Source organism: Lissotriton vulgaris, chromosome 10, assembly GCF_964263255.1.
Source record: "Lissotriton vulgaris chromosome 10, aLisVul1.2, whole genome shotgun sequence".
Lineage (NCBI taxonomy): Eukaryota > Metazoa > Chordata > Amphibia > Caudata > Salamandridae > Lissotriton > Lissotriton vulgaris.
This window is the reverse complement of record NC_141698.1, coordinates 615,787,876-615,859,964: the sequence shown is the minus strand read 5'-3', so window position 1 is coordinate 615,859,964 and position 72,089 is coordinate 615,787,876.

Genomic DNA, 72,089 nt, shown 5'->3' with positions numbered 1-72,089 from the left:
GACACTGGCGACAGGGCACGTAACAGCGAACCTGAACAGCAAGGAAGAAAGAGACCTTCTAGACCTGCTCCTGACAGCAGCCCTGAAGATAATCTTAACAAACTGGAAGGACGCGGGGAAAGCAAACTTCAAAACATGGATCAACTGGGTCACCTTCCTAAGAGGAGCAGACAATATCACGGGCAACCTCTCGAAAGAACACAAGCCCCAAGAGCGCATGTGGAAACAACTCGATGAACATTTAAAGAAGCCACACTGAACCCCCCCCCCCCCCCCCCCCCCCTCTTTCTTCTTCTTCTTTCACCCCTCTCTTTTCTTTTCCCTTCAGCACTGTTGTAAGACTGCCAATGTATATGCCACTTTATTTTTCGATAAAAAATATTTTAAATCCAAAGAGATCGTTTTAGTCCTAGCACAGCAGTACTATCATTGCCTATCACTGAGAGTGCCCCCCAAGTCATGCTGCCCATCTACCCTGGCCTTTAACATCCCTGGCCTGTGTGCATCCTTCTCGTTTGTGTAAAGATTTGTTATGAGTCAGAGTGTAAGGATCCACAGCAGCTCTCTCTCTAGGTTTAGGTGGGGTAGGGTTTGCGGGCCATGTATTCAATAGTGCAAATGTGCTTTGGGCGGCCCTGTGGTACATCTCGAGGTTGGGAGAATTATTGTAAGGTATAGTAAGCAAATCCCATCGCACTCTGGGCTGCTTCCCAGTCCAAGCCAGTCTAATCAATAGCATGCGTAGTTTATGAAACATAGTGCGCGGCAGCAGTAATGGTATTTTCTGAAACAAGAACAAAATCCTGGGTAGGACAACCATTTTCATTATTGCTACCTGCCTCACCAATGATAATGGGAATTTAATCCCTCTGTCCACGTCCTCTGTGAGTTTTGTATTGCCATCCCATAATTCTCAAGTAATACCACTGTGGCGTCTGTGTAGATTCGGATTCCCAGATAACTCCCAGCATCGGTCATCCAGTGCAGACGGTACTCCAGGCCCGGAGGGGTCATGGCAGAAGTGAGAGGAAATATAATTGACTAATCCCAATTAATCTGGAGGCCTGAGTGTCCTCCAAACCGCACACTTCCGTAAATATAGGGGAGAGGTTGCTATCTGGGTAACAAATGTGTAACAGAGTATCATCTGCATATGCTGATATTATGAGGTTGTAGCCTGGAAAACGCAGACCTTGTTGACATGATTCTTGCAGAGTGCGCCGGCTAGTAGATCTGCCACCAAAGCATATAGTTATGGCGATAGCGGGCAGCCCTGTCATATGCCTCTTGTGATGGTAAGAATAGACGAGATTACGTCCACCACCCGCACTCTGGCTGCTGGGCATGTAGATAAGATTGATATAAGTCGAATAAAGATCTCCCCGGCATCTATTCTGCGAAGCACTGCAAATGTAAACCCCCACTCTAGGAAATCAAATGCCTTCTCGGCATCCAGAAACACTGCCGCCGCCCTAAGCTCCGGATTTACCCTCTGCATGGTCTTGAAGAGTTTTCTCAGGTTATGTGACAAACTGTGGCCGGGGACGAACGCCACTTGCAGCGGATGCACAACTCCTGGCAGTAAAAGATTTTTGCATATATTTTAGTATCTACATTAAGCAAGGATGGAGATATGTAGGAAGAGCAGAGGTTGGACGGCATCCCTTGTTTTAGTAACGTCACTATTAGCGCCTCTTGCATTGTGGGGGGCATTGTTCCCGTCTCCACCATTTCTTTGTATAATGTCTTTAAATGGGAAACCAATAGGTCTTGAAAGGCTTTGTAAAACTCCATTGTCAGGCCATCAGTTCACGGCACTTTCCCCATTTGCATGCTCTGAAGAGCAGTTCTGATTTCTGTAAGCTGCAGAGGTGCCATCAGGTGCTCCCAGTGTTCTGTAGCCAACCAGGATATTTCGATATGGGCTAGGCAATCGGTTATCGCTTCATTATCTAATGGGAGTAGTGAGCGGGATAAATCTTTGTAATAATTGTGAAACTGTTTGACTATGTCATTGGGCTTTGTAAAGCCCTCCCTTCATCATCTAGAATTTCCGTAATTATGTCAGATACCCTTCCGGGCCTCAGTATACCCATCAATGTTGCCCCTGGACGATCCACTCCCCATATGATTGCACTGTCACGTATTTGCCCATATGTTTAAATTCATTTTTAGCAGTTTCATGAAAGTGACTAATTTGTGTTTAATATCTGTGAGGATGTGGGACTCCCTTATTCTCTAAAACGTGCTCTCTATATTAGCTACCTCCTTTTAGGTCCCATCTAGTCAGCCTCCTAAGGAGCGGTGGACTTCTGCATGTTTAGATAGCCTGGCCTCTCGTATATAGGCCTTTAAGGGTCTCCCACACTGTTGCTAAGGTGGTCACTGAATCCAAGTTGCATTGAAAAAACTATTCTATGGCTTGTGCTATTTCAGCCCCATAGACCGAGTCTAGTAAAGAGTATGGTGGGAAATGCCAAGTGAAGCCATGGATCCTCTGCACCCGATATTCTAATGTCAACTGTACTGGGGAATGGTCAGTGTAAGTTCTGGGGAGTAGTTCGCATCTCATAACTTGAGCCACCAGGCTCTTAGATATCAGACAGTAGTCTGCGTGAGTATGGGTGTCATGTACTGAGGAGTAGTGTGTGTATCCTGCGCCAATGAGGGATCTGTGTCTCCATATTTCTATTAAGTCTCTCTCCTCATCAAATCTAGGATGATGCATGCTGCCACTAAAGGGTGCCTGGGGGGCTCCCTGGAGCAATCATAGTCTGAATTTAAGATGCAATTGAAGTCTCCTTCCCAAATCAGTGGGCATCCTATCCACTGATACCGACGTGCCCCAAGTAAATGATAGAACTGGGGACCATTGTAATTCGGACCGTACTCACCTATCAATATAAAGGCCAGATCATCATTATGACACAGAGCTATTACAAATCTACCTCCCGGGTTCTGGCATGTGTCCGTCAACCTCACTCCTGAGTGCTGGTCCACTCAAATAAGGTCTCCCCTAGTATGCAATGGGAAACCTGCCACATAGCATTGGCCCTGCATTCTGCGTTGAGTCGGCACATTGTTGTCGGGCTTGAGATGTGTTTCCTGTATGACTAGCATGTCTACTTTATGCTTCTTGAGATATACAATTACCTTTTGGATCTTTCTGTTGTCGTTGACGCCCCTAAAATTCCAGGTGAGTAGCCTCAAAGTCCGTCTATCGGCACAGCCTGTCGTCCCCTGGTCTACATCTGTAATTGGTCCATGCTAGCCTCAGTGTGTGAACAACACCTGGTCTCATAACTAGTTGTGATTTCCCTAAAGGTATCCTATCTAAAAGTGCAGCAACAACATCCCTCTCATGCTATGTGTACCCCCAACTGTCAGAGCTTCCATGAATCCCACCTTCCACACCCTTATCTGCCCCAATAAAAATAACATCCCATAAAACAATACACTAAGTGTAACACACATAGAGGTCAGTTGTTACCAACTCCCCAGCTCTTCGATGGGACCCACACCCAATCCTGTTTCATAGAGTACTGTGGGTGCCCCAGTCTACCGTGTGGGGCCCCCTAAGGGAAGCATCAAACCCAGCATCAAAGAAAATTTATAACATGCTACCCTTCGTAATGTAGTTAGATTATTTTAGACAAAGTCCAAAATGCCCTTCTTATCAGATTGTAGAAGCAAAAGGAATCCCCTCACTGGAAGAAATTGGAGCAGTCTTACCAATGTCCAGCCTCTGATACTTTGTTTGGGTCAGCATGTCTAAGCTTCAGCAGTCAGTGTGTAGGGAAGGATATAACACTCGTTGACCTACTCTCTGTATAGTTCCAAAGTTCTCCCTACGATGGAAGTTTCCGTCGGGTTCTGAAATTGCAATCCTGTTTTCATTATGCACATTGTGGGTCAGTTTGTAGGCATCATCACCCCTCAGAGTCTTGCAGATTTCTCCCATCGCCTTGGGACTTCATTGGGGAATTCCCTTGACTGCTGGTCTGGTACCTCTGTTTGATTAATTGCATAACCAGCTTGGGATCTTTGAAGTAGTGTGCTTTCCCATCCAACGTTACTTTCAATTTAGCGGTTTAGAGCATGCTGTAGTCCATATTAAGTTCACACAGCCTCCTCTTTGCTGCGACAAATAGGCGTTGAGCCTCTTGCACCTTCTGAGTTAAATCTAGATATAGGGAGCTCCGATCCCTCATGACTCAATGTCCCTAGTTCAACAGCCTAATGCAGAGCAGCGTTGCGATCTCTATAATTCTGCAGTCTCACAATTATGGGTTGTGGAGCTGTCCCCGGTATCGTTCGGGGTGCCAGCAAGCAGTGGGCGTACTACACAAAAAACTTATCCGAACATGTGCCTCTAACCAGTGACTCAATCAGCACCCGCTGTATGTATTGCTCCATGTTGCTTATGTTGGTCGATTCCGCTATGCCTACAATTCTAATGTTATTCCTTCTTGACCGGACTTCCAAATGTTTTGCCTTAGCCTGGAGTGGCTTTAGGAGTTTGTTCGTTGTCTTGTGTGATGTTAATTTGGCATGCAATACATCTTCTGCCTCCGAGACTCTTTTTTCAACAGCGAAGAGCCTCTGGTTATGTGAGTCCATATTTCAGACATCCTATCCATGCAAAATGTGAGGGCGTCTATTTTCCTATCAATTGTGCGCATTGTGGTTCAGTATCATCAAAAGCTGTGCCTTGTTCCGTATTGTCTACCTCTTGTAGCCTGGGAGTCCTACACTAATCAAATTGTAACTTGGTCTGCAATTTGTCTGTTTTAGCCCATCTTACATAATTACAGTTGCGTGACTCCTCCACTGGACAATATCAACTTAGGGTGCACACTCGTCTCGATCCACACACAGGTAGTAGTGTCTTGACGCCTTCTCGCTCCTATGATGCTACTATTTAAGGTTGGTCTCCCCAGTTTTCGGACCTTCCATTGCTGTACAAAGCAGCAGACAGACGAATTGTCTTGTTCATCTCTGTTTATATATCAGGGCACTGATTGTCACTGAGGTCACGCCTACTGCTAATTACCCTATTAGACAGACCGACAACCAGTAGTTGCTGCAAGGAACAAGCCTCTGTTTCTCTTGCGGCACTTGTTCAATACAGACTATTGTGTGGCCTCGGGCGTTCCACTTCTCACTCCCTGCTAATTATTATGGTCAGTGGAGCGACACTGTTCACTATCCCAGTGCCGCATGCCCTCCCAGTCATCTTTCCAGCCCCATAGCACTCACCAGTGTGCCGGGCCCAGTGTGCGGCTCTGAAGAAGCGAGACCGCACTAGAGGTCTGCAGTTGTGTATTTTTCGCTCCTTAGGTCCTGCACCTGCCACTTCTCCACGCCGTCCAGCTTAAGTAGGTGCGGATGGCAGCAACTTGTGCAATGCAATGGCCGCACCGCCAGAGACATCTCCCCAGTCGCCAGGGACCACACACCCAGAAGCCACCACCGTGAGACTCTGACGGATGCCCATATATTCCCTACTTGTTGTCTTGCTCCTTGGAGTCCCTCACCACAGCGCTGTCTCAGGCACGGCCAGGCCTCAAGGTCCCCCTACCGTGTTCTTCCACCAGGAGCAGGTATCTTATCCACACGCAGCACCGAGGCCACACATGCGCCTGAGATGGTAGGCCGCTCCTGCGGTATAGCGTATCGGGGTTCTGCATGATCACAATTTTCAGGGAACTCTAGTCCCATACACCCTTCCGGGAGTATTCCCAACCTGTTCCAGGTCGCTCAGCTCATGTTGGGTAGCAGGATTCTATTGGAGGGTGGTGATGGCAGCCGGAGCTCGCCTAGGTGGCTGCCCTCTTATAGCCGGGCAAGCTCTTCCCCCCAATAAAAAATATTTTGATGGAACATTTGTCAGGAGTTTATAAAACTGAATTAAAAAATTTATGCAAAGTAATATTAAAGAACAAATGAATATTTTATAATGACTACAAAGACTACATTGCAATGAAAGGTAATGAGAAAAAAGCTTAGAGCATGCTCAACCAAGTCTCACATCTAACAGATCTGTAATTTAAAAACATTTTCAGCGTGGTAGTAATCTGTCTGTATGTAATTCATGGCTACCAAACAAAAAAGGTTCAAAGCAGGAGGGTCCTAGGAAAAGTTAAAGACCACACCGGATTTATTCCCCAACACTAAATCTCAAAAAAGTACGAAATCCTTGGGTCTATTCAAAATAAGGAGTAATCTAAGTGTGTGACAAGTCACTACTAAATAATGTGAGAAAAATTAACACAGAACCAATGGCTATAACCCACAGCGCTAACTGAGGGCACTTCCCTTTTAAGGACAAAATCCCTCACTCACCAGAGGTGACATGCTTCATCATATGGGATTCTCCTCCCAGAGGAAAACCCTAGTTCCTCTCAGGGCTACAACCCCCTATCTGAGAGGGATATCCTTTGTGCCCAAGATAGGGTTCATGGCTGAAAAATGTTGACCATCTTTTTTCATCTCACCAAAGCGGTTTAAATCCATACCACTGGTGTACTGCTTTTTAATCCTGGCAGTGGGTGTATCTGAATAAATATTTCTATTTCACACTGCCTAGCTAGTTTTAGTCTCACTATCCTCACATTACTTTATTCTTAGCGCTGCACCCTTGCTCATACAGTTTTCTCTTCATGTGTGGATTTAGAATATGCTTACTTTCAAAACATCCCTGAGCTCCTCCTTCTCAGAGAGGGTTTGTAGCCCTCAGAAGAACTAGGGTTTCCTCTGGGAGGAGAATCCCATATGATGAAGCATGTCACCTCTGGTGAGTGAGGGATTTCGTCCTTAAAGGGGAAGTGCCCTCAGTTACCGCTGTGGGTTATAGCCATTGGTTCTGTGTTAATTTTTCTCACATTATTTAGTAGTGACTCCTTATTTATAGACCCAATGATTTCGTACTGTAATTTATGGCTCCCTGATACCCAACAGTGACACAGTTGAGAAGAGTTTTCCTTATTGAACATGTTGGTAAACAAGTAGGTAATTTTGGAATTAAACCTTTGAATATGGAGCTGCAAAGATATAACTTCACTTTATATACAGATGAGCTCTAATAAGAATATAGAATATGGAATCATAATAATGTATATTCAAAACCAGTTAAAAATTATATGTATTTATAAGAACTACAATCACCATAATGGACATGGAGATACAATACAAAAGCCACTAAAACGTGCTGCATGAATGTCTCAAATGCCACACCTGAAATATGTCTTATATGTTTAAATGCAGTTGTACACTCTCAGTTACAACTACATTTATGTAATTAGGCATGAGAATCTTAGATTTTGGTTTCCTGGTATATAAATCCACGAGTTACATCATTTTCCCGTAGTAAGTCACACTTCCAGAAAATGTTTTGTGAAAAAAGTCACAAACTGTTCTTCACATAACTGTGCCTATTATGTGTAGTCTGCACATCCCTCCCACATTTAACCGCAAAAAATAAAATAAAACAGAGGTCACAGTTGTTGCTTGAAGAATACCATGTAAGTTAGTGGTGGATGACTGTAGTTTCATCTGTATTGCTATATCTAGTTGTTGTATTTTAAACTTTGCAATTATAAATTGTTTGATAATGTGTAAAGCATACTTTAAATATACATTGTTGTTGTAACACTATTTGATTTTTAACGCTTGCATATTGTATTGACATAACATTCACAACTCAGTGATGCAATTGTTTAAAATATTGCTTGGTATATGAATATAGGTTGACATGTTTTTCTTTAATTTTCTGTTGATTAGCATTGTATTTTCAGTTTCTTCTTGCAGTTCTTTGTGTTTGTTGATTACACAAAATATATGCTACCAGTCTTCTTCTATGTTCTTTTCCCATTGTATTCTCACACAATACATTTAAACAGCAGTGTCTGGCTCATTTTCTATTGGTGGATATTTAGACAAAGACGAGAAGTAAATTGAATATTTTTCGATGACATAGATCTAATCAGTTAAGACCCTCTTACTTTCGTTTAGAAGACCTGAATGTGTTTTGAATATATTGTTCAGTTCCCTATGTAAAGTCCTGGGGCCTCATTTATGAGGCTGTGCGTCACTTTTACGCCGCCGGTGTGTCACTTTTTGTGACGCACCAGTGGCGTAACAAATGTATTTACAAAGTGACGCATGTAGATAGATGCGTCACTTTGTAAATTTGGCACAACAAGGCACATTTTTCCAACTTAACTATTAAAAAAACATTAGGAAAACTGTAAATATTGGAGGGTGTCAGATTTACTATTTTAACTCTAATCCAACAAATATTGAGGAAAGTGAATATATATTTTTGGGGGGTTGGGGCACATTTACTACACTCAAATATTTTAATTTCAAAATTGCTGAAAGTCATATTTATCTCAGAATAATCTTACAGCACTTAAATATGAAAACTGTAAGATTAGTCAAGTCAAAGTCAATTTTTATTTGTTTTGGTACTCAATTGAGGACCACAAATTTTAAAAATTGCACACAGTTTTTTATACAATTCAATACATTTTCAATGAAACTTTTAAGAATTTATATATTTTATAGCAAACAAATTCATTCGGCGGCCTTTTGCATATTAATAGCAGATCTTTAGCAGTGACAATCCTACATGTCCGATAGATGGGATCAAGACATGTTAACCGTGCATTTACAACTTTGGCGTTTGGGCATATAAATAAGAGATGCTCGAGATTCTGGTTACCCCCATGACAGAGAGAACATAGCGGAGAACTGTCTGGTCTCCAAGTTGAGGTAAAGGTTAACACGGGTAGTATACCCAAACGCAACATCGTAATTGACCGCCTTGCACCGTGTGTAAGAGAATAGTCTAAGTAAGGCTGTTCATGCTTGTATTCCAGAGACTTAGCATATGATTTATACACGGATAAATTGGTACAGTGTAAGTGGTCAAGCTCAAAACTCAATTTGGGGGTAAAGTTTTTTAGAAAAAGTTTGAGTTGTGCAGGTGTCCAAGATAACAAAATTTCAGAGCTAATTTTTGCTAATAGAAATGCCGCTGTCATATTTCTGAAAAAGATAAAATGAGAGGTATCTTTATCAAATGTCTCGATCTTTAACAGGCATCGTAAAGTTCCTTCTTTAGAGTGGAGAAGGTTGTAAGCCCACCTGATGATGTTTGCTACGGCTGTAGCGTATGCGCTGGTGATTGAAAATTCGAGTCTTAGTGCCTGCACTGGTGTAGATGTGGAGACTTTCAGTATTTTCTTTAGTATTTTACCTTCTTTTAAATCCATGTAGGACCATTGTTTTAAGGCAATGTATTCAGAGGCATACGACAGAACCGGAGGAATCTTTGCTCTGTAGACTTTCATAAGTGCAGAAAAATGCCTGTTTCCAGTAGCCGAGTACAGTCGCGACATGGCCCCAGCATGTAAGTCACATTTCCTTTTTAAATGGTTAATTTGTTTGGTGTTTTTCATGTTGTGTGAAAAGATCCTGCCTAGGTAGGTATATTCCTCTACCTGCTCTAACCTCTCTTCACCCAGCTTCCAGCAGTACTTAACGCCTTTATTCTTTCTTGAGAATGCGACCACTTTAGTTTTATTTATATTAGGGGTTAGAAAATTGTCTTTAGAGTAGTTATGTAGAATATCTAGAAGGCGTTGTAATCCAAAAGGCGTTAAATCAAACATGACTATGTCGTCCGCATATAACAGAGCGTGTATGCGTTGAGTGGCGATCTTCGGAGGCGTACATAACCCTTGTTGCAGTTGAGATGGTAGGTCGCCTAAGTACAAAGAAAATAACATCGGAGCTAAAAGACACCCTTGTTTAAGGCCATTAGACGTACATATTATCTTAGACAAACCCTTGTCGCTCCCCATTTGCACACGGCACCATGTGTTACTGTGGAGATTCACAATTACTTGAAGTAGTGGTTCAGGGATTCCCATCCTCCTTAATTTATTCCACAGGGTCGGTCTATCCACTCGATCGAAGGCGGTGGAATAATCGATGAATGCTGCGTATATGGGTTGTGATTTCCCTACTGCATATTTATCTAAGATGGTCTGGAAAATTGCTATGTTGTCAGTCACTGAGTGATTGGGTCGAAATCCGGCCTGAAACATGGGTATTAGACCCTGTGAAAATGCCCAGATTTTTAATCTGTCCAGTACTTCAACTGCAAAGATTTTCCCGGAAGCGTCCATCAGCGCTATTTGTCTATAATTTCCCGCTATGTTTCTATTTCCTTTTTTGTATATGGGAATAATTGTACTTCCCTGCCAGGACTTCGGTATTTTGCCAGTGTCAAAGATGTAATTGAACAGAGGCGAGAGCGTCATGCTCCACTCCTTGGGATCGGCTTGGTAGACCTTAATGGGGATCTGGTCAGGGCCAGACGCGCCCGTACTCCTTGCCTTTCTAATATTCGTGGCAATGGAAACTGCCGAAGTCTTGATGATTTTAGTGTCTTTACTTTCCGTCTCGTAATCTAGAACCTCCCTTTCCGTAATAGATGAATTAGATTTGTATAAGTCGCTCAGGTAAATGTCCCAGTCCTCCGCTGATACAGGGATGCCTTCCAGCTTCTTTTTGCATCCGGTCATTTTAGCAATCAGAGACCAGTATTTATGCTGATTACGTTGTTTGGCTGCTAATTGGATATCAACCCAGTTGGAGTCCTGGACCTGTTTTTTCTGTTTAGTTTTCTCTCTTCGTATTTGATTCTTTAGTTTGTTAATTTCCACTTTATTTGCTGTAGAGAAGTTCAGATACTGGGCTCGGATTAGTCTATTAAGCTTTTTTACAGTTGGTTGATTCCAATTTTTGTTCTTATTGGTGTTTTTACTGTTCACGTATCTATCCTGTTGTAATTTATTTTCGAGCGCTTTCTTAAGTTTGTAGACTATATTTTCAAAGTTCTTTATAAGGTCATCTGAATGGATGGTAGTCAACAATTGGGTGTGGTCAATTAAAGCTTTTAAATAGTCCAAGTTTTCTGAGGTCCAATAAATCCAACGCTGGGCTGTATTTACTTCGGTTTTAGTTTTTTGAAATATTGGCTGGTTGATAAAGGTAGTGGGTGCCGTCCAAAGGGTTGTTAAATGTAAAAGAGCGTGATCGCTCTCTTCTGTAAAATGGATTGTGAGTTGAGTAATTTGTTCCTTTTCATCCATCCCACAGATGAAATAATCAAGAGTAGAAGAAGTTCCATTTCCCTGTCTAGTATGTGATGCTGGTATATCTCCTTTAGTATTACCATTTAGGATTGTCCCGTTTATGCTGGGGAGGAGTGATAGTAATAATCTTCCTCTCTTATCTGATTTGGCTCCCTTAGGGAGTTGTGGGAGGGACGTTTCGAAAGATTCCTCTTTAAAAAGTTTTGCCCATTTCTCGATTTCACTATTTGAGATTATGCCATTCAAATCACCCATTATTATGTATGGCATATAGGAGCGATCATCAAGTATATGGATAATAGTTTCCATTACGTGATCAAATAAGGTATCATATTTATTACTGGGTGGAGCATAGATGTTAAAAAGCAGTATTTTGTTCTGGGCGGCTGATGATTGAGTTTTAAATGATACCTTAATACATTGCAAGTTATCTAAGTTTGTATCTATGATTTCTTGAGACCAAGAGTATTCCTCACGTAGTAAAATTGCCAGACCTCCCTTTGCATGGCCCCTATTAGATTTTTTTGCGGGAATTTCGTAGACGTAGTATCCTTTTTGAGAGAAGGTTATGGTTGACCATGTTTCCTGTAGAGCAAGAATATCCGGATGATTTTTTGTGGCTTCTATCATTTTTTTAGCAGTTTTCCCGGCCAAATTCCATGTTGTTATCGTCAAACCTTTGCTAAACCAAATGTTGTTGAAGTTTAGCCGTTTTTTTACAGTTTAAAGTCTCCGATATCCATGCCCAAGATTTTATTGATTTCCCAAAGTTGCTTCGTTCTGACTCATGGGACCATACTGTCCTTTCACCATGAGTTACTTGAATTTTTAGAGTGTCATTTCCCATAGCATTTGGTGCAGAGTCTCCCCATTTGGTATTGAAATTACCATTTCTTTGGTCAAATAGTCCAGTTGGTCCATTATTTTGGATACTTCTTCTAGGTTCAGATATTAAAATCACATCATATGTAGGATTTCCTTCTCTCTAATTATTATTCCTGGGAGTACTGGAGACAGAAATGAGACTAGTGCTAGTTTGTCATTTTCCTTGTTTGGAAAGAACACCAAGTCTATTTCATTACTTGTAAGAGATTGTAAAGATGGTATTTGTTGTAGGAGATTGATTATTCTGCCTCAATTGAATGGCCGATTATCCGTAGGAAAAAGTTCTTCAATTATTACATGCTTTGATGGTGTTCCTTCCCACGGCTGGGATTTGTTATCATGTATTTCTTTTGTGACATTATTCTTTGGCCCTGGTGTTTTTGTTATTGGGGCCGGACGATATTCTTCTGCTTTAGGATTCAAAGATTTCACCATCGGTGTTGTTTGAATAGCTGAAGATTCCGCGGGATTGATGAAGATAGTAGATTTTTGGAATTTAAGTTTACGCCCCTTTTCTTTTGAATTCTTCTTAATGGCTTTCTTCTCTTTTTCTTGCCCCTGGCTTCTTCCAGATCATTAGTTCCTAGAGTCTTCCCCGTTTGGTTTGATTCCTGTTCAGTGTGGACTCTAGTTATCTCCACTTTATTGTCACAGACTATTGGATCTAAGTCAGTATGATTAGCGTTTTTTGAAAAAACGGGGTACTGTTTAATTGTATTTTTAGGAGTATTTTTGAGTTCTTCTCTGAATAGTCTCTTAAGGGAGTAGGTGATAGGAGATTTTTTCTTTTTTCTTAATTCCTTGGTTTTTGACTCTATTACTACTTCAGTAGTTTGTGAGCTTGTTTCTCGTTTTTTTGGAGACAAAGTTCGTTTTTTTGGATCATCTTCCAAATGTGGCATATTATCTGTTTCATGTTGTTTTGACAAGACATTAGTTAGGTCTTTTTTTCTTTTTTCTTCCACTAGGAATTTAAGAATACCTATTTGTACATCGAGAGTGTCATCTGAATTTGCTAGAATTTGACCAGGATGAGTAAGGACCGATTCCAAAATTTCCTGCAGGGATAAAAGAGCTTTTGACAGGGGAGAAACAGAGTTTGCAGAAGTTGAGTTTGGGAAGAAAGGATCAGTAAAGGTCGCGTGATTAGAATAATGATGGGGTGATTTTTCAGGAGAACTGGTAAGTGGCTGTTTTTGGCTTAATGGTAGTTCCGATTTTTCGTTTTCTATTTTCATGGTGTTACATGCGTAATCCTCTAGACAGAATTGACTCTCCAGAGGTTTTATAGGGGTTAAGGATTTTATTTGAGACATCTCATGGACCGATTTTTGATGATCCTCGGCTAGAGAGATCTTTATTTGGTTACTCTCAGAAGTTATGAAACTTTGATTGTGGTTACATTGATGGGAGGAAAGTAGCGACTGATGTTCGACCTTAGTATCCATGAGATCGAACTTATTTTCTACTTCAGAGGTATTGATAGATGAATGGTTTTTCAAAGGTAGAGTGGAGAAATATTTATTTATAGCTGATGTGCAGCATAATTGACCGGGTTTCAGTGCCTTATCAGAGGATTTTCTGACAGCTTCCTCAGTGCCCATGTGCCTCATGTATATTGTGCGTGATCGTAACTTTTTTAGTGCCATTAAGGAGACCGATGAGTCTACTGAAGGTTTATGAAGTTACTATTGTTTCGGCAAAGAATTTTAGGGTTGACTTAGGTAATAGGTTAGGGCCAATTGGAAAATGAGAATGTTTTATACTTAACAAAGAGTGAATAATGTAGTGATCCAGGTTCCTTGACCTTGATCGACTCCTAGATGAGTCAGTTGTTAGTATACACGTCTCACCTTGGATATTTGCAGATTGTTCCCGTTACTCATGAAGTCCAGAGCAAACAGAGAAAATGAAAATGGTGTGGCCCGTCCCGTCCTTGGACGTCCCCCGACGGCCACAGACGGCCCGCCCTTTGCCCGGGCTTCGCCCCGTGCTCCGACCTGCGCACGTCCCGCGGTGCGCGTCGCGGGGTTTGTTTAAATGGTGTTTAGTATTGTAGGGGCGTGGCACTGGGAGGGGGCGCGGCTCACTCGGGAAGAGGAACCAGCTACAGGTGTTGGCTGCTGGTCCTCACAGTCCCGGGGCCGGCGCCTCTCCCTCCTCTGCGGCCACACATCCAACGCAGCCCTTTCACGAGTCCAACAACCAAATTGGCAGAGAGTCAGCTACTCCTGTAGCGAGGCAGCAAACACACAGCAGAAAGAGCTTCTCAATGGCGAACAGCACCTGTAAGATTAAATTTACATAGAAAGTATGTGTTTTTTCCTCTTTAGGGGTCTTGCCCCTGCATTTAGTTGTCAGCACAGCCAGGAACTGAGCTTATTTTTGACTGTCTTGCCAAAGAGAAATGCTCACAGACAAGCTCACAGATAGGCAAGAGAGTGCTAACTTTTACAAATGATTAAATCTAATCATGGTTTGAAAAAAACATACCTTTCTGCCCGAATGTTTTCGAGCAATCAGCGGGAAAGGGCAGGGGGCCTAATATGCTTTTAGCTGAGCTCCCATTATCCTAGCATTTTGAAATTCACTATCAGTGTATGTCAGTAAAGTCCCCTTCAAGAGAATGCTGAGTGAGACACTTCGACATGGTGACCTGTGTAGTATTCACTACTGGCAGAGGCACTTTCTTTTTTTAATTTCAAAATATTTTTGTTGAAAATAAATTTTACATATACAAAAACAAACAGTTTGTCTTATTTCTTGGCAGTTTCGACAAATGTGTACTCATGGTGCCCTGGAGGCAGCACATTCAGATGAAAAATGGAGCAGCTTTGATGCAGCCGCTCCATCTTTTTCTACCTAAAGAGTTGCAGCAGATTTAGTTGCAGTTTTCAGGGAGATAAGCCTTAACTGAGCTCAGCGAGGCCAGGCGCTTCAGTAAAAACTCATAATCAAGGTGTTCTACTGGGCAGCAAATATTGTAACTGGAGCGTAGTAGTTGAAAAGGCCATGGAGGTTGCGCTTTTCCCAAACCAACGTTGAAGCTTCATAGTGGACTCTTGGGTGCTGCTTTAATTTTACAATATTATTCTTAAACACTATTTTCTCACTCTCTGTGATGCTGTGTCCCTCAATGTGCTAAAGCTAGCTCCTACCTTCACCTGGAAAAATTAGTTTTAGGCACACTGGTACTCATTTTTAGGCTCTTCCCTTCTGTGCCTCTCAGCTACCAAATAGGTCAGGCAAGGCCTCTAAGAACAGCATGGTAGGTCCCTTATAGAGGTAGAAGGTTTGTAGAGCCAAGACACACGTCAGAGGTTGACACTCTCAGATTTGAGGTCACAACACAGTGCAGCAAGTGAAGTTGATAGAGCGCCCAGGTCACCCGGGTCACTGAGTTTACCAATTTTCCACGCAATGGGCCCTGGCGTGCATATGACTGCCAGTGTTTGCGTGAACCGGGTGAAATCCTTTGCACGCTACTATGAGTAATTCGGGGGGCGACTTTTACACCACTTACTGTTCATGTACCTGACTTACCACAGGCACATTACTCCTGACGGATCAGGAGCTAGCAGTGGATAGGTGACAAGATTCCTAAAGGGAGTAGAACTCGTATATACCAAGTACATTTAACCACACTTTATACTGTAAAATGACCACAGACACCTGGTGAGTTTTAAAGATTTATCAAGAAATTTCAGAATGAATATGCCAAGATAGTGAGGCAAATACAAATCAACACATCAATTATTAAAACTAATGCCACAATGTAACTATGGATTAGGGCAAGTACCATTAGAGTAATTGAGAACACTACAGGGTAAGAGTATTAGGAACAGAGCTATTCACCACAAGTTTAAACTAGGGCATGGGACTTGAACAGGACCTAAAATGTGCACTTAAACTAGGCTATTTATGCTATTCTTACTAAGTTCACTGCAACCATGCTAAAGGAAAGGGAAAAATGGAACACACTAATATAATACGACAATTTAATAATATCCTACTGGTAGGGAGAGAAGTGGAACATTTCTAATAAACAATTGCATATAAGTTGCTTTCAAAGGGTGATAGGGCAATATCACAGGCAAGAGTGCTTTATTAAGAAGAGAAGAAAGAGAGATAGAAAGACGTAAACCCACAGATTAATAATTACCTAGATAGGAATGAGGACTAACCCTGGCCACGGGTCAGTTTGGAAAGACGGGGACAAGGACCCTCAAGGAATGGAATACCAGAATGCAAGCAGGTCCAGCTCACGGGCAGTCAGGACAGGATACCCCTCAGGATTTGGGTCAGGACTGGGCTCACCAAGGTACGACCAACACCCACAGCTTTGGATGCAACGCCTGCGTTACCCCCTCTCTGCAAGTAATCCGCCAGTAACCCCGATTGGGTTTTCGAATTTCCCATCAAAGTGCTTCTCCAGCACTTAGGACTATTTCCACCCCTAGGAGCTTGTGGAAAGTATGGACAGAGTGCTCCGCAGCACTCTAGATTGATCACCTATAGAGTTCGTAGGGTAAGTGACAGGTCTGCTACTCGGACAAGTCGGACAATTTCTCTAAGCTACACTAGGCCAGTTATACGATTTTGGGGACCCCTGGACCACCCACTAATGTTGCAAGTGACAGATTCCCACATTATGATTGGTCAGGAGAGGTGACTTTGTCATTGTCACCTCCTATAATTCAGTGTTCCCATCATTATTATGAATTTTTCATACCCACCCCTTAGAGTTCATGTTCCCAGGCATAGGAATATAGAAGACAATGCAGGTGCACAGTATATAGCAACATTGTAGCGCGGTCAAGGTAGACTGCAGCATCTTCGAGGTGGGTTCCCAGGCGCATCGTGCTTCAGGAGCCAGCTGGCTTGTTTTAGCTTCTGCGCAGTGGGGTTTCTCACATGTCACGTGACAGGGTTCAGAAGAGCTTCAAGTATGGCGCAGCTCCCCATCCCCGGGCCCATAGATACGTGGTACATGAAAAGTAAGCGAAAACAAATTAGAATCATACGAAAAAAATGATTACACTGTATACCGTTATAGACTTCACTGCACCCCTTACTTTATAATATCTATAGCATTAACGTTTAGTGCAAAAAGACAGATATGCAGAAGCAGCGGTGGCAAGCAGAGAGCGTGGTGAGAGACAAGCGGCCATGTTTGCAATAATGCGCATGAGCAACAAAATCCCTCCAGAATGCGAGTGCGTCACATCACGTGAGTATGACCGACGCATGCGCAGACTGGATTTCTGCAAAGCAGCCATTTCCGTAGTGCAAGCATTGTTAGGATGAAAAGACACACAGGCAAGCCTCCTGGGGACACCCGCGTGTTGGGGAAAATGCTAAATAAATGACGGACAGGTTGAATTAATATGATTACAAGTTAGGCGAGGTTCTTGAATCAGAGCAAGTCGCTTTACGTGCGAATCCTTGCTCCATCAATCCCCTCTTTGATGATATTTACTATCATCACTATAAAGGAAACAGATGCCAACTTTCATTCTTCCATATCATGCATTTCGATTTCAACAAACTTATTGTTGAGTTTCCTTTCGGCTTCTCTATGAGAGTGGTGATTCTTTGCCTTTTTGTACATTTGATTCCTCAATTCTTCTAATTCTAACTTATCAATATTTCTCTTCACTCCTCTCTTATTCACAGTGTACTTTTTGCATTTTTGACATTTACAGCAGATGAATATGATCAGTGCAACCACCCCTATTCCAGCTATTGGCATCAGTATTTTCCATAGAAGATTTTTACCTAAGTTAGAAAACCAACTACCTATAGAGGAGAGACCTCCAGTCAGTCTTGTCCAGGCACTGTCAACCTCTAATGGTTTGAGTTCTTTTTCCAAATTAGTTATGTTCCTTACATATTTCTTAAGTTCGATACTTTTGTCAGGTATGTAGGTGCAACAATGTTGCGCCTTCAGCATTCTACAGACTCCGCCCTCTTTTGCCAATAAGGTGTCAAGAGCAAGGCGATTCTGTAAAACCATTGATCTGATCGCAACCATCTCAGTATTGACCAGCAGGAATCCAGCAGCAGTGTCAGTTGATAACCGATCCACTACTGTAGACAATTTGCAGATTCTGTGAGTGTTCAGAACTACCCCCATTCCAGGTATCAGTGCACTAAAAATATCACCTATAATTTCGCCTACACTTTCACGTTTTCTACGCGCTAAGCCATTAGTCTCTTCATTGCTTCCAGCAGCATTATTCACATGGTATACTTTCGGGAAAACAATGCCAAAGTAGCAGCTTCCATACCAGTGATCCGGCAATTTGAAATAAGCCTTGTTCCCACATATATAATAAATTCCGGGAAACACAGGTTCTGACCCATTTTTGAAACCCCAACCTCCAATTACCTTGTAATTATGTTCACACTCGCTGGAACCGATGAATACATTGTTATAATATTCTGTCCTTTCTCTATGGAGACAAAGTTTCCCTTTCCGTTCAAAATCCAGCAACAAAGCAGGAGTAGCTTCGCTTTGCGAGGTGTTGTCCATGTGTTCTGCCCACCTAGGGACTCTATCCTTTTCGTCATTTGCCTTTTTCTGAAACTTTTCCCTCCTTCTGTCTGCCATTTTTATAAACATCTTTTCCTGCTCTTGCAAAGAACAGGTCAGATTAGCTTGTCTTGCTTCATTTAAGTCTATGTCACCTATAGTCAGGAAATATTCTCCCATATAACGGGTTACCTCGCTCCTAATATGTACAAGGTTCAGGTGTCCCCTAATAGGAAGTTCAGAAAAGATTACGTCAGCATTTGAATAGTAGTACTGTAAAGTGCTTCTATAAAACAAGCTAGCTAATATACTGCAGGAAATTCCATAGGTTAGGGGTAAATGGTGATATGTCACACCTTCAGCTACAGAAGTGGGTAGCTTCATGCAGACATAACAATCTTCTATTTCCATAGCCTCTACATAATGCACTAAAAGGTTAGCGAAAACATTTAAATGTGTCCGGTTTCTCATCTTGTGCAAATGTAGTCCGCCCTCATCTGATACTTCTAATTCTGGTCGTGTGTGTCTCAGACTAACTGGGTTGTCACGTCGTTCTAAGCTTCGTGGAGTTTCTACAGTCTGTACAACGTCTGTGTCTAACGTTTCAGGTTCAGTAGGGGACAAGTTAGGATCTTTACTTATCATAAAAGGTATAAAGACTGTTAGTCCTATCCACATCACTATCAACATAGCTACACTACATAAGCATATTTTACAGCAAGTTTTGCAACACCTAAATCTGGATCTTCCAGTTACGCTTGAATCAGACATTATAGCTTACAGGTGGCTTTTGCAACCCCTCTTTGTCTTCTTACACCAAGGGTTCACTCGGCTTTGTTTCAAGGAGGATCTTCGTCAGAACTCTGATCAGCACTGGACTCTTCGTCACTTTTGCCACTGTGGTTGGGCTCATCAATTTCTTCCAACACCAAGTATGTCCATTCAGGGCTCCGATACAGCCTGTTCTGTTTCTTTACTCTGTCGCTCTTTCTCAGAGACTTGCCTCGGGCTGCTTTCCTTTCACTTTCAGCCCTTTTTCGGTCTTTTAGTTTTTCTTCAACTGTCTTTATTCGGAGTCTCAGCCTTTTGATGTATCGGGGTTCACCTTTGCCTCTGTGGCTTTCAGTGGTCGAGGAAACTTGGCCTTCCTCGTGCCCTCTTTTTATTTCACTTTATTTTTGTTCTTTGGGTTTGACAGTGTCTATTTCCCTTCCTGACTGACTAGTTCCAGGTCTTTCATCTATTTCTTCTGCCTGGTTTCTAGGCTGGCCTTGTTCAGGTTGGCTTTGTATGTGTTCTTTGCTTTCAGGCGATCTGGATTCTGTCTCCTGAACACGTTCATCTATCTCTATCTGCTCCTGTTCATGCACTTCGTTCCCTTCATTTTCTTCCGCATGAACTTCAACTTTGACCACTATCTGTCCCTTTCCAGACTCCGGAGTTTCAGGAGGAGTGTCGATGTCTTGATCTGTCCCTACTTGGCCTACTTCCTGATCAGGTGTGATGTGAGTTTCGCTGACCTGACCTTCGTCCTCTAGGTCTGTCTCACCTGGACTATCCCACTCACTGTCTAGGTAGGAATATTTTCTGGTTCGAATTGGATCAAGAACCTGGTTGTCGGCAGGGAACCAATCAACGTCTCGACTTGTGCTCGGCAGTTCGATGTCAGCGAGATCCGGACCCTCTTCGGGAGTCTCCTCAGCTGGGCTGCCTTCAGCTTCAGTCGCGTTTTCTCCAGTTACCCGCTTCGTGTGGCTGGCATGGATCCACTTCGGTACACCAGCACACTTTACAGCAGTCGTAGTGACAAGGATCACTTGTCTTGGCTTTCCCCACTTTGGTCCAAGGCAACTCTTCCGGGTGTGTTTCTTTAACACCACCCAATTTGGAGTTTATGTGCTGGGGTCTTGGGCCATATTTACAACAAGGGGTGGTGAGGGACAGAGTCTCTGAATTAAGCAGAAAGCTCTCACCCAGTCAAGAGATCAGGGCTAGATCCAACACCGTTTTTTAGCTCACTGCACCATCCCAGTTTCAGAACCTGGCTGTATGCAAATTAGTATGTTCCTGTCCCAGTGCATGATGGGAACAGGGCAAACCAAACTACAAAAGCCAATTCTTACACTGGGAAGGAAACAAGCTCCCGGGGACCGGTTTCTGGCATTACAGCCGTCTTCGGCCCGGTTTGCTTGAATCCTGATGGTGCAATGAGCAAGGGTCTCACATCTGAGAATACCCTTCCACGCTTAGGGTGGACAAAAATATTTACAACAAGGGGTGGTGAGGGACAGAGTCTCTGAATTAAGCAGAAAGCTCTCACCCAGTCAAGAGATCAGGGCTAGATCCAACACCGTTTTTTAGCTCACTGCACCATCCCAGTTTCAGAACCTGGCTGTATGCAAATTAGTCTGTTCCTGTCCCAGTGCATGATGGGAACAGGGCAAACCAAACTACTTGGGCCAGTCATCAGCTGTCTCTCCAATCTGGTGAGAGATAGAACGCACTTGGTCACCCAGTTGCTTGCAGTATTCTAGTACCAAATCATCAGAAATACTTAGCAGTTTGTGTCCAGGTACCCATACCTGTCGCATCACTCTCCTCATTAGCACTTCATGGGGGCTCAGGCCTGTTTTTCGGTTTGGAATACTTCTCAAACTCATCAGCACAAGGGGCAAAGCTTCTATCCAGTTCATTTTGGTAGAATCACACATCTTCGCCAATCTGGACTTGATCGTACCATTTATCTGCTCAACTACCCCAGAAGCCTCTGGATGGTATGCACAGTGCAGTCTTTGCTTCATCTTAAATGCAGTACAGAGTTCGTCTAGGACATCGTTGGCAAAATGCCCACCTTGGTCTGTTTCAATCGTCTCAGGAATTCCATACCTAGGTATCAACTCCCTGAGCAACAGTTTGGCTACGGTCAGGGCATCATTTTTCTTTGCTGGGTAGGCCTCCACCCACCTGGAAAACAGGCAAACTATGACCAGGACATATCTATATCCTTTGCACCTGGGCATAGTTATAAAGTCCGCCTGCATCCTGACAAAGGGACCTACTGCCTTTCCAATGGTACTCTGTTCTACTACAGTCCTCTTTCCTGCATTGAATTGCTGACACACTAGGCACCTTTGGCAAAGCCTTTCCGCTTGGTTCCTGAATTTTGAATTATAGAACACCTTGTCAAACACGCGACACATTGCGTCTCTTCCCATATGTGTTGGTTCATGTATCATTCTGACCATGGGATCTACTAGGCTGTCGGGCAGTACAGGCACCCCAGTTGAGTTCACCACCACACCATCATTCCTTATTCTGCATTCGTTCGCCCTCCATCTGCCTTTTTCTTCCCTGTCTGTTGCCTGTTGTAAGTCTCTCAATTCTTCCCACGTTGACACATTTTCAAACAACATCAGTTGGCAGCTGTTTCCACCACCCCATAACCCAATTTAGAGGGACATTTGGTGTCGGGCACAAAACTGGGCAATTTGGTCAGCGTATCTGTTTCCGGCTGTCACATCGTCATTTCCGGATCTGTGAGCCGCACACTTGACCACAGCCAATTCTTTGGGCAATTGAATAGCTTCCAGTAAGTTTTGTACCACCTTTCCATTCCTGATAGGGGTACCTGAGGAAGTCATGAATTCTCTTTGTAACCATAGTTGGCCGAAGTCATGAACAACCCCATAACAGTACTGGCTGTCGGTATAAACAGTTATTCTTTTGTTTTTACCCCTCTTACATGCTCTTGTCAACGCGATGAGTTCTGCTACTTGCGCAGATTTTACTTCGCATAGGTAAGATGCTTCCAGGGTGTTTGTCAATGTGACTACAGCATAGGCAGCACACAGACCTCCACTCTCATGTCTTAAACACGAGCCATCCACAAAGATTGTAAGATCCCCATCAAGTAAGGCTATTTCTCGGATGTCAGGACGGGGCTTAGTGCTGAATTCTGGTAAATCGATGCAGTTATGTTCCATTTCATCCTCGGCGTCTACATCCAGAGGAACAGGTAACAGTGTTGCAGGGTTTAAGACATTGCACCGAGAAATTATTACATTCTCAGCACCAATCAAAATTCTCTCATACTTAGTCAGCCGACTAGGTGTGAGATACTGGGTCTTGGTTCTCGTCAGTAGGATTACAACAGAATGTGGAACATATACGGTGACAGGATGTCCCATGACAATATTCTCACTCTGTTCTAGACTGACGCAAGTAGCAGCTACTGCCTTCAGGCATCCGGGTAATCCAGCAGCCACTGGATCTAGAGTGGCCGAAAAATAGGCCACGGGACGCCTGACCAGCCCATGCTCCTGGGTCAGGACTGAGAGAGCACAATTTTCTCTTGTGTCACAGAACAGTTCAAAGTTCTTGGAATAATCAGGCATACCTAATGCAGGAGCGGTACATAGACAATTTCGCAATTTTACCCAAGCGGACATGCTTTCACTGTCCCAACTGACTGGGTCTTCTACTCCTTTCTTGGTCATTTTTATCAAAGGTTTGGCTAGAGCTGCGAATCCTACAATCCATTGCCTGCAGTACCCCACAACTCCTAGGAACATTCTTACTTCTTTCTGAGTTCGGGGTAGGCCCATTGTTTGAATTATCTTGATCCTCTCTGTAGTGACTTTTCGGATCCCTTTCTCTATCTGGTGCCCCAGATATTTTACTGAGTTTCTACAGAACTGTAATTTGTCTGGTGATACTTTATGTCCTCCCTTTCCTAGGTGATTCAGCAAGGCGATGGTGTCTGTGACACAGTCAGTTTGAGTTTTAGATGCCACTAACAGGTCATCTATGTACTGCACCAAAACGGACTCTCTTGGCAGTACTAAAGATTCAAGGCATTTCTTTAGGATCTGGTTGAAAATCGATGGACTTTCAGTGTACCCTTGAGGGACACGATTCCAGACATAGACATGGCTGTCAAATTCAAAACTAAAAAGGAACTTGCTTTCTGGATGCAATGGGATGAAAAAGAATGCATGGCACAAGTCAATGACAGTGAACCATTCCGCATTCCAAGGAATCTGATATAGTATCACTGCAGGGTTGGGCACAATGGGACAGCAAGGTACAACAATTTGGTTTACCTTGCGTAGGTCCTGCACTACCCGGTACTTTCCACTAGGCTTTTTAATCCCAATGATGGGCGAATTGCAGGGACTGCTCATTACTTCCTGTATGATGTCTGCTTCGAGCAACCTGTTAATTTCAATTGCGACTCCTGCTTTTACTTCTGCACTCATTTTGTACTGTCTTGTTCTAGGGTATACAGCATTTGTTTTTATTGCTATTTTAACTGGGTCCACATTTGCCATTAAGCCTACATCTTTTCCCGTGAAATCCCATACTTCGTGTACCACTCTCAACTGGAGTTCTTCAGGTAAGTCTTCAACAGACAAGGGTCTAATTTCAGTGTCAGGTCTCACTAACATCAGTTTGTACAAGCCATCTTCATCGGGGGTCTGAATTTCGACACCTTTTGGTGTGCAAAAGATGGTGCAGTTCATTTTGCACAACAAATCGCGTCCTAACAGGTTCACAGGACTGGAATCACAGACCACAAATCTGTGCATTTCTTTAAAATTTCCTATAGAGATTTCCATGGGTTCAGTTACTGGAGTACTGATTATTTGATTGGAGACACCCACTACTTGGATTGCTTCTCCCGAGAGGGGTAGGTTAGGAACATCCACTGTTCTCACAGTGGACCGGGTAGCACCAGTGTCCAACAGAAAGGTGACGTCTTTTCCCTCAACCTTTCCTTCAATGTATGGTCCAGTCGGGTCTACCGGTAAGGAGGAGCCAAGCACGCACTCCTTGTCCTCCCCCCTCAGGCCCCGTCAATCTTGATCATCACAGAGGAAAGAATCATTTAACAAGTACTGCGGAATTGCTGCATTTCTCTCATTCTCTCCTTCCCATACCTCCGCCCTCTCATTCTGCTGACCCTGATTCTTATAATTCTGTCTAGGAGCGCGAGGTACTGGAGGTAGCTTTACCTGTTGCTGGTTCTTTCTTGTCCCCTCTTTCTGCACCTGTGGATTTAAACCATTTATAGGGGCATTACCGGCCTGTAGGTGTGGACACTCGTCTCTCCAATGCCCTATCTGGCCGCACCCGTGGCAGGGGAACTTCTTCATAGCCTCTTCCCGACTCATTTTTACCCGGGGCTTTCCTCCTCCCCCAGCATTGGTATTCTGGGCATTATTATTAGAATTCAATTTACTTAACTGTTTTTCTTGCTGTTCAGCCAATTTCACTTGTGCCCACATAACTTTCTCCTTGAGGGCTTTCTTTTTATTTTCTATTTCATCCTCGCAGTACTTGGCGTACTTAAGGACATCATCTATGGGCTTTCCCTGCCAACTGATTTTATTGTCTCGAATCCATTGGGATATTTCAGGCCTTAATCCTAGCACGAATCTGTAACTGAAATGGGTCATATCCTTCATGTCCACATTATCGATTCCACTGTAAGTTTTGAACACTTGTAGCAACCTTTCATAAAAGGAGTGGACAGTTTCATCGCGCTCTTGGGTAGTTCTATCTATCCGGGTCCAATCGGTTTCCTTTGCGGGCACCTTTTTCTTGAGGTATTGTATGACTTGATCATACTTCCTCATTACTTCGGGTGAGGGAGCCCCTGTTCTGGGGTCTCTCGCATACTCATCATTGGGCCAATCAATTTCAATTTTGCATTCGGTCCACAAATCTACAGGCACCACAATGTCGAAAAACCCATCCAGGTCTTTTAGGAGACATTTCTGAACCTTTATGAAGCGTTCGACCTGTCTGTACCAGTCGACTGGCTTCTCCCGTAATTTTGGGAAGTCATTAGTGAATGACACTATGTCTTGTCGGGACCAAGGAACATGGACGTATTTTCCCCCCTGGACCTCTCTCATGGGACACAATTTTTCTGCGGGACCTACTTCTTTGAGCACGAATTCTGAAGTTTGGGACTTAGCCCTACTGTCTTCCTTTTTCTTTGCCCACCGGGTTCTCCATTTTCCTACAACCCCCCCATTTCTGTAAGAGTTTCAGTAATTCTTTTATCTGGATCTGTTTTCCTACCACATTCAAGCTCTCTAAGTCTTTGTCTGAAAAATCTACTCTGTAGGGTTTCTGAAGGATTTTGGAGCGACTGACATCGATTCCCATCTCTGCGGCAGTGTCCATCAATCTCTCATGGAGTAATCTAGCGTTCCGGGTAAGGTTTTTGCTGATGAACAGTAACTCTTCTTCGTTAAAGGAGTTTAATCGGTCTAATCCTACATTTCCAGCCATTAGTTCCTCTATTTCTATCCTTAATTTATAGATTTCTAAGTGTTTTGATTGGGGTGTGGTCTCTTTTTCTAACTCTTTGGTCCATCTGTCCAATTCTTCTGGAGATACGACTGTGGCACTCCTAACCCCTGATGTGCTTTCAATCAGAACTTCTTTTGCCCTACTCTGACTTCTTGGTCCTGGCAGGCGAGCTCTAGATTCCCTAATGGGCATATCCATTAGGACTACTGACTCACAGTCACTTTCTTGATCATCGACTATGAGTGTCTACTTTCTTGGGGGCGGAATACTTGGAGTTGGCATAATTGGGGTTATAACAGGAGGACGAGGGCTGGCCAGTCTATCCCCGTAAAGAGGACTAGCGGGGCCAATAGTTACTGGGATGGTCAGTGAATCTGGATGGGGATGTATCTGGGCTATGGTCCGAACTAAATCATCTCGCTGTCTAGCTAGAGCTTCCTTCTCTCGCTCTCGTAAAGCCTTTTCTGCAGTATTGTCATGCAACACTTGGGGTACCAAGGGAGGGTATATACTTGGGGCAGTCGGAGTAACCAACCGAGGTGGGTCTTCTCCAAACGGACGGTAATTCGGGACCGTAGAACTAGGTTTGCAAAACCCATCCCCATCACTGGTTTTACTATCCGTTCCCGTTCCATCTGTCTCACTATCCCTCCGACATCTCGGATATCTAGAAAACGGGTTTGGTGAACTCAGAGGCTCTGACTCTGCAACATAGGGAGGGGGATTTTTTATCAACAAATCCTCTAGGTGTTCATCTTCAGAGTCCCCCACGGCCATTAAGTGATGGGTCTTCTCTTTACATTTCCCTTTCCCTTGTTCTAATACCCCCATCATTGGAAACAATCCCTCTACCATCATGTTTTGTCTCCAATGTTTCATTTTCTGCTCTTTGGTTTCTCTATGGACCCCCGGATACCATTTGCTTACTCCCTTGTCCATCCGGGGTCTATCTCTTTCCAGAGCCTCAATTTCCCATTCTTCTAGGGCTTCGTACTGGGTTAATCTAGGTCTGGGATGTAATTCATTCATGCGGGTCCTCAAGTTAAACAGGATCCTGCCATTAAAAGTACCATCAATAGGGAATGCTAGAACTCCGTCACCTGCAGTATACTTTGCCCAATTCTCTAGCCATACACAGGTATGATACCCTTTTTCAAACATCATGAAGGAGGCAGGAGTATTTGGTGGAGGAATGATCACACCCTCCCTTGTTCTAATGGGCTTGTCCGTTTTAAAAAAATTCTTTATTTTATCGGCAAATGACATTTTTCTCTTTACTCCATACATTATGTGCGGTCTACCACGTAAAATCTGTTCCTTATAGAAGCCTAAGTTTTGTGGATTAGGTAAGAACTTGGGATACCACATACACCTTTCCAGACCCCTCTCAAGCTCCTGTTGATTAATTTTGTTTACCTTTGTGCTTCCAATGCTAATGCGACTTTTATTTCGTAGTAACCAACCAACACTGTGATTACAAAAAATCCTTGTCCAATGGGTGCGCGGCCTTTTCGCGAAACGAGGTCTCACGCTCCGGCACTCACCCCTCCCTTACAATTTCAGCTTCACTACACACCCGCTGTCTCGACCAATACCAGCGCGGCACGGAGTGACGTCAGAGCAGTCTTCCGACCGACTCCCTCCTTCACAAGGTAACGGAAACTTTTAACTTTTCCTAAAGTGCGAGTGCAAATTTTAGTCAACAACACACAACGTTTGCCACTGTGTCTGAGGGTTCTAAACAGATAGAAAAATTTCTTCTCACTACAAGTAAATCACTTCTGTCTACTTTTCATTCACTCCGGATCGACTTCTCTGTCTAACCTCCCACACGAGCAATATAGAACCTGCTACTCCTCTGACTCATCCACTTCTTTACGGGATATATACTAAGTCAGGATTTCACCAGCGGACTATTTTACTTACCATTCAAGCCTCGGAGACCCTATTACTCCTTCCGCATGTGACCCTTACTAGGTGATATCACAATGGAAGTTTTATACAAAAGGACTCGTAGCTATCATTTATACAGATGCAAAAAGATCCTAATTAGTGCTTCCAGGTATTCCTAACCCTGCACTAATGACTCACGACAAGTGACCTTATCAGCTAACCGGATTCTGCTCACCGTTAGCTATATACTTCCCCGGGGATTCGGACTACACTGAACACTTACAAACAATTTCTGTTAATGTAACATGTAACATTTATAGCAGCAATGCAAAATCATATAATATACATATAAATCCTTTAAACAATTGCGCAATATTTGAAACAATATAGCAGCATAGAAACTTCAGCAGCACATTTTATTTTCACGGTTTGTTTATCAACTACCCTGTCTACCTATCTTAACTAGTCCTAACCATAACTCTGCTACCAGAAAATTACTGATAGAGCGCGCAGGTCACCCGGGTCACTGAGTTTACCAATTTTCCACGCACTGGGCCCTGGCGTGCATATGACTGCCAGTGTTTGCGTGAACCGGGTGAAATCCTTTGCACGCTACTATGAGTAATTCGGGGGGCGACTTTTACACCACTTACTGTTCATGTACCTGACATACCACAGGCACATTACTCCTGACGCATCAGGAGCTAGCAGTGGATAGGTGACAAGATTCCTAAAGGGAGTAGAACTCGTATATACCAAGTACATTTAACCACACTTTATACTGTAAAATGACCACAGACACCTGGTGAGTTTTAAAGATTTATCAAGAAATTTCAGAATGAATATGCCAAGATAGTGAGGCAAATACAAATCAACACATCAATTATTAAAACTAATGCCACAATGTAACTATGGATTAGGGCAAGTACCATTAGAGTAATTGAGAACACTACAGGGTAAGAGTATTAGGAACAGAGCTATTCACCACAAGTTTAAACTAGGGCATGGGACTTGAACAGGACCTAAAATGTGCACTTAAACTAGGCTATTTATGCTATTCTTACTAAGTTCACTGCAACCATGCTAAAGGAAAGGAAAAAATGGAACACACTAATATAATACGACAATTTAATAATATCCTACTGGTAGGGAGAGAAGTGGAACATTTCTAATAAACAATTGCATATAAGTTGCTTTCAAAAGGTGATAGGGCAATATCACAGGCAAGAGTGCTTTATTAAGAAGAGAAGAAAGAGAGATAGAAAGACGTAAACCCACAGATTAATATTTACCTAGATAGGAATGAGGACTAACCCTGGCCACGGGTCAGTTTGGAAAGACGGGGACAAGGACCCTCAAGGAATGGAATACCAGAATGCAAGCAGGTCCAGCTCACGGGCAGTCAGGACAGGATACCCCTCAGGATTTGGGTCAGGACTGGGCTCACCAAGGTACGACCAACACCCACAGCTTCGGATGCAATGCCTGCGTTACCCCCTCTCTGCAAGTAATCCGCCAGTAACCCCGATTGGGTTTTCGAATTTCCCAGCAAAGTGCTTCGCCAGCACTTAGGACTATTTCCACCCCTTGGAGCTTGTGGAAAGTATGGACAGAGTGCTCCGCAGCACTCTAGATTGATCACCTATAGAGTTCGTAGGGTCAGTGACAGGTCTGCTACTCGGACAAGTCGGACAATTTGTCTAAGCTACACTAGGCCAGTTATACGATTTTGGGGACCCCTGGACCACCCACTAATGTTGCAAGTGACAGATTCCCACATTATGATTGGTCAGGAGAGGTGACTTTGTCATTGTCACCTCCTATAATTCAGTGTTCCCATCATTATTATGAATTTTTCATACACGCCCCTTAGAGTTTATGTTCCCAGGCATAGGAATATAGAAGACAATGCAAGTGCACAGTATATAGCAACATTGTAGCGCGGTCAAGGTAGACTGCAGCATCTTCGAGGTGGGTTCCCAGGCTTATCGTGCTTCAGGAGCCAGCTGGCTTGTTTTAGCTTCTGCGCAGTGGGGTTTCTCCCATGTCACGTGACAGGGTTCAGAAGAGCTTCAAGTATGGCGCAGCTCCCCATCCCCGGGCCCATAGATACGTGGTACATGAAAAGTAAGCGAAAACAAATTAGAATCATACGAAAAAAATGATTACACTGTATACCGTTATAGACTTCACTGCACCCCTTACTTTATAATATCTATAGCATTAACGTTTAGTGCAAAAAGACAGATATGCAGAAGCAGCGGTGGCAAGCAGAGAGCGTGGTGAGAGACAAGCGGCCATGTTTGCAATAATGCGCATGAGCAACAAAATCCCTCCAGAATGCGAGTGCGTCACATCACGTGAGTATGACCGACGCATGCGCAGACTGGATTTCTGCAAAGCAGCCATTTCCGTAATGCAAGCATTGTTAGGATGAAAAGACACACAGGCAAGCCTCCTGGGGACACCCGCGTGTTGGGGAAAATGCTAAATAAATGACGGACAGGTTGAATTAATATGATTACAAGTTAGGCGAGGTTCTTGAATCAGAGCAAGTCGCTTTACGTGCAAATCCTTGCTCCATCAAAGTTGCTGTGCTGCATTCCATATTTGTGAGAAAGGAGAACTGCACCATATTTTCAAAGAAATGGCACAATTCTGCTCTCTCCATTCGCTTGTTCTTTTGTGACTATCTAGCGCCAAGGCAGACTTCCTTGCCCCATTGTCCAAGGGTGTCTATGGTATGGTCAGGATAGTTTTTGTGCAGGAAGGGGTACATTTCTGCACAAAAACTATCCTGTTAGGCTATTTTCTCTTTGTATATGTGCTACAGAATGCAGCAAACATGGAAAGAGGAAATAATGAGATGAAATAAAGATATTTTGTCTTGTTACGCCAGCCTCAGACAGGCACACCATTTTGGTGCAAACCAAAATCCATGGGTGTATGCACAGGAATGCCCATGCACCACCCATAGAAAAATGTCTACCTGACTCAAGGTAAGACAAGGCAGTACAATGCGCTGTGTTGCCTTACCTTTTTTTTTTTACAAAGCAACACCAATACCCATTGGTGTTTTTTGTAAGTACAAAGGCTGTTGTGCCAGGTCTGCATCAATAAAGTGAGCAAATTAGATAAAACATCTTTGAAAATGTGGCCTTGGTGCACATCCCTCTGGTGGGCAGGCATGAAAATCACCTATCATTGCAAGGAGTCATCAACTAAAGATGGCACAAGTTGTAATGAGTTAACATTAGCTTGAGATTTTGCAAGCAACCGCTCTCTTGCACTTGCTGCACTCTAATCTTGGCATAATCCTCGGTGCTACTAGTTTACCTCTTGATAAAGTGTTAACAGCTGGGACAGAATGAACAAGTGAATAGGTTAATTCAATTTTCCACCTAGAAAAACTCCTTTATTTAACTGTAAAATGCGTAGCTCTGGCTCTGAAACATTTAAACCCGTTTTGTGGCCTTTCTATGAAAGCTTGCAACTCAATTTAACATGTAACTGGAATTAGGTCTTCCTTAAAAGAACTAAACTCAAATTTAGCAAAATGATACACCCTATAAACTTCCAATTACAGTCTCCTTATTTACCATGAATTATTGCATATACCAAAAAGAATAAATAGACATTCCTTCTGTCCTGTCCTCAATGCAGGAGTTCACATCAGTGTATGAACTATTTCAGTTGTGTGATCTTAAAATAAGGTTGATGTTAATGTAAACCGATGACAAGAGTTTTTCTAATGATGAAAAATCACTGAAGTGAATGCTTAACATGTATGGATTTCAAAACAAAGGCGGGGCACTTGAATACTTTATATGTGAATAGATTTTTAGTCCAGGATGCTGAAGAATAGATCAGCCAAGAAAGAACTTTAAGCACACCATGGCCTAATGAATATGAAGTGTAGTTCAAACACTTTTGGATGTAAGAGTTTCTTGCTGTCTAGCATTTTGGTCTTGTTTTGACGTGGCTCATGCAATCTTGTGGGCATTTACCATCTATAATGGTGTTGAACCTCGCTTTTTTTTTTTTTAGTTTAGCACTCGGTGGTATTGGTTTTTGTATTGATTTGATATAGATAACTAATATATATCAATGTTTCTGCCCTCTCTTCTTTTATTGACATATATATTCTGCAATGGTCCTTTATTTTGTATTTTTACTGCCAGGCCTTACTCCATGAACCATTTACTATAAAGCTCTTGGAAGAAGGAGCCATCCATGGACTTGTGTGCTTTTTAAATATACTTGAAAATTTGAACCTAGTGCTCTCTCGATTGGAGGTGAGTTTGATACATTTGAAAAGAGGTATGATGTCTTTTGAGAGACAACCCTGTGGTATGAGGGGTGATGATCGTATCTTAGAACATTTATGGGGTTGGTTCTGAGCAGATCAACTCTCTGCTTCTCCATTAAGAGGATGCTAGTTGGTACCAATATCTTGGTGCTTTAGACTAAGTCCCTTTAGCTACCACTTGCGAGATGGTAATGGTGTTTACACTTTCTTTTTGTTATAGATCCTCCAACATATGCTCACTTTTGATTTGAGGTTGATCGCGTTTTGGAACTTAGCCAGACATTTCTGAGGTGAGAATAAGTACAACTCTTCTATCTGTATGCCACCGTGTCACTGTGGTAATCCTTTCATTCTGATTCTTGCCACTTGGGCGTATCTCTATTTCTAGTCTTTATATAGCTCTACATGATGTATTTTTAGGTACCCTTTGTTATAATTATGTGTGGTGTCTCTTTTGGTATAATTGATTTCACTGTATAATTGCATGGCACTGTTTATATTTATATTTGTATTCATCTTAGTTACTTTGTTTGGTCTTTGGGTATATTATTTGTGTGATTTTCCCTCTTAGAATTATAAGTTGGTGTTATCTTTGTGGTTAATAGTATATATGTTCACCCAGTGTTAAAGTTGTGTATTCTTTACACCTATTACTGTGTTATATATTTGTGATATTATGTGGGTCATCTCAAGTTTGTGATGATTTTATTCTTGTTGTTATGTTTGTGTGCTATTTATGTTATGTTTGTTTATAATTGTTACAGCCCTGACGAAGTTCCCTCTGGCAACTGGGAACAAAACCCGTTGGCTGTGTGCCTGATCTATTGACTTCGCATCGAGTGCACCTTCCTTATTCCTGAACATGTAGTCCCAAATCACTTGATTCATTTGTCATTTAACACTACCCTTATGGACTAGCAATTGAAAATATGAGGGTCTGAGTCAGACTTGGGCCATAAGTCTAGGACAAAAAAAACAGTACAGAATCAGGAAGAAATTAACTGGGTTATAATTTACCTATGGGGTCCTTAGAGCGAGGACTATCGATGTGTTGTACAGTGTTACCCTGTAGATGCTGTTGTGCCGTCTATGGAACATGAAAGCCTGGAAGTGTTGATAACTATCTCAAAGGTGAAGTGTCACTGTGACACAAGACAGCACAAATTGCAGCATTGATCAACTTTCCCATACAAAATATTTTTGGCACCACAATCTTTTCACATGCATGATGATAAGTACCTTTGTGTCGCATAGTGCTAAACAATTAATACTGTCTGCAGAGGGGGGGCCATAATGAGGCAGGAAAAGCCCAAAAACATCGAAGATTTCAAGCAAGGATGGATCTGTGTTACCTGGCTCTGCATATTGTGAAATAATGCTTTCATTAGCATAACTAGAACTTTTTTCATCATTTTCCTCTGCTCATACTAACAAATATCTATAGGACGTGATCATCTCAGACACTGTGAGCATTTCTTTTGCACCTCGGCGCCTGAGAAAGTGGTGCTTAGCTGGCATTGCCAAATAGTTTTACATTCTTGTTATGAGAGAAGTTTGTCTTCTTCCTTCCTAATGATCTCAGTCATAGAACACCTGTATACTCCCTTGTTTAGTCATATGATGTGACCATCCATTACACAGTCATGTGAAAAATATAAATCTGTTTTGTGCCTTCAGGCATCGAGCAGGCTTCACTCCCAGCTTTCCAGTGGAACTCCTTCTGGCTGAGACTGTGATTCATAGATAACTCTTTCTTGTTGTTAGTAAACCTTTTCAGACATCAATTGGCTTGTGAGCAGATTTTCTTTGACAGTTTATGGCACGCCTGGCCGGAAAAGGCCTGCGCTTGGCCAGTTGCTGATTGAGGTTGGATCAGACTGAACATAACAGCACCATGTGTCAAAGGTAAAATGGAGGCTTCTCCATGGGGGAGGGGACTTATTTGGGGAACTGCCTGGTGCTCAGCCTGACAATCAGGTCAAATAGTGCTAGCAAATGTTCTGATTGAGAAAATCTGGCTGTCTTAACTGAATGCATTGAAGTACTCTTGAATTCTAAAATATTGTCGTCTGGGGAGGTGATGACAGATTAACTGATTTGGGTAGGTCAGGGGGATGTTCTGGGATACTTGGAGTTAGAGGTGTGCATAAACTTGACCATGCAAGATGAGGAGGCTCAAGAATAGTATAATGAGTCAAGGGCTACCTAGCAGCCCTAGTGCAGACCCTAATTAATAAATGTGTGAATTAAAGAGGTGAACTAATTTAGCCACCCCAGAACCCCTGAGAACGCCAAAAGACTGTCTTAGAAATGTGCTCTCTAGTAGCCGGGGTGTGCACCCAGTCCAAGCAAGGGACCCTCACTCTAGTTAGGGTAAGTGAGTCCCACAGCTAAGACAACCTCTGCTCACCACCTTGGTAGCTAGGCACAAGCAGAAAGGCTCATCTCAGAAGCAATGTGTAAACCATTTGTAGATTCATGCACAGTAATACAGTGAAACACTAAAAAAGGAGTCTACACCAGTTTAGAAAAATAGCCAGTTTTTATCTGAAAAAACAAGATCAAAACGACAAAAATACAACATACACAAGTAAAGATATAACTTTTCAAAAGTTACATAAGTTCAGTCCGTACAAATCTATGGATATTTTTCGTTTAGCACAAAGTACCTTGTGTCAAAATTCAAAGATGAAACGGGTGCTACATTGGTTTCACAGTTGTGAGCAGGCGATGTGTCGATTCTACAGCTGCAAAGCAGGAGCTGCGTTGGAGTATGCGAGGGTGCCACGGACATCGGTAACATGGTACTCCGGACTCGGGCTGCCGTGATTTCTCAGCCGCAAAGCAGGTGCTGCTTTGATTCCTTAGCCACATGGTGTTGCTGCATGGAGAAAACGGGTGCTGAGAGTCGATGCATGTTTTTTCAGCTTAAATCACCTGATTCTACTTCCAAGGGCCAAGGAACTGGATTTAGCACCACTTGGCAAGTTAGGGCTCTCAACAGAAGAGCCCAGACACTGGGAGGTAAAGTCTATGATGGCACTGAGACTTCTTAACAGGAGGCAGTACACACAAGCCCTTGCAGAACCTGGAAGCAGGTTTCAGGAAGCAGCTGACTAGCACAGCAAAGCAACAGCCAGGTAGAATGTCCTTATTCCAGAAGTGTTCTGATTTTGTGATGTCATAGGTCCAATACATATACCACTTTCTGCCTTTGAAGTAGGAAAACTTCAAAGGAAAGTCTTTGCAGTGCACACAACCCAGCCTTTCTCTGAATTGGCTCCAGACACACAACAGGGTGTGGAGACAGTTTTGTGTGAGGACAGACACTGCCGTATTCAGGTGTCATTGACCAACCCTACCACCACTCTAGCTCAGGACGGCCTATCAGCCTGGTGATGGCCCATCCATCAGGATATGCAAGGCATACCTCAGCTCCCTTTGTGTGACAGTCTAGTGTGAATGTACAAGAGCCCAACTGTCACCCAGCACAGACGTGGATTCAACAGACAGGCAGAAGCACAGAATGATTAGGCAAGAAAATGTCCACTTTCTAAAACTAGGCAAAGCTAAAGTGGTTCTGTCAGGGAATCAAACAATTACATTGCAAATGGTGACGAATTTTGTTACCACTATTTTATATGACTCTCTGCTTAACCAATATGCCGGAGAGTAAAAGTCGGCAGGACTGCTGAATGAGAACCATGCACATCCATGGACTTTATGCATGGATTCACTTCGAATGATCTCCTGTTTTCCTGATTCATTTACTACTTGACGTAGGGCACAACTTTGCTGTGTTATTTCAAGGCAAATTATTCACTTTACCTCATCTGAGAGATTTCACTTACCTGAGTCTTCCTGACAAGTGCAGATCTTTCTGGCAGCCTCGACTCTGCGAGGTACGCCTCAGGATACTTCCCACTTGCTGGGCGGTCTTTTGTCCTGAAGAAGAACCGCTTTGACACCATACTAATGCATTATCAGGGTCGAGACATCGACAATAACACATGGCTCAGTTTTAACAAATCTCTTGGTGCACACTAATGAGCGGCCCGCCACAACCAGAGATATTGGCTTTCTTGTTGTTCTGACCATTCTTTAACTTGTACATATTTGTATATAGCTTCACTCTTGTATATATGCACTGCACCATCAGCCCTGAGCATCCATTGTCACTTTGAAACACTTGTCACTTTACATTTATGCCTCACCTTGACAGCCCCTGAAAGATGTTTTTTCAATATGTTTTGTGAAAAACTCAAAAATAGCAAATATTAATAATAATTTTTGCAAACAATTTAGAGTCTTTTGTTGTACTGTTGTGTTCCAATATTCACTTTGTTGCGCGTTGTGATTTAGCCCACGTTTACTCTGCGGCATTTTGGTTAAGCAGAGAGTCATATAAAAGAGTGGTATCAAAATTTGTCGCCATTTGCAATGTAATTGTTTGATTCCCCGACAGAACCACTGTAGCTTTGCATATACTTACCCAGGTTCTAAGGGACACAGGGTTCCCCCATTGTATCTATACAACACTTTCTAAAACTAGCATTTTCAAACACACAATTTAAAAAACCACTTCACCAAAAGATGTATTTTTGAATTGTATGTTCAGAGACTCAAAACTCCAAATCTCTATCTGCTCCCAATAGAAAATTACACTTAAAAAAATATTTCAAAGCAATACACATGTTACCCTATAGGAGTGATAGTCCTTGTAATATTGAAAAACAAAATTAGCAGTATTTCACTATTAGAACATGTAAATCACACCAGTACATGTCCTACCTTTTAAATATACTGCACCCTGCCCTTGTGGCTGCCTTGGCCCTACCTTAGGGGTGACTTACATTTAGTAAAAGGGAAGGTTTGGGGCTGGCAAGTGGGTGCACTTGCCAGGTAGAAATGGCAGTTTAGAACTGCACTCAAAGGCATTGCATTGGCAGGACTGAGGCGTGTTTGCAGGGAAACTCGTGTGTAGCACAACAGGCACTGCAGGCCCACTAGTAGCATTTGATATACAGGAGGCCCTGGGCACACCTGGTGTACTTTACTAGGGACTTACTAGTATATGACATACGCCAATCATGGATAAACCAATCACCAATACAATTTACACAGGGGGAACTTGCACTTTAGCACTGGTCTGCAGCACTCAGTCAAAAAAGCAGGAGACCAGAAGCAAAAAGAGAGGGGTGATCATGCCAAAGATGCCAGGTCAAACAGACTGTGACCAGGAGTATCTGAAAGGAAAGTGGCCATTGTATGAGCATTAATGCACTTTCCTACCCCTTCCATGAGTTTCAGATGGGGAGAGCTGTTATACCCATTTTCCTTTTATCCTTCTATCATGGGATGAACTGTAGCACAAGGCTGACAGGCATCTATACATGTCCCTAGTTGTAAATGTGGATGCAGTAAGAAAAACGAGGGCAGAGAAATTTAAATTTGGAAAAAACTCCTGTAAAACGGACTCCCCTTCAAATGACATACCACTAAGATGATAGATGCAAGTGCAGATATAGAGATTAGGTTAAGTGGTGAAGGTGAAAAAGTATATGTCAGAAGAAGCTAAATTTGATATTGACTGCTTCAATAACCTTGAGAAATAATTGAAAGATTCTTAGTGCAAATCAGGTCCAGAGCAATGGGCAGCCTTTTTAAATTAGCATGACAAAGCCTTGAAGCTTAACCCTTTGCGTGCTGGTGACAGAACCACTCCGTCACCAGCCACGGACGCGCTGTGCTAATGACGGGGTGGTTCCATCATGGCCCGGCTGCCGCGCATGCGCGGCATCAATTCTGAGCCTGCGCTGAGCGTTCTATTGAGCGGGCGGGGCTGTGACTGAACCACTCCGTCACAAGCACAGCGTGCCCGTGGCTCATGATGGAGTTGTTCCTTTACGAGCATGGCTGCGCCGTGCCCCCCCTCCCCCACAGCGCCGCAGTGGAATTACCGCCGCGGCTAAGGGGTTAAACAAGAATCTCAGGTGGAAGACCCAAAGACACCCATGAGAAAGTGAACAACCTAATTAGTTGCTGCAGGGAGAGATTAAGGGCTTATGCTCCTACTGCACTACCCTCTCTTTATATGATTCCCCAAATCACGAGTGAGGACTCAGAAACTGTAGAAGAGAAGGATGAGGCTTTATTAGACATTCTGAGCTTTGCGATACCAATAGGAAATGCTGGAAGTGCATCAGAAGTCATTCCTAGGAACAGAGCATCACCGGTCAATGGGCCATTGGAAGGACAACTGTCAAAACCTGTACAAGCGATTGCAGCGACCATGCCGAGAGTGGTGTTTGTAGCAAATGACAACCTGACTGCTGCAAGAGCAAAACAGAGGAGGACACAACAATACCCACTAGTACCTCCATGACCCAAAACAACACTTAAGAGTGGACGGCTCACAGCCCAACTGCAGTGCATACTCTGAATACTGCAGAGTATGTAAGGGTGCTTGGGGGTATTCACTGCAGTGATTTTTAAGCAGGGCGGGGGAGGTAACAGTCCCTCTATGGTTAAAAAACACTGTAGATTAAAAAGGGTATGTAAGAGCACCAAGGGGTAAGCACTGCAAAGTGATATGCAATGGTTTCTAAAGTTTATAAACCACTGCATAACACTCAGAGGTGGCGCCCTTACACACTTCGCAGTAATCCCTGCAGAGTATGTTAGGGCGCCAAGGGGCACTTGGCTGCATTTTTGTCTTAGCGTAAACTGCATCCTTGCATCCATTTTTGGACGCAAGGATGCATTTTTCGCTAAGAAAATAGCTCCAAATGCCCCCTCCACCCTGTTGAGGAATTCTGTGGATTCTCGCAGAATTCTTTTGTAAATCTGTGGAATAGCATGGAATACATTTCAATAATTCTGCCCACTCCTAGTTCATATTTAAGGGGTCTTTATGAGCTCACAGTTCGTTCAACTGTCTTGCAATTTTTTTGTGATCAAAGTAAAGAAAGGGTGTTTTGCACAACAAAAATATTGACTTCCGTGATTATTGTGGCATAAATATCGTTTACAAAAATAACACTACTTTACTTGTACATTTTCTATTATCAACTTCAATGGGCAGATATTTTTGAAAACGATCTATAGTATGCTACATTTTTGCTAGGAGATTTTGAGGCATGATATTCTGGCATCACTATTGCAACATGTCTGTCCCAATCCAGGGCCAATGCAATCAGATTTTAATAATTCTTTGATTTTTTTCTTTTCTTTTAAATCTGATGGACCCAGCTCTCATCTGTTGTCCTGTGTCAGTTACGTCCTGGTGTGTTTGTATTGATATTGAACATTTCTTTCTCTATCTAATGTAATATGACTGTGACTATTTGAAAGTAAATTTCGAAATTTTATTGACATGATTTTCCTGAATGAAAAACTATGATTTGTATTGAATTGAGGTTGGCATGTTTTCCTTTAGATTACAGTACTTTGCAGGTGCGTTTTATTACCTCCTATTTCAAACAATAACAATGCTAAATTCATTAACCCCTCCCACGCTTATGACGGAACCGCTCCATCATGGCCCTCGGGTGGGCTGTGCTGGTGACGGAGCAGTTCCGTCATGGCCCGCTCGTCGCGCCTGCGCGGTGCTGATTTCGCGCCTGCCCTGACGTTCTAAAGAACGGGCAGGGCCATGACGGAACCGCTCCGTCACAAGCACAGCCCACCCGAGGGCCATGACGGAGCGGTTCCGTCATAAGCGTCGGAGCGCCGCGCGCCCGCCCCACCCCCTTAGCGCTGCGGCGGAATTGCCGCCGCAGCGAAGGTTTAAAACACATGTACAAACGCATGCTCTTACAGGAAGAAAAACTCCTTCCATTACATGTGATTTTTTCCAACTGGATTGTGGGAGGGGGTCCCAAAATACTAAATGAACGGTAGATGTGATTATTTTCAATTGGAAACTGCGAGAGGCCCCCAAATCCTAAATGGACGTGTATATTTTTCTCTGCAGTCCAGTGCCAGTCACAGATATCCATTTTCCATTCCACATCCTATTATTCCTTGATGGACACTTCGGAATTTCTTCCTTGGGGAGCACTCACTTTAAATTATTCACACAAGCTTTATTAATTCATATTTTCCTTCTTATGGGCATCTGTCTTTCATCAGCTCATGAGTGTACAGGAAGCAAGGAAGACACACAGCTCGAGCCATTCCCAGGCTGAGTGTTATGCCTGAGACTAAAGACCATGCTAGTTAACCACACTGGAATGCACTGCTGTCTTCATGAGTAGACTAGCATCTCAAACCACAGCAGCCATACAGAAGTCGGTAGGTTTTTAGCAAGTGGGGAAATGTTGCCCGCTCTACAAAGCATCTTTGAATTTATTACATCACTTATTTCCAGAGTTTAAAATCTGATGTGTTTTAAAAATTCCGTCCACCCTTAAAATGCCTTTTGTACCATTTTTCCTGTGTGTCCGGTTGTCTCAAAATCCATCTATACAGTACTGTAGATTTTTTAAGTTTCGTTTTTTCTGATACTTTACATTTCAACTGACTATTCTAACAATTATATATCTGTTCATTTAATTATTTGAAATACTTTTAGATTATTGGAACTTGTACGTTTCGTGACCTCCACAGTGTTTGTTAAGTGGGAATGGATGCTCAAATTAAATTTATATATGTGGTTTAGAACATGGTAGACCAGTGGGACAGATCAGTGGGTTTGGTGCCTGCTGCATGGATCTCTGTGCGATTAGGAAGTTCAGGGTTTGAATCCCACCAGAAAGGTTTACTCAGCTTTTGATGCTTATGAAGTTGTTAAATTGCTGTCATTCTCATACATTCATCCAAGCAATTACAGTACTTGTTTTGCTGCAAACGAGCTAAATAAAGTAGGATATGCAGCCATATACCAAAGGCCGCCTCTTGCCCTCTTTGTGCTGTTATGTAAATGTAATATAATGTTTTGCCACATTACGCTATGATGTTCTGTTTTTATGATACTCTTAGGTTTTCTACAGTGCCCGTAGTGCCATGACTGCCTCTTGGCGCTCCTCCTGAAGTGGATCATAGAGTACTTACTACATGAAGAGTCAGATTCGAGTTATCATTCGAAATTAAACTATTTATAAACCAAGAGCTAGTATATTTATTTGCTTATAAGTAAGGCTCCCTGTTTTCCGTTTTTACTGATTTTTACAGATAAACACAGACAGAACACAATTTAGTTTCTTGTCTGTATTTATTTTCAAATGTGGATAAAAACAGATATTGGGTGCTTTTTGAGTGATTCTCAATACACTTTGCCATGACTGCCAGGCCAATAGCTGTGCGGATTGATAGATAAGGGGGTTAAAGAAGAAAGGCTTTAGTAAAGAGGTTGAAACAGCAGGAGATATGCACAAGGCTGATACTGAAATGTGCATATTTTCATATAAGAGCATTGATTTGTCTTCTGCAGGTGTTCATATCACTGAAACCTGGCAGGCATTCAAGCATGACTGCATATTTATTGGTTAAATAAATGTGGAAATATACCAGTTTCAGCTTTATTTTTTCACAAAACCCATAATAAATGTGACAAAAAAACAAATACCATAAAACCGGGAGCCCTACTTATAAGTCCTTAGTAAAGCACGCTATATGTGCCCAAGCAGGTACATTTAATGCTACTAGTGGACTTGCAGCACTGATTGTGTCACCCACTTCAGTAGCCCTTTGAACATGGCTTTGGTCTGCCATTTCAGTGCCTGTGTGTGCAGTTTTAAACTGCCATTTTGACCTGGCAAGCTCACCTACTTGCCAGGCCCAAACCTTCCCTTTTATTACATATAAGCCACCCCTAAGGTAGGTCATGTGCAGCTCTGTGAACCAGTTGCAGTGTATTTAAAAGATAGGACATGCACGTTTGAGTTTTACATGTCCTTGTAGTGAAAAAACTGCTAAATTCCTTTTTCACTACTGCAAGGCCTATCTCTCCCATAGGTTAACATTTGGATTGCCTTAAAACATCCTTTAAGTGTGATTTAAACGTCGGAAAAGATAACAATTTGGAGTTTAGTGTCTCTGGACTCACAATTTAAAATCACAACTCATGGTAAAGTCGGATTTTAAACTGTAAGTCTGACAATCCCACTTTTAGCAAGTTTGACCTTTTCCTACTTTAACCATTCTGTGCCTCTGCCTGTCTCTGGATTGGGTGACAGCTAGGCTTTGTGCATTCCCTCTAGACAGTCACACATGGGAGAAGGAGAGTGACATTTGCATCCTAATGGCCCATCACTAGACTGATGAGACTTTCTGAGGTAGATTGGGAGAGAGGAGCTGATGCTTGCACCTAAATATGGCTTTGCCTGTCTCCACACAAAGAGCTGCATACCCACTACAGTTTGTTGGAGCAAGGGCGGGAAAGGCAGGGACCATGTTATCTATAAAGGCTTCTTTGATGTCTCCCACACTTCCCTGGCACCTTTAGGTATAAGCACTGGGCCCCTGGCACCACCAAATCAGAACTTTGCTGGAACCAAGGACATCCTGCCTGGAAGAAGAGTTGTTGAGCTGTAGGAGCGACTACCACGTTGCTAACTACATTGCTGTGTTGGCCTGCTGCCTGCTGATTGCTGTGCTGTAGGAGGGTCTGCCGTTTTGCTACCTGCTCTGTTGTGTTGTCCTGCTGCTTCTTGCCGGGAGTGAGAGGAACTTGGCCTGCTCTCTACATCTTTGAACACAAGTTTCTCCAATAGCTTGTTGGCTTGCCTCTGATTTTCTGAAGTCCCAGGGACACAAAAGACTTCTGGAAACACTGCTAGTTCTGCTGGATTTTGCCATATGCAAGTTCTACCTTTTGTCTGAGGTGTCCTCTCCAGTCCTGGGCCTCTGAAGTGGGTTCTAAAGCTGTTTTCTGCAAAAATTGATGCAGAGACACCTTCGCGCGTAACCGATCCGGTGCCCTCCAACACCGATGCAGTGCCAATTCGCAAAGATATGGGTCCTGACTGCGAGGTTCGACAACTACACAGCCGATGCAGCGTTGATCCTTCGACACCAACTGCAAGGCTCGACTCTGGCACATTGACTGGAATGTGTGTAGAACCGATGCTGACACTTGCTCTGTACAAGGTATTTTTTCAACGGGCCCTGCGTGGGTTCTGTAGATAGCCTGCTCTCTATCGTGGTCCGCCTGAACTTTGGATTTACCCCAGTCTCACGCTACCTCAAGTAACCTTTTAGCGCTATTGACTCCTAAGTCTGTTTTGGGATTTAATGTTCAAAAATTGATATCTCAACTTCCACTTACTCAGATAGATATTATCTATGTTAATAAACTGGTGTGGAGCCCTTTTTGTGGTATTTTCAGTGTGTTACTGTAATTTAAGTGTGCACAAATAACTTACACACTGCCTCTTAGTTTAAGCCTGACTGCTCTGCGCCAAGAGGGTGAGCACAGGTTAATTTAGGTTGTGTATCTGACTTACCCTGCCTAGGACTGTGGCTCCTGCTGGAACAAGGTGTATACTTTGCGAACTAGAAACCTCAATTTCTAAAAAGATAGAATGCTAGTAAAAGAGGGTTTAGTCAGATGGAGAAGTGGGCGATCAGTGAAGACTGATTACTATTGGTGGGTGCATTCACCTGTAACTTGCGTCTGAAGTTAACTGTCTAGAATGCCTGCAACTCTATTGGAGGCCATCACTTTATTTGTGTCCCCTGTACCAGAGCAACATTTTTTTTAACATCATACTTCTACTTCTGTTCCTTTCAATAATTTCTGTACTACTAATTGCATTATTTTTCCTCTTTAAAACATAGACCCTCGAAACTAGGAAAAAACAGCGTGCGGGATTAGGTTCTATGATGTCCAATAAAGGTCTAGGAGGGCCTGATCCATGCTAGATTTTGAGGACATCCATATAAAATTTGTATGCATTAAATATTCGTTGTTTACACTGCCTCATATACCATGAACATTTTGCATGTTTCTGATCCCTGGAATAATGCCTTGATGATGATGTCATATCATATGGCTCTGCGGATACTTGTGATTTAGCCAAAGATTGTCACTCACTGCAAAGACTGTACACAATTATTTAATTTGCATTCTAATAATAGCACAAAACCTCAAAGGACAACATGGGACTTCAACCTTTTTGTAAGAAAGTATTGACCCTCATTACTTATGAAATATGTTCAAATGAGCTGGGCGATTAACGCGCCCAATCAATATTTTAATGCTTTTCATTAACATGGCTATTTAAAAGTAATATAAATCGGTGGTGGTACCAAGGAAATGAGCAGTGTAAATGATTGCCCATAGAAGACTGTCTGCTGCAAGAAAGCTGTGCGGTGGCTTTTGTTTTAGGTGTGATTAAATCAAAGGCTGCTGTATTCATTAAATCAAGCTTTAGGAAAATGAAAATCATAATTTTCCCTTTCCGTTATTAACTTATGTAACCGCAGTCAATTAGAAATGTTTCATTAATTACAAAAGGTAACTGCAGGCAGCATCTGTAAGAGTATAAACATCTCATGGGCATGGGGTGAATGTATGCCGTTTCTAAACTCAAGGGGCAGATTTACAAGCCTCTTGCGCCAATTTTGCGTCATTTTTAACATGGAAAAAATGACGCAAAGTGGCTCAAGGGGCTTGTAAATCTGCCCCCTAGGAAATAACATTTCACAGCACCGAGGTTTCCCTGCACTCATAACTTTCTGCTTTCTTTTAGTTTTCAATATATCAACTCTCTTGTCATTGTTTGTAGCTACAACTTTATTGAAACATTAGAATGACCTTTACTCTCATGGCAGAGGGTTTAGAAGGTCAAACATATGCATATGCTCCGGTGACCTCTACTTTCACCCCAACGTTCCCACTTCAGAAGACTGGACTGGAATGCTTGATCGTAAGAGAATTATACCTGGGATTGTCATTCGCGGTGCAAATATTATCATAAAACAAGCATTGGCAAATCAAATAGGTCCGGCCTTAATAGGGTGCCATAATGCTTAGTAAGTTCTGGCTTGATAGTGAAGCTGTCCTCAGACATCTAAGTGAGCATCATATTAGAGAGACTTTGGCTCAACGAACATGTTGAGAATCAGAACATTGTGCTTCCACAAAAAAAGTGCTTGCCATCCACGCAGCTGTGATCATTTTGTTTATCCAGCTGGCTAAGCTTGAATCTTTAGGAGCATATACATGGCATTTTAATGCTGGAAAAGTGTCTTAGATGACTAGATAATTTATGATGTTTGTCTTGACAGTGCAACTGTCACCTTCCCCTTTAACCTACACCAATATTATTGTATAATTATTTGCTTCCACACAAACACAAAGTCATTCCCACTCTAACTACCTGTAATGCTTCACCTCACCATATAGCATTTCTTTAATTGTAAAATTTATTTATAGACAGAGCTATTGCCATTGCCAATGCCAATGCTTGATTTTGTTTTTGAAAGCAAATGGCACAGAAATGAAAACGGGTTGTCTTCTAGATGTGGTGGCAGGCGCGCAGTATTATTATTGAATCAAAAACTAGCTTTCCCTGATAGGATGTAGGTTGGTGTACTTTTAGTTTTAAAGCACATCACAAGAAAATATGATTCTTACTAGTGAGAAGAAAATGTACTATTGGCTTTGAATTACTGTAGCCTGAAGACATAACACAATAATAACTAATAAATAAAAAGGTAAAGAATGCAAAGAATAAAATATTGGCAAAGTAAATGATTGATTTAACCGCACTGTAATTGAAGTGTCCATTGTCTTAGGTGGATTAGCTCATATGAGCAGGCAAAAAGCCTTCCCTCCCAGTGCAAGAGGGCCAGTGGCTAAAGTGTGCTAACCCATTCCTCTTGCTGTTTGTCCTGGTGGGTGAAAGCAAAATAAACAAGACAGATCCCACGAGCAAGGACTAGGTCTGACGGGTACCAGAGATCTGCTTATTACTAATCAATATTTATTAATGGCAGAACTAATATATATATATATATATATATATATATATATATATATATATATATATATATATATATATATATATATATATATATATATATATATATATATATATATATATATATATATATACACTGCCGAAGGCGGAAACGCTGAATCGCGTTTGTCAACTCGCTGCAGAAGCGTGTAATACATTTTGAACATTGCCTTAACCGCCTTGGATGGCTTTTTGTGTGCACTCGATTGAAGTGGTTCGTCAAACAGGGTTTGGAATATATATATATATATATATATATATATATATATATATATATATATATTACCTACTGGCTGTCGCCAGTAGGTATATATAGTTAGGATTTTTTCCCTATGGGAGTTTTGAAAATTCTATGTCTAATAACTTTGGCGTTTGTGGACGGAATCGGCTGAAATTTTCAGGAAAATGGCACATTTTGTTTCTGAGCAGCCCTTGAAAATTTGGGGGGGTTTCGTCAAGGGGGGGCCGAGAAAAAAGGGGGGTCCCAAAACGCATTTTTCCCATGTTAATTTCCATAGGGCGGTTGGCCTCACTTTTACCCTAACTTTTAGCTTGAACGGCTGAATGGATTTGCACGAAACTTGGCAAAATTGTAGGGACTGTTAGCCCGATGTGCCTTTGCTAGGTCTCAATATATGTGCTCCAGTGGATTTTGAGAAATTAACGTTCAAAACAAGATATATATCTGTAACAGCGCTCCGGGCTGCGCTCCGGTCTGCTTACTTTTCGCGAAACGGAACTTTGCGATGCGAAGCTGATTGGCTTTCCGGTGTCTGTCAACATTCTAAACAGTCCGGAGCGGCTGCCATCTTATCTCTCGGTAGGATCGAGAGAGAAGAAGAGGTGAAAAACGAAGGGGGAATTTAATGAAAGGGGGCAAGGTAGACCCCTCTTGACCCCCTAGGAATGATGTTGGGGTTATTAAAGGGTCCCGTGGGGAAAATAAAAAAAAATTGATTTTTCACGGTAGAAGCGCTTCCCGGGCCGCGAACTGGGCCGCAAACTGGTAGCGAAACGGGAATTCGCCATTTTGTGTTTCGTTTTAATTAAATTACTAGGTATAAGGGGGTGCGGGAGACGTATCCTGATCCCTTATGTTTTCTGAGGGTGGCTGAGGAGGCTCATATATGTTGATACATGTCTTCCAGCGGCTGTGCGTGAGCGTTTTTTTTTTTTGCTGCGTGACGTCTGTTAACGTTCGATTCGATGGAAATCAGGAAGTGTTGACCGCTAATTTGTCACTGCGATAAAATATTTTGTTATAAATGAATCCTCATTGATAAACATTGTCTGCGCCATCTTGCCTTTTTTCCAATGCCACAATTTTGTCGTGCACGGCAGCCATTTTAGATGCCTTGACCAGACCCACTCTCTGCACGCCGTCGATTCTCAGCACGGCTCTCCACCCTCGCAAGCATCTCCCCCACGCACTGGTCACCCCCGCTCTCTCTCTCATGCATGGGCCATAAACTTCCCCCCATCTGCGCTGCTCTTCCCTGAGAATCACACCCTGTGCCCGCCCGACACCTCCCTTTCACCCTATTCACTACCGCACCCTCTGACACTCCTCTTCCTCTGTGTCCGATTGTCCAGGCCGGTCCCAGGCTATCACCTAGCCCTGCGGATGTAGTTTATGGCCCCAGCTGTAGAGAATCCAGACATGCCAACCCTCCCGATTCAGGCGTGAGACTACCGTTTTCAGTGCTAGTCTCCCGCCTCCCGATTCCTGCAAGCAAAAACCCGATTCCTCGGGGGTTTCAGCTGACAGGGCTTGGTATTGTGTTACATGCTAATTCTTCCAGGAAACGTCAGAGGGCCGATGCAGGGGCTCTAGAAGGGGTGATAAACCATTTAAGCCTCATTAACAAGCGCATGGTCTTTTAAAGATCTGTGAAGTACTCGGGGCGGCGGTGTGTGTGTGCCCTCTTTCAGGAGCGGGCGGGGGGGGCACTGCCAGCAACTTGCCAGGCCAGGCAGTGTTCAACACTTGCATCACCCTTTCTCTGCCTGCTATTGCGCTCCATGCTTCGGAAAGGTAAGAAAAAGAACGTGCATTTGAGTTTGAAATGTCCAATCCTGTAGCAGCACACTTCCAAAGCCCACACATGACAATAACACGATTCAAGGCCCCATTCACCCGATTTTTAAAAAATATATAGCACTCCAACAAAGTAGTAGGATTATAAAACTTTATTAACTTATAAATATATAGAACGCAACAAAAACTGTAAATACATTTAAACATTTTTTGGAAAAAAGAAGCAACAATGGTCAGTAGCTGTCTTTTGTGCGAATAGTCCCAAGGCAGCACAACGTGCTGAGTTCTGGACGGCACCCAGGTGATGTCACCTGGGTGCCGCACTGGTTTTGGTATCCTACAATGCAGCTCAGAAAAACAGTGTGGGGCGCCCCGGGGGGTGCCCGGGGAGGCCTCGTCAGTAGCGGTCTGTTGTGCGAATAGTCCCAAGGCAGCAGAACGCGCTGAGATGTGGATGGCACCCAGGTGATGTCCAGTAACTTGCCGCACTGGTTTTGGTATCCTACAATGCTGCTCTGAAAAACGCCGTGGGGCGCCCCGGGGGGGGCGTGGGGGAGGCGGCGTGAACGGGCCTCCCAAGGTGGAGGCTCGTCTGCTGTACTGGGGCGCCCCTTTACCGTTTCAGTTCCCATTCCGCCCGCTTTTGCTACATTGTGCCTCATCCTCCATTCAGCTGTTTATCGACCGCTCTTGCGGCTACAGCGTCTCGCTCACCATGTAGTTGAGTTGTGCCCACTCTTGCGGTGCAGCGATAGGCGGCTGCCATAGGACTCTTAAAATGGCGGACGGCTCTTCGGATTTGGGCCTGGTCCACTAAAATGGCCCTGGGACACCTTGGAACTTGGACGCTTGCCTGCTAGGGCTTGGGCTCCATTCTCGAAAGCGTCCCATCAGTCGTGAAGATTCTACAAAAGTCTTGGGGGCCCTCGACTCCTGCAGGCTTCTGGTGGGGAGCGGCTGCCATGATTGCTCGCGGAATGACCACGACGGAGCCACGAGATGGTGGTGCTCTCATGCTGACGCCAGCTTCAGTCTGAATCATCCAGAAACAAGGTGGGGCTTTCATTGTTTGGGAAAAAAAAATGTTCTAAACCAATGAAAAGTGTTATTTTTAGGTCATATGACCAAGCCTTCCATCATTAGGAAACCAAAAGTAAAATGAACAAATGAAAAGTTTTATAAACAAGTCACATGACCTGTTATGCGGCATAGGGCTACAAAAAGCGTAGAAAATCCGTTGGCACGTGAGGCGGCGTCAGTAGCGGACCGATGTGCGAATAGGCCGAAGGCAGCATAACGCGCCGAGATCCGGATGGCACCGAGTTGGTGTCCAGCAAGTTGCTGCACTGGTGTGGCTATCCTACAATGCTGCGCCGAAAGTCGGCGTGGGGCGCCCCGTTGGCCTGTAAGGTCGCGTCAGTCAGTGGGGGCTGTGCGTCTCCCCCAAGATGGAGGCTCCTCGGCTGCAGTGGGGCGCCCCTTAGCGTTTCACTCGCCGTCCAACTGAGTTGCGTCCGCACTTGCGGCTACAGTAGGCCGAAGGCAGCACAGCGCGCCGAGATCTGGATGGCACCGAGGTGGTGTCCAGCAAGTTGCCGCACTGGTGTGGCCATCCTACAATGCTGCGCCGAAAGACGGCGTGTCCAGCTGAGTTCCGGTCACTCTTGCGGTACAGTGACTCGAACGCGCCGAGATCCGGATGGCACCGAGGTGGTGTCCAGCAAATTGCCGCACTGGTTTGGCCATCCTACAATGCTGCGCCGAAAGACGGCGTGTCCAGCTGAGTTTCTCCCGCTCTTGCGGTACAGTGACTCGAACGTGCCGAGATCCGGATGGCACCGAGGTGGTGTCCAGCAAGTTGCCGCACTGGTGTGGCCATCCTACAATGCTGCGCCGAAAGTCGGCGTGGGGTGCCCCGTTGGCTTATGAGGTGATGTCAGTAGTGGACCGATGTGTGATTAGGTCGGAACCAGCACAAGGCGCCAAGATCCGGATGGCAAGTCCTGGATGTTGAGTGCCATAGTTGAGAGTTCTGAGCAGTGTTTGTAACACTGTCTGAAGCTTATTTGCACCTGCTGCAGCTTCACTATTGCTCTGGTGTGGCCAAAGATCGCCCATGACATAGGCGGCCGGCTCCCGGGGTCCGGCGGAACTTTTTTCCTTTTCCTTTCTGCATCTTGTCCCACAATCCGTTTGACCTGAAGACACGACCAGGTCCCTGAATGTGTGCAGGGGGACGCTATTGATTGAATCGAAATGGCGGCTTCACACAAAGCTGAGTCAAGCGTTGCTGTTGATGCTATACAGACAAAAATTGGTTTTCAGTTTGTACATTCTTCAGGATTTTTTTTTCCATCTAAGGCTGGTTGAGAGTTTGTAGAACAATGGCTTCAGATTTTCAACATACTACTCTTCAACATTCTTCCTAAATGTAACAATGTGAGACTCACTAGGAGAACGGCTGTTTATCTTTCCTTTCAAAATGCTGCCAACAATATTTTCTGAATGGAAGACACCATCTTGTAGCATAAAGGGCCAAAAGGGGTTCTGGTCTGGCCGATGGTTGGTGGAGACATTTTGACTATATCTTGGACCTGCCCGGCCTCGCCCAAAATGGCGCCGGTATAAATGGGACTCGTAACTCCTTGTTGTGTACTGGTTGAACAACCTTGATATCACGAGATATGAATGCAGTTTTGATGCTCATGGCGGGCGGGGACGAGAATTGATTGAATATTTCGACATCCCTATTGATATTAAGTTCTGATGTGTTATTGATTACTGTACTATTGAAAGTTCAAATTAACGTCACCCATGGTACTTGCCCGCAAATGTATATCTAGATAATTTTTTTGTAAGTGGCCCTGTCGTATTTTAATTACAAAATGTACGTCCACCGATTCCGCAACTGTTAGACACCTTAGTTCTTGCAACCTAATGGCCCGCCCGTTACGTTCTTCTACAGTGTAAATGTCCCCTCATCATATACGATTTCAGTTTGCTCCGTGGCCGGCCCACGTGGTTATAGGCCCGTATTTGTATACTGACATTTTCACAATAAAGGTTTTTAAAACAAAACATGGTAGTAGTATTTACATTGGTAAAGTTTTTACTTTTAGTCACTGTTTTCGAATCAGTAAAAGGCAAGTGAAATAAAGCAGTACAATTACATGACGGATAAAAGGTATAATACGTAGGAACGCAGTAAAGATAAATGGTCAAGGGCAGTTGTGTTTTCCACTCCTGCAACATAAAGTGATCGATAAGAATCTGATAATCAGGCGTATCGGCGACTAAGACAGCAGGCCGAGCCTCTTTTACTCAACGGCTCCGTCATGGGACGAAGAAACGCACTTTTTCTCGAAAAAGGAATATATTTTACTTGCAGGACAGTTGTAAATTTTCCGGGAAAGTACATTAGCCTGGAACATTATAACATATATGTTTAAAAAAAAATAATGTTCGAAACCAATAAAAACCGTAATTTTTAGGTCATATGACCAAGCTTTTCATCATTAAAATAACAAAAGTAAAATGAACCAATGAAAAGTTTTATTAACAAGTCACATGACCTGTTATGCTTACGTTACGCGCTGCGCGCCGCGCCCCGGATCACTTCCGGGTGCGCTAACGCAGCGTGTCATATAACGCATTACGCGACAACGTAGGTCAAGAATATAGTCAAAATGTCTCCACCAACCAGCGTTCGGAACACAACCCCTTTCAGCAGTCCAAAAAGTTCTGTTAAATTACAACAGAGGGGACAGGCAACAAGAACCATCAGTCAGAGAGGGGAGGGCAAGTTCTTCTCTACCGGGTCATGTTGGGGCACTACCGGAACTGATCAAATTGGTAGTCTACAGTGTTTCTGGATGTTTCAGACTGAAGCTGGCGTCAGCATGAGAGCACCACCATTTCGTAGCTCCGTCGTGGCCATTCCACTAGCAATCATGGCAGCCGCTCCCCACCAGAAGCCTGCGGGAGTCGGGGGCCCCCAAGACTTTTGTAGAATCTTCACGGCTGAGGGGACGCTTTCGAGAATGGGACCCAAGCCCTATCAGGCACGCGTCCGAGTTCCAAGGTGTCCCAGGGACATTTTAGTGGACCACGCCCAAATCTGAAGAGCCGGCCGCCATTTTGAGAGTCCTGTGGCATCCGCCTATCGCTGCATCGCAAGAGCGGGAGCAACTCAACTACATGGTGAGCGAGACGCTGTAGTCGCAAGAGCGGGCGGTAAACAGGTGAATGGCGGAAGAGGCACAGTGTAGCAAAAGGGGGCGGAATGGCAACTAAAACGGTAAAGGGGCGCCCCACTACAGCGTGTCTTCAGGTCAAACGGATTGTGGGACAAGGTCCAGAATAGAAGAGTCATCAAAAGGCAAAAAGTTCCGCCGGACCCCGGGAGCCGGCCGCCTATGTCGGGGGCGATCTCAGGCTACACCAGTGCTATAAGACTTGGGGAGGGGGTCGGAGCCAAGCGTCTTCTCCGAGTCCGTGCCATCACACCGCCCCTCGGGGGCCTCCGTCAAGCGGTTTAGGGAGGTACCATATCACATTGTTTTCAAATGCAGTCAGGTCCACAAACGGCCCTCACTTACTTTGAGAATAGTGAAGCTGCAGTAGGTGCAAATAAGCTTCAGACAGTGTTACAAGCGCTGCTCAGAACTCTGAACTATGGCACCCAACATCCAGAACTTATGCCATTTGAGAATGGCAGTGACATCGAAGCAACTCAGGGACCAAAACCATGAACGTACTTTCACGTATGAAAATCTTACTTGGGGAGGGGGCAGGAGCCAAGCGCCCCCTCCCAGTCCGCGCCACCACACCGTATGTTGAAAATCTGAAGCTATCGTTCTACAAACTCAACCAACATTGGATGGAAAAATCTAGAAGAAAGTACAAACTGAAAACCAGTTTTGGTCTGCATAGCATCAGCAGCAACGCTTGCTATCAGAGTGCATGAGTTTCATGCTCGATCGATTGAGCTAGCCGGATCGGGCAACAAAAAGTATAAAATAGTTATGTAAATAGTTATTTAATAAAGTGTTTTACCCTGTTACTTTGCTGGTGTGTTGTATATATTTATAATATTTGCATAGGGTTTGTCGTTATTTTGGGTGGGGTGGGCGGCAGAGTCGAGCTGTCTTGCAGCCATCATGGTGTGGAGCTAAGTTCATCTCACTAGTTTCGTATTTCTCATGAGGGGTTGTTCTTAATGTTTCTATTTTAGCGAGGTCAAAAACAGATCCCATTAGTGGCCTACTGATTTTGCTCGATTCCTTTTGTTTTTTACACGATTTTTCACGATTTTTCACTATCTGCAAAGTCTAAACAGAGTATTGCGACTTTGTGCTTGTTTGTAAATAGAGAATGAACCAAAGAGAATCAATTGTAAAACAGTAAATGCTTGGATAACAATCAATCAAATGGAGAGACAAGCAGGCACGACGGATTACAACGGGGGGTTAACTACCCTCACTATCTGCAAAGAGAGAGTACTACTAAGAGAAAAGAGGGGAGGGGGGGGGCAGCGTTCAAAGCACATCAGCGTGCATAAACACGAAAAAGTTTTTACCTATCACGTACTTGACATTTGACAGCTTTTGATATTTGCTATTAAAAAACCATTGAAATTCAATGAAAAAACCATAGGTTTTAGGCCATATATAGTTAGGAATTTGCATTTACAAAACCTTGAAAATTCACTGAAAAAACCATTGGTTATAGACCATATATAGTTAGGAATTCGCATTTACAAAACCTTATTTTACTCACACAAAACCATTGAAATTCCATATATAGTTAGTTGCACTAACTATATATCGCGCACCCGCAATCCACTGCTGATGATGTCACATATTACATCATTCATGACATGGTTAGTGACATCACTGATGACATCACTGATGACATCTCAAATGACATCACTGATGACATCTCAAATGACATCACTGATGACATCACTGATGACATCTCAAATGACATCACTGATAAAATCACTGATAACATCTCATTTGACATTACTGATCACATCACTGATGATATCATTAATGTGATAATACCATGAACCTCTTCAGACTCTAATATAACCTTAGATACAATCAGTGTAAACACACAGTCACAGACTGTCACTCATCCATGGAGTTACTCACACACCTAGTCAGTCATGCAAAGAATCAATCACACCTCCATTTTCTCAACTATACAGTTATAAACACCTTACTTATTCAAACATATACTAACACATATTTACTCTCTTATACAATCCCTGATACATGTTCACAATGATCCATACAGCCACTCACACATTCACTGGCTCTTATGCACAGTTATTTATATGTGTCAACTCTCTCATGTACTGTGTTTTACATATGTACTTACTTTGACATGTAGCACTGAGAAATCCATTCACTCACCAATACACTCATGCACAGTCAACCGCCCATACAGCTGTTTCCACATGCACTTTTGAACCCATACATATAGTGAATCAACTACTCACACATCTATGTACAGAGTCACACACCTCCCAGCCACCCATACACACACACTCAGTCTCCCATACAAATACTTGGACAACCAATCAATAACCCATACAGTTACTCATATAGCTACTGATCAACACATGCAGCAGTTTGTAGAACAACAGATATAATGATGCACAAATTAAGACAGTTTAGTCACTAACCCATGCACTCAGTAAGACACATTTAATCATTCTCTCATACAGTTAGTCATGCACCTACTAAATCCTTCTTCCAGACACTTATACATCCACTCATTCTTCAATATGTAAGACATATTTTACAGAAACATACAGTCACTGGATGTTGTCATCAGTGATGTCATCAGTGATGTCATCAGTGATGTCATTTGAGATGTCATCAGTGATGTAATTTGAGATGTCATCAGTGATGTCATCAGTGATGTCACTAACCATGTCATGAATGATGTAATATGTGACATCATCAGCAGTGGATTGCGGGTGCGCGATATATAGTTAGTGCAACTAACTATATATGGAATTTCAATGGTTTTGTGTGAGTAAAATAAGGTTTTGTAAATGCGAATTCCTAACTATATATGGTCTATAACCAATGGTTTTTTCAGTGAATATATATATATATATATATATATATATATATATATATATATATATTACCTACTGGCGGTCGCCAGTAGGTATATATAGTTAGGATTTTTTTCCTATGGGATTTCTGAAAATTTTATGTCGAATAACTTTGGCGTTTGTGGGCGGAATTGGCTTAAAATTTCAGGAAAATGGCACATTTTGTTTCTGAGCAGCCCCTGAAAATTTGGGGGGGTTTCGTCAAGGGGGGGCCGAGAAAAAAGGGGGGTCCCAAAACGCGTTTTTCCCATTCATTTTTCCATAGGGCGGTTGGAATCACTTTTAGCTCAAACGGCTGAATGGATTTACATGAAACTTGGCAAAATTGTAGATATAGTTTGCCCGACGTGCCTTTGCTATGTCTCAATATATGTGGTCCAGTGGATTTTGAGAAATTAACGTTTTAAAAAACAGATATATCTGTAGCAGCGCTCCGGTTAGCGTCCCGGTTCGCGTACCTGACGCGTAACGGAACTTCGCGATGCGAAGCTGATTGGCTCTCCGGTGTCTGTCAACATTCTAAACAATCCGGAGCGGCCGCCATCTTGTCTCTCGGTAGGATCGTGAGACAAGATGTGGTGAAAAACGAAGTGGGAAATGAAGGAAAGGGGGCAAGGTAGACCCCTCCTCACCCCCTAGGATTGATGAGGGGTATATTAAAGTGCCCCGCGAGGCAAAAAATAAAAAAACATTTTTTTTGCGATTTTTCGCCGTAGAGGCGCGTCCCGGTACGCGAACCGGGCAGCTAACCGGCAGCGTAACGGGAGTCTGAGGAGAAGCTGATTGGCTGTTAACATTGTAAACAGTCCGGAGCGGCCGCCATCTTGTCTCTCGGTAGGTTCGAGAGACAAGATGTGGTGAAAAACGAAGGGGGAAATGAAGGAAAGGGGGCAAGGTAAACCCCTCCTGACCCCCTAGGATTGATGAGGGGGATATTAAAGTCCCCCGCAGGGGCAAAAAATTAAAAAAAAATTGCGATTTTTCGCGGTAGAGGCGCTTTCCGGTACGCGAACCGGGCAGCTAACCGGCAGCGTAACGCCATCTTGTGTTTGTGGAGCGTCCGGTTCGCGTACCGGGTAGCGCCCCGGTAAGCGTAACAAGGGGAAAACCAAGAGAAACAGTAAAAAAGAAATTAAGGGAATAGATTTCCAACAAACTTGGCAAAATTGTAGGGATTGTTTGTTTGATGTGCCTTTGCAAGGCCTCAAGATATGTGCACGTGTGGATTTTGTCTAATTAAGGTTAAAAAATATATATATATCTGTAAGCGTGCTCCGGCGTGCTTACGTTACGGGTTTTGTTTGCTCTGCAGAGCCGATACGTCACGGTTATGCGACACGTCATGAGGCGTCTCACGTGGCTACGTGATACGTCACGTAATAAAGAATATATTTTACAGCTATAGATATTAGCTTTTAAAAAACCAATGAAATTCACTGAAAAAACCATAGGTTATAGACCATATATAGTTAGGAATTCGCATTTACAAAACCTTGAAAATTCACTGAAAAAACCATAGGTTAGAGACCATATATAGTTAGCTGGACATTTTATTGACATAAAACCAATGAAATTCCATATATAGTTAGTTGCACTAACTATATATCGCGCACCGCAATCCACTGCTGATGATGTCACAAATTACATCATTCATGACATGGTCAGTGACATCACTGATGACATCACTGATGACATCTCAAATGACATCACTGATGACATCACTGATGACATAACTGATGACATCAATGATCACACCACTGATGATATACTTCATGTGATAATATATATATTACCTACTGGCGATAGCCAGTAGGTATATATAGTTAGGATTTTTTCTCTATGGAACTTTTGAAAATTCTATGTCTAATAACTTTGGCGTTTGTGGACGGAATCGGCTGAAATTTTCAGGAAAATGGCACATTTTGTTTCTGAGCAGCCCCTGAAAATTTGGTGGGGTTTCGTCAAGGGGGGGCTGAGAAAAAAGGGGGGTCCCAAAACGCGTTTTTTGCATTGAGTTTTCCATAGGGCGGTTGGACTCACTTTTAGCTCGAACGGCTGAATGGATTTGCACGAAACTTGGCAAAATTGTAGGGACTGTTAGCCCGATGTGCCTTTGCTAGGTCTCAATATATGTGCTCCAGTAGTTTTTGAGAAATTAACGTTCAAACCAAGATATATATCTGTAACAGCGCTCTGGGCAGCGATCCGGTCCGCTTACTTTTCGCTTATCGGAACTTTGCGCGCAGAAAGCTGATTGGCTCTCCGGTGTCTGTCAACATTCTAAACAGTCCGGAGCGGACGCCATCTTGTCTCTCGGTAGGATCGAGAGAGAAGAAGAGGTGGAAAACGAAGGGGAAATTTAATGAAAGGGGGCAAGGTATCCCCCTCTTGACCCCCTAGGAATGTTGTTGGGGTTATTAAAGGGTCCCGTGGGAAAAATAAAAAAAAAATGATTTTTCACGGTAGAAGCGCGGCCGCGAACTGGTAGCGAAACGGGAATTCGCCATTTTGTGCTTCGTAAATTAAATTACTAGTTATAAGTGGGTGCGGGAGACGTATCCTAATCCCCTATGTTTCCTGAGGGTGGGTGAGGAGGCTGATATATGTTGATACATCTCTTCCAGCGGCTGTGCGTGAGCTTTTTTTTTTTTTTTGCTGCGTGACAGTCCGGAGCGGCCGCCATCTTGTCTCTCGGTAGGATCGAGAGAGAAGAAAAGGTGAAAAACTAAGGGGGAATTTAATGAAAGGGGGCAAGGTATCCCCCTCTTGACCCCCTAGGAATGTTGTTGGGGTTATTAAAGGGTCCCGTGGGGAAAATAAAAAAAAAATGATTTTTCACGGTAGAAGCGCTTCACGGGCCGCGAACTGGGCCGCAAACTGGTAGCGAAACCGGAATTCGCCATTTTGTGCTTCGTTAATTAAAGTACTAGGTATAAGGGGGTGCGGGAGACGTATCCTAATCCCCTATGTTTCCTGAGGGTGGCTGAGGAGGCTGATATATGTTGATACATCTCTTCCAGCGGCTGCGCCATCTTGCCTTTTTTCGAATGCCACAATTTTGTCGTGCACTGCAGCCATTTTAGATGCCAGGCTGGTCCCAGGCTATCACCTACCCTGCGGATGTAGTTTATGGCCCCAGCTGTAGAGAATTCAGACATGCCAATCCTCCTGATTCAGGCGTGTGAGTACTGATTTCAGTGCTAGTCTCCCGCCTCCCGATTTCTGCAAGCAAAAACCCGGGGGCATATTACGAACAACTAGCGATAATTTTTGTCTCTAACTTGTTTAGAGACAAAAATTATCGCCGCACATCGGCGATTTTTATCGCAGATAAACCTTGCTATTATCGCAGAAAAGTCAGCGATATTCATGTATTATCGACCTAATGCTCTTAGCCATGTTATCCACCTCCCATTGGATAACATGGCTAAGAACTGCTCAGGGCAGGTGTTAGATTTTGGAGATATTCGCGCTTAGCGCGAATATCTCCAAAAGTTGGTAATAGAAGGTAGCGATGTTAGGGACTGTTTCCAGTCGCTAACATCTTGGCACGCCACTTTGCATGTCATTAGTGATAAGTATCACTGACATGCAAAGCGGGGCCCAAGATGGTCGCTATCTCCTTTTAGCTGTCACTAACTGGTGTTAGCGACAGCTTGATAATAGGGAAATAATTTTATCTCCGCTTTCATGGTTTTTAAAGCCAAAAAAGCGGAGATAAACCCCCTTGATAATATGCCCCACGATTCCTTGGGGGTTTCAGCTGACAGGGCTTGGTATTGTGTTACATGGTAATTTTTCCATGAAACGTCAGAGGGTCGATGCAGGGGTTCTAGAAGAGGTGATAAACCATTTAAGCCTCATGAACAAGCGCATGGTCTTTTAAAGATTTGTGAAGTACTCGGGGCGGCGGTGTGTGTGTGCCCTCTTTCAGGAGCGGGCGGGGGGGCACTGCCAGCAACTTGCCAGGTCAGGTAGTGTTCAACACGTGCATCACCCTTTCTCTGCCTGCTATTGCGCTCCATGCTTCGGAAAGGTAAGAAAAAGAACGTGCATTTGAGTTTGAAATGTCCGATCCTGCAGCAGCACACTTCCAAAGCCCACACATGACAATAACCCGATTCAAGGCCCCATTCACCCGTTTTAAAAAAAATAGATAACACTCCAACAAAATAAGGTTATAAAACTTTATTAACTACTAACTTTAACGAACGGAACAAAAACGAAAAACATTTAAACATTTCTCAATACAAAAAGCAACAATGGTTAGAAGCTGTCTTTTGTGCGAATAGTCCCAAGGCAGCACAACGTGCAGAGTTCTGGACGGCACCCAGGTGATGTCGCCTGGGTGCCGCACTGGTTTAGGGATCCTACAATGCTGCTCCGAAAATTGGCGTGGGGCGTCCCGGGTGGGGCGGGGGGAGGCCTCGTCAGTAGCGGTCTGTTGTGCGAATAGTCCCAAGGCAGCACAACGTGCAGAGTTCTGGACGGCACCCAGGTGATGTCGCCTGGGTGCCGCACTGGTTTAGGGATCCTACAATGCAGCACAGAAAAACAGCGTGGGGCGTCCCGGGTGGTGCGGGGGGAGGCCTCGTCAGTAGCGGTCTGTGTCCAGTGTCACATGGCTGACACAACATGTACGACAGGCACCCAGGTGATGTCCAGTAAACTGCCGCACTGGTTTTGGTATCCTACAATGCTGCTCCGAAAATTGGCGTGCGGCGGCCCGGGGGGGGGGCGTGGGGGAGCCGGCGTGAACGGGCCTCCCCAGGTGGCGGCCATCTAGCTGAGTTGCGCTCGCTCTTGCGGCCACAGCGTCTCGCTCACCATGTTGTTGAGTTGCTCCCACTCTTGCAGTGCAGCGATAGGCGGCTGCCACATGGCTCTTAAAATGGCGGACAGCTCCTCGGTTTTAGGCCTGGTCCACTGAAATGGTCCTGGGACACTTTGGAACTCGGACGCTTGCCTGCTAGGGCTTGGGTTCCATTCTCGAAAAGCGTCCCCTCAGCCGTGAAGATTGTATAATATTCTTGGGGGCCCCCGACTCCCGCAGGCTTCCGGTGGGGAGCGGCTGCCATGATTGCTCGCGGAATGACCACGACGGAGCCACGAGATGGTGGTGCTCTCATGCTGACGCCAGCTTCAGTCTGAATGATCCAGAAACAAGGTGGGGCTTTCATCGTTTGGGAAAAAAAAATGTTCTAAACCAATGAAAAGTGTTATTTTTAGGTCATATGACCAAGCCTTCCATCTTTAGGAAACCAAAAGTAAAATGAACCAATGAAAAGTTTTATAAACAAGTCACATGACCTGTTATGCGGCATAGGGCTACAAAAAGCGTAGAAAATCCGTTGGCACGTGAGGCGGCGTCAGTAGCGGACCGATGTGCGAATAGGCCGAAGGCAGCACAACGGGCCGAGATCCGGATGGTACCGAGGTGGTGTCCAGCTAATTGCCGCACTGGTGTGGCCATCCTACAATGCTGCGCCGAAAGACGGCGTGTCCAGCTGAATTGCGGTCACTGTTGCGGTACAGTGACTCGAACGCGCCGAGATCCGGATGGCACCGAGGTGGTGTCCAGCAAATTGCCGCACTGGTGTGGCCATCCTACAATGCTGCGCCGAAAGACGGCGTGTCCAGCTGAATTGCGGTCACTGTTGCGGTACAGTGACTCGAACGCGCCGAGATCCGGATGGCACCGAGGTGGTGTCCAGCAAATTGCCGCACTGGTGTGGCATCCTACAATGCTGCGCCGAAAGACGGCGTGTCCAGCTGAGTTGCGGTCACTGTTGCGGTACAGTGAGTCGAACGCGCCGAGATCTGGATGGCCCCGATGTTGTGTCCTGCAAGTTGCCGCACTGGTGTGGCCATCCTACAATGCTGCGCCGAAAGTCGGCGTGGGGTGCCCCGTTGGCTTATGAGGTGATGTCAGTAGTGGACCGATGTGTGAATAGGTCGGAACCAGCACAAGGCACCAAGATCCGAATGGCAAGTCCTGGATGTTGAGTGCCTCAGTTGAGATTTCTGAGCAGTGCTTGTAAGACTGTCTGAAGCTTATTTGCACCTGCTGCAGCTTCACTAGGTCCGGCGGAACTTTTTGCCTTTTCCTTTCTGCTTCTTTTCCTACAATGCGTTTCATCTGAAGACACGACCAGGTCCCTGAATGTGTGCAGGGGGACGCTATTGATTGAATGAACGCGCCGAGATCTGGATGGCACCGAGGTGGTGTCCAGCAAATTGCCGCACTGGTGTGGCCATCCTACAATGCTGCGCCGAAAGTCGGCGTGGGGTGCCCCGTTGGTTTATGAGGTGATGTCAGTAGTGGACCGATGTGTGAATAGGTCGGAACCAGCACAAGGCGCCCTGCACTGTTGAGCCTTTTTCAATGCCTGTTTTTTGTTGTTTCCCCTCCATCAAAAACAAAACAAAAATACAAGGCGCCAAGATCCGAATGGCAAGTCCTGGATGTTGAGTGCCTCAGTTGAGAGTTCTGAGCAGTGCTTGTAAGACTGTCTGAAGCTTATTTGCACCTGCTGCAGCTTCACTAGGTCCGGCGGAACTTTTTTCCTTTTCCTTTCTGCTTCTTTTCCTACAATGCGTTTCATCTGAAGACACGACCAGGTCCCTGAATGTGTGCAGGGGGACGCTATTGATTGAATGAAAATAGCGGCTTGACACAAAGCTGACTCAAGCGTTACTGTTGGTGCTATACAGACAAAAATTGGTTTTCAGTTTGTACATTCTTCTGGTTTTTTTTTTCCATCCAAGTCTGATTGAGAGTTTGTAGAAAAATGGCTTCAGATTTTCCACATACTACTCTTCAACATTCTTCCTAAATGTAACAATGTGAAACTCACTAGGAGAACGGCTGTTTCTGTTTCCTTTCAAAATGCTGCCACCAATATTTTCTGAATGGAAGACACCATCTTGTAGCATAAAGGGCCGAAAGGGGTTCTGGTCTGGCCGATGGTTGGTGGAGACATTTTGACTATATCTTGGACCTGCCCGGCCTCGCCCAAAATGGCGCAGGTATAAATGGGACTCGTAACTCTTTGCCCGCAAATGTATATCTAGAAAATGTTATTGTAAGTGGCCCTGTCATATTTTAATTACAAAATGTACGTCCACCGATTCCGCAACTGTTAGACACCTTTGTTCTTGTCACCTAATGGCCCGCTCGTTACGTTCTTCTACAGTGTAAATGTCTCCTCATCATATACGATTTCAGTTTGCTCCGTGGCCGGCCCACGTGGTCATAGGCCCGTATTTGTATACTGACATTTTCACAATAAAGGTTTTTAAAACAAAACACGGTAGTAGTATTTTCATTTGTAAAGTTTTTACTTTTAGTGACTGTTTTCGAATCAGTAAAAGGCAAGTGAAATAAAGCAGTCCAATTACATGACGGATAAAAGGTATAATATGTAGGAACGCAGTAAAGATAAATGGTCAAGGGCAGTTGTGTTTTTCATGTCTGCAACATAAAGTGATCGATAAGAATCTGATAATCAGGCGTATCGGCGACTAAGACAGCAGGCCGAATCTCTTTTACTCAACGGCTCCGTCATGGAAGGAAGAAACGCCCTTTTTCTCGAAAAAGGAATATATTTTACTTGCAAGACAGTTGTAAATTTTCCGGGAAAGTACATTAGCCTGGAATATTATAACATATGTTTGAAAAAAAAATATTGTTCGAAAATAATAAAAAGCGTAATTTTTAGGTCATATGACCAAGCTTTTCATCATTAAATTAACAAAAGTAAAATGAACCAATGAAAAGTTTTATTAACAAGTCACATGACCTGTTATGCTTACGTTACGCGCTGCGCGCCGCGCCTCGGATCACTTCCGGGTGCGCTAACGCGGCGTGTCATAAAACGCATTACGCGACAACGTAGGTCAAGAATATAGTCTAAATGTCTCCACCAACCAGCGTTCAGAACACAACCCCTTTCAGCAGTCCAAAAAGTTCTGTTAAATGACAACAGAGGGGACAGGCAACAAGAACCATCAGTCAAAGAGGGGAGGGCAAGTTCTTCTCTTCCGGGTCATGTTGGGGCGCTACCGGAACTGATCGAATTGGTAGTCTACAGTGTTTCTGGATGTTTCAGACTAAAGCTGGCGTCAGCATGAGACCACTACCATCTCGTAGCTCCGTCGTGGCCATTCCACGAGCAATCATGGCAGCCGCTCCCCACCAGAAGCCTGCGGGAGTCGGAGGCCCCCAAGACTTTTGTAGAATCTTCACGGCTGAGGGGACGCTTTTCGAGAATGGGACCCAAGCCCTAGCAGACAAGCGTCCGAGTTCCAAGGTGTCCCAGGGCCATTTTAGTGGACCAGGCCCAAAACCGAAGAGCCGGCCGCCATTTTGAGAGTCCTGTGGCAGCCGCCTATCGCTGCACCGCAAGAGCGGGCGCATCTCAACTACATGGTGAGCGAGACGCTGTAGTCGCAAGAGCGGGCGGTAAACAGCTGAATGGCGGAAGAGGCACAGTGTAGCAAAAGCGGGCGGAATGGCAACTAAAACGATAAAGGGGCGCCCCACTACAGCTTGTCTTCAGGTCAAACGGATTGTGGGACAAGGTCCAGAATTGAAGAGTCATCAAAAGGCAAAAAGTTCCGCCGGACCCCGGGAGCCGGCCGCCTATGTCGGGGGCGATCTCAGGCTACACCAGTGCTATAAGACTTGGGGAGGGTGTCGGAGCAAAGCGTCTTCTCCGAGTCCATGGCCATCACACCGCCCCTCAGGGGCCTCCGTCAAGCTGTTTAGGAAGGTAACATATCACATTGTTTTCTAATGCAGTCAGGTCCACAAACGACACTCACTTACTTTGAGAATAGTGAAGCTGCAGTAGGTGGAAATAAGCTTCAGACAGTGTTACAAGCACTGCTCAGAACTCTTAACTATGGCACCCAACATCCAGAACTTATGCTATTTGAGAATGGTAGTGACATCGAAGCATCTCAGGGACCAAAACCATTAACGTACTTTCACGTATGAAAATCTTACTTGGGGAGGGGGCAGGAGCGAAGCGCCCCCTCCCAGTCAGCGCCACCACACCGTATGTTGAAAATCTGAAGCCATCGTTCTACAAAGTCAACCAAACTTGGATTGAAAAATCTAGAAAAATGTACAAACTGAAAACCAGTTTTGGTCTGCATAGCATCAGTAACAACGCTTGAGTCAGCTTTGTGTCAAGCCGCCATTTTGATTCAACAAAGCACAGGCATTGAAAAAGGCTGAAATTCAGAACTCTAAACTATGGCACCCAACATCCAGGAGCTTGCTATCCGGATCTTGGAGCCTTGTGCTGTTTTCGATCTATTCACACATCGGTCCACTACTGACATCATCTTATAAACCAACGTTATGTAAATAGTTTTTTAATAAAATGTTTTACCCTGTTTCTTTGCTGGTGTGTTGTCTATATTTTTAATATTTGCATAGGGTTTGTCGTTATTTTGTGCGGGATGGGTGATGGAGCCGAGCTGTCTTGCAGCCCTCATGGTGTGGAGCTCAGTTCATCTCACTATTTTCGTATTTCTCAAGAAGGGTTGTTCCTAATATTTCTATTTTAGCGAGGTCAAAAAGAGATCCAAATAGTGGCCTACTGATTTTGCTCGATTACTTTTATTTTTTTACACGATTTTTCACTATCTGCAAAGACTAAACAGAGTATTGCGACTTTGTGCTTGTTTGTAAATAGAGAATGATCCAAAGAGAACCAATTCTAAAACAGTAAATGCTTGGACAACAATCAATCAAATGGAGAGACAAGGAGGCACGACGGATTACAACGGGGGTAAAGGCCTGCGTTAACTACCCTTCAGTATCTGCAAAGAGAGAGTACTACTAAGGCAAGAGGGGGGGGGGGGTGCAGCGTTCAAAGCACATCAGCGTGCATAAATACGAAAATGTTTTTATCTATCACGTACTTGACATTTTAAAGCTTTTCATATTTGCTATTAAAAAACCAATGAAATTCACAGAAAAAAACATAGGTTATAGTGGATATATAGTTAGGAATTTGCATTTACAAAACCTTGAAAATTCAATGAAAAAACCATAGGTTATAGGCCATATATAGTTAGGAATTAGCATTTACAAAACCTTATTTTACTCGCATAAAACCATTGAAATTCCATATATAGTTAGAAGCGCTAACTATATATCGCGCACCCGCAATCCACTGCTGATGATGTCACATATTACATCATTCATGACATGGTCAGTGACATCACTGATGACATCACTGATGACATCTCAAATGACATCACTGATGACAACTCAAATGACATCAATGATGACATCTCAAATGACATCACTGATGACATCACTGATGACAACTCAAATGACATCACTGATGACATCTCATTTGTCATCACTGATCACATCACTCATGTGATAATACAATGAACCTCTTCAGACTCTAATATAACCTTACATACACTCAGTATAAACAGACACTCACAGACTGTCACTCATCCATGGAGTTACTCACACACCTAGTCAGTCATGCAAAGAATCAATCACACCTCCATTTCCTCAACTATACAGTTATACACATCTTACTTATTCAAACATATAATAACACATATTTACTCTCTTATATAATCCCTGATACAAGCTCACAGTGATCGATACAGCCACTCACACATTCACTGGCTCTTATGTTCAGTTATTTATATATCTCAACTCTCACATGTATTGTGTTTTACATACGTACTTACTTGCACATGTAGCAATGAGAAATCCATTCACTCACCAACACACCCATGCACAGTCAACCGCCCATATAGCTGTTTCCACATGCACTCTTGAACTCATACTCCTAGTGAATCAACTGCTTACACATCTATGCACAGAGTCACGCACCTCCCAGCCACCCACACACACACTCAGCCTCCCATTCAAATACTTGGGCAACCAATCAATAACCCATATGGCCACTCTTATAGCTACTGATCAACACATGCAGCAGCTTACACAACAACAAACATACTGATGCACAAATTAAGACAGTTTAGTCACTAACCCATGTACTCAGTGAGACACATTTAATCACTCACTCATACAGTCAGTCATGCACCTACTAAATTCTTCATCCAGACACTTATACATCCACTCATTCTTCAATATGTGAAACATATTTAAACTTTACAGACACATACAATCACTGGATGTTGTGATCAGTGATGTCATCAGTGATGTCATTTGAGATGTCATCAGTGATGTCATCAGTGATGTCACTGACCATGTCATGAATGATGTAATATGTGACATCATCAGCAGTGGATTGCGGGTGCGCGATATATAGTTAGCGCTTCTAACTATATATGGAATTTCAATGGTTTTATGCGAGTAAAATAAGGTTTTGTAAATGCTAATTCCTAACTATATATGGCCTATAACCTATGGTTTTTTCATTGAATATATATATATATATATATATATATATATATATATAAATATATATATATATATATATATATATATATATATATATGTATATATATACATATATTGTACTCAATAACAAGACACAGCATTCGCAGGGTGAGTTAACTGAGATTTATTACACCGACTCTGGCCAGACGCTTTTCGGCAGACGCCTTTATCGTTGTTTGTCGAAAACGCTGTAGCCACCATTTTTTAAATACTCAGTGCATTCTACAGTCAGCAAAAAAAATAAGGGACCACCAAAGCCCTCACAAATGTGAAAACAAATAGTGCCGCCATTTTAACGCTGTACAAATACAGTTCACAAACTTCCCTTCATATAGGATGGTGCGTATTATATCGCCCCCTCATCATATGCAATTCATCATTTTAAGACATTTTATAAATCTGATTCACATGATTAGGTGTGCAATTAATAACAGATCCAATTTATGCAGTTTGTCACGTAAATTCTCTGACCAGATTTAGCATATCTATACTACTATTATAAAGAGAGAACACAAACCTTTGAGCCAGGTAAACTACAAAAGTAATGCACCAATCACTACACCCAATACACCATTTGAAAGGGGAGATGTGGCAGAAGGACATAGACTATAGATATGTACACCATATACTTTAAAAAAGCAAAAATGCCAAAAGTGGTAAAGTAGTCCCTTGGGGGTGTCTCAAATAACAAATGTGGGCGTTTACAGGGCCGTACCAAGCACAAATAACAAACATAGGCCAAACGACTTCACAACACACTTACATATGCACACAGAGCGGAAATGCGCTTTCACTGAATTTAGAACGCACAATATGCAGACAGAGCGGAAATGCGCTTTCAATGAATTTCTAACAAACATTTGCAAATCCCAACACATACAGCGGAAATGCGCTTTCAATGAATTTAAATTCACACATACAGCGCGGTAACACCAATATACAAAAACAGCAAAGGTGCACGCTATAAGAAATATACACATATTTGTTGCAGTTACCCAGACAACATTGACGCCTTCGCATTAAAAACCGGGCGGGCTTTCCATCGACTAGAAGTGTCTAATGACCCCACACAGGGGCCAGGATTAATCGCATACTACACCAATCACAACGCACTAAAGAAACACACACGACTTCGCCTTACCCAAAAAAACCAGTCTTTAACCATTGGCCATTGACCAACGACGTCACAGGGGGGTAAACACGAACAAAAAAAGCTGACATTTCTTAACGGAGAAACGCAATTGACTGCGCATTCACTAGACTTTCCTCACGTCTTGCAGACAAGATAAAAGGCTTACAATAAGACATACGAATAACGAAAATAACACAAGTGCCCATAATCACTCGAGCACTGCCAGGACTTCACCACACAATTGACAAAACAAAAGAGAAACTTCCTTGAAGGGATACAAAAATGAACACACGCACAGAGCCTTCGAAAGAAAAAAAACGTTAAACAGGTGACACAACACTCTCCTCACATCTTGCGGACAACATAAAACGCGGAAAACAATACATATGAATTAAAAAAATAACACAAGTGGGCCAAATCAGTTGAACAGGGCCCGGACTTGCACAGACAACTCTTCTGCGGAGCGGGCGGGGGCCCTGAAACAGCCTTTTGCTCCCGGACAACGTCGGGACGGGCTGCTAGTTAATCATAAATCGCTAAATAGCACTTCATAATATAGGCAAATGATAATCTTCATGTTGTTAGATCACACAACATCTCACCCAGTATGGGTAAACCCACCCCTCTTTACATATGAGATGGTCTCGGACTTTCGCATTAATTGCTTAAAATAGAGATATGTAGAGATATGTATATGTATATATGGTGGAGTGATATATTACCTACTGGTGTCTCGCCAGTAGGTATATATAGTTAGGATTTATTCCCTATGGGATTTTTGAAAATTCTATGTCTAATAACTTTGGCGTTTGTGGACGGAATCGGCTGAAATTTTCAGGAAAATGGCACATTTTGTTTCTGAGCAGCCCTTGAAAATTTGGGGGGGTTTCGTCGAGGGGGCGCGGAGAAAAAAGGGGGGTCCCAAAACGCGTTTTTCCCATGTTAATTTCCATAGGGCGGTTGGACTCACTTTTAGCTCGAACGGCTGAATGGATTTGCACGAAACTTGGCAAAATTGTAGGGACTGTTAGCCCGATGTGCCTTTGCTAGGTCTCAAGATATGTGCTCCAGTAGTTTTTGAGATATTAACGTTCAAAACAAGATATATATCTGTAACAGCGCTCCGGGCTGCGGTCCGGTTCGCTTACCTTTCGCGAAACGGAACTTTGCGCGCAGAAAGCTGATTGGCTCTCCGGTGTCTGTCAACATTCTAAACAGTCCGGAGCGGCCGCCATCTTATCTCTCGGTAGGATCGAGAGAGAAGAAGAGGTGAAAAACGAAGGGGGAATTTATTGAAAGGGGGCAAGGTATACCCCTCTTGACCCCCTAGGAATGTTGTTGGGGTTATTAAAGGGTCCCGTGGGGAAAATAAAAAAAAATGATTTTTCACGGTAGAAGCGCTTCACGGGCCGCGAACTGGGCCGCAAACTGGTAGCGAAACGGGAATTCGCCATTTTGTGCTTCGTTTTAATTGTTTAGAGACAAAAATTATCGCCGCACATCGGCCACAATGCATGAATATCGCTGAAAAGTCAGCGATATTCATGCATTATCCAGCAAATGCTCTTAGCCATGTTATCCACCTTCCATTGGATAACATGTCTAAAAACTGCTCTGTGCGTGAGCTTTTTTTTTTTTTTTTGCTGCGTGACGTTTGTTAACGTTCGATTCGATGGAAATCAGGAAGTGTTGACCACCATTTTGTCACTGCGAGTAAATATTTTGTTATAAATGAATCCTTATTGATAAACATTGTCTGCGCCATCTTGCGTTTTTGTCCAATGCCACAATTTTGTCGTGCACGGCAGCCATTTTAGATGCCTTGACCAGGCCCACTCTCTGCACGCCGCCGATCCTCAGCATGGCTCCCCACCCTCGCAAGCATCTCCCCCACGCACTGGTCACCCCCGCTCTCTCTCTCATGCATGGGCCATATACTTCCCCCCATCTGCGCTGCTCTTCTCTGAGAATCACACCCTGTGCCCGCCCGACACCTCCCTTTCACCCTATTCACTAACGCACCCTCTGACACTCCTCTTCCTCTGTGTCCGATTGTCCAGGCCGGACCTAGGCTATCACCTAGCCCTGCGGATGTAGTTTATGGCCCCAGCTGTAGAGTATCCAGACATGCCAACCCTCCCGATTCAGGCGTGAGACTACTGATTTCAGTGCTAGTCTTTCGCTTCCCGATTCCTGCAAAGAAAAATCCGGGGGCATATTACCAACAACTAGCGATAATTTTTGTCTCTAACTTGTTTAGAGACAAAAATTATCGCCGCACATCGGCGAATTTTATCGCACATAAACCTTGCTATTAGCAAGGTTTATCGCAAATGCGATAAAAAACGGCCGCAATGCATGAATATCGTTGAAAAGTCAGCGATATTCATGCATTATCCAGCAAATGCTCTTAGCCATGTTATCCACTTCCCATTGGATAACATGGCTAAAAACTGCTCAGGGCAGGTGTTAGGTTTTGGAGATATTCGCGCTTAGCGCGAATATCTCCAAAAGTTGGTAATAGGAGATAGCGATGGTTAGGGACTGTTTCCAGTCGCTAAAATCTTGGCACGCCCACTTTGCATGTCATTAGTGATAAATATCACTGATATGCAAAGCGGGGCCCAAGATGGTCGCTATCTCCTTTTAGCTGTCACTAACTGGTGTTAGCGACAGCTTGGTAATAGGGAGATAATTTTATCTCTTTTTTTTTTGGCTTTTAAAGCCAAAAAAGCGGAAATAAACCCCCTTGATAATATGCCCCATGATTTCTCGGGGGTTTCAGCTGACAGGGCTTGGTATTGTGTTACGTGCTAATTCTTCCAGGAAAAGTCAGAGGGTCGATGCAGGGGTTCTAGAAGGGGTGATAAACCATTCATGAACAAGCGCATGGTCTTTTAAAGATTTGTGAAGTACTCGGGGCGGCGGTGTGTGTGTGCCCTCTTTCAGGAGCGGGCGGGGGGGCACTGCCAGCAACTTGCCAGGCCAGGCAGTGTTCAACACGTGCATCACCCTTTCTCTGCCTGCTATTGCGCTCCATGCTTCGGAAAGGTAAGAAAAAGAACGTGCTTTTGAGTTTGAAATGTCCGATCTTGTAGCAGTACACTTGCAAAGCCCACACATGACAATAACCCGATTCAAGGCCCCATTCACCCGATTTTTTAAACATATATAGCACTCCAACAAAGTTAGATTTTAAAACTTTATTAACTTTTAAATATAACGAACGCAACAAAAACTGTAAATATATTTAACCATTTTTTGAAATTAACCAGAACTATAACGATAACAACAACAACAACAATAATATAACTTTTATGCCTAAATTACGCAAACATTTAGCTAATCTGCTAAAGGGGGGGGTCGCCATTTCTTTACAATAATCAATAATGAAAAATCCACATCAATAGGGTTGTCCGTTTTCTCGATGCAGCACTATAGTGCAACATACACAGCACCTGGGGTGTCAAGAGTGAGCAGGTCTTTCTTTGTTCCTTAAGATGTTATCTGTGTCAACCTCTTCCGAGAATGCTGATGCGTTAGGATTTCCTTGTGTTTCTTAATAGCATTGGTGTCTGCACACTTCTTTGTCAATTCTGTGAAGATGATAACTGCTTCATAAACAGACAATATCTTTGTTTAGTCATTAGTGTTAAGTGTGTCTGAAACTACAGTGCCCTTCTGTTTTTTTTTCTTCAGGCTCTACAGAGTTTTGTGTGTTGTTCTTTTGAGCGACAATTATTCCAGAGGTTTCAGGTTTACTTGTTTTGTCCTGCAGTGAGTTAACAGCTTTAGAGAGTTCATGTTTATTTGCTATGTTCTGCTGTTTGTCAACTGCTTCAGAGACGTCAGCCTCATTTGTTATGTTTCAGTAGATCCTGGACCTGCCCGGCCGCGCCCAAAATGGTGCCGGTGTAAATGGGACTCGTAACTGCTTGTTGTGTACTGGTTGCCCAACCTTGATATCACGAGATACATATGCAGTTTTGAAGCACATGGCGGAGGCTCGTCTGCTGTAGTGGGGCGCCCCTTTATCGTTTCAGTCGCCATTCCGCCCGCTTTTGCTACACTGTGCCTTTTCCGCCATTCAGCTGTTTAGCGCCCGCTCTTACGGCTACAGCGTCTCGCTCACCATGTAGTTGAGTTGCTCCCACTCTTGCGGTGCAGCGATAGGCGGCTTCCACAGGACTCTTAAAATGGCGGCCGGCTCTTCGGATTTGGGCCTGGTCCAGTAAAATGGCCCTGGGACACCTTGGAA